Source organism: Streptopelia decaocto, assembly GCF_964273445.1.
Source record: "Streptopelia decaocto genome assembly, chromosome: 8".
NCBI lineage: Eukaryota > Metazoa > Chordata > Aves > Columbiformes > Columbidae > Streptopelia > Streptopelia decaocto.
In genome coordinates this window covers 15,134,686-15,206,203 of record NC_138662.1, presented here as the reverse complement: position 1 = coordinate 15,206,203, position 71,518 = coordinate 15,134,686, and the positions used below count along the sequence as shown (strand labels likewise).

General features: G+C 47.5%; 1 protein-coding gene across 2 annotated transcripts; it reads right to left on the bottom strand.

Annotated features, from left to right (window-relative positions):
- Positions 1 to 14,811: 14,811 nt before the first annotated feature.
- PRICKLE2 (prickle planar cell polarity protein 2) lies at positions 14,812 to 64,835 on the bottom strand. 2 transcript variants are annotated; one of them, XM_082059698.1, is made up of 8 exons: positions 64,768 to 64,835; positions 46,835 to 47,018; positions 35,034 to 35,147; positions 33,252 to 33,389; positions 32,717 to 32,920; positions 30,369 to 30,555; positions 27,255 to 28,118; positions 14,812 to 17,466 (listed from the first exon to the last, which is right to left on the bottom strand). In XM_082059698.1, the coding sequence occupies exons 2-8, from the start codon at positions 46,964 to 46,966 to the stop codon at positions 16,598 to 16,600; spliced, it is 2,508 nt and encodes an 835-aa protein (XP_081915824.1). In that variant the 5' UTR covers positions 46,967 to 47,018; positions 64,768 to 64,835; the 3' UTR covers positions 14,812 to 16,597. The 2 variants fall into 2 exon arrangements, with proteins under 2 accessions (XP_081915824.1, XP_081915825.1); XM_082059699.1 differs by lacking the exons at positions 35,034 to 35,147; positions 46,835 to 47,018; positions 64,768 to 64,835 and adding an exon at positions 33,650 to 33,744.
- Positions 64,836 to 71,518: the final 6,683 nt, after the last annotated feature.

Here is a 71,518-nt window from a genome sequence, read left to right as displayed (position 1 = left end):
TCCAAGAAAATCTACAATTGCTAAACTGTTTATTCAATTGACTTTTGATGTTTAGAACCTTCACAAAGCAACAATCCTGCAGCAGCTATTTTCAGCTACCTTTTTCATACCTACTTGTGTTTTGTGCTACTTTCCTGGCAGTTTCCATGACAATTATCCTGAGAGTCAGAGGCAGCTTTGCACTTGATTGGTGTTTTGCAAAGCTGCCCTTACCCTTGCCCATCTGAGAATGTGACTTTAGAAGTTCATGGTGAATTCGATTTTTTATTTTCATATCTCCTGTGTGTGCCACTAGCACTATACAGGTGCTGCAAACTACCGTAATATATATTGCACTCTGCATATTGCCATGGAAATATAATAATTCAGAGGGCAGAGCCATCTCATCCTCAAAAGGAGCAGCATATTCTGGCTGGTGGAAGAAGACACATCACCCACAGAAGGATAACAGCCCAGTGCAGGCGGGTTTGGTACCTGCTAGGGTGAAAGGAGGGTGGGAAGAGCAGGTTTGTGCTGTGTGTGGGTGCTGTTTGGCACAGACCTGAGCCTCTGCCCAGCCACATCCCTCCTGCACACGGTTCTTGACTGCTGCTCTCCTAACTGCAGAGCTGTCCAAACATGAAAAAAAGTATTTTGAATATTTTGAACTGTATATTGCCTGTTTAATGATCTTGTAATGCTTTTAGCATTTTCTTGGTGCTTCCTGCTCACTCATTCCCCTTTTCCTGTTTTCTCCATCCTACCTCTAGTGATTCTCAGCCGCTCCTGAAGTACCGAGCAGCAATCCTTTGGTACATTATCTTTACATATGTCCTTATTATCCTTATCTATTCAGATTGGTACCTATAACTCTGTGCCTTCTGTATGATCTATTCATAATCATGCCCGCACTTCCTCACCCTTTCTATGCATAGTTTTTTTTTTCTTTAGTTGGCCATTTCCTTCTATTTTTCCATGTGCTCCCTCTTTTCATTCTTACCTACTCGCATCCTTCCCTCCCGCCACCCCCAGCTTCCTCTCCTGAATCCACTTAAGTGTAATCTGAAACATGCTCCATGAAAGTGAAAGCCCAGAGAAATATTTGCTCTGGCTCTTGCTAGTGCCTCGCGATGCCAGTGAGCTCTGAGACAGTGGATTCTCAGCCCTACAGTAAAATGAGCTTTTCCCGTAAGTTCAAAATTTGAGCCTTTCTCACAGACTACAGTCAAAATTATTGTCAGCTCAAAAAGTGCCTTTTAACTAAATTCAAAGGAACGCATTCAGAGCAGATTTTTGAATTTCCACCATGATAAAACTAATAACAATTACGAGCCTGGTACTGAAACAGAAAACATCCAGAATGCTACAATATTTGATGTAATATTTTAAGGAACAAACATAACAGATCAGAGAAAAAAGCTTCAAAGTCCAAAGTGATTGTCTCTTAAAGAGTCTTAATTGCTTGTAAGATAAATGGAAATGAAGAATTAGGAAAAAGGAAGAACCTTGCAGATAATCCACATGGAGAACATGATACGCTAGATCAAATGAGCCATGTGTGATTCAGTACTGAATCGACCCCAATTACCAACCCACCTGCCCAAATGCCACCACCTACCAACCGACTGACTCGGCTCATAGCGTGCAAGGGAGACCGAGATGTCCCATTTCACGTGACTGTGGGACAATGGACGCTACTGCTGGCTACTGAAAGCAATTCTTCAAAGCTCCTGAGGTGTTTATTTATCCTTGTAGTTGCTCTTCCTCATCTCATCCTTAGACGAAACGCAGTTTTGCAGCAGTGCTGGGTGAGTCGCTCTGTCCTGTGGGAACAGATTAGCCCAGTTCTGGGAAAACCTTTGTGTGCTTGCCAGTGGTGTGTGGCCGTTCTTGGGTGGGGAGGGAGATCTCAGTGATACGTGAGATTGAGCTGCACCGTGCATTTTTTTCCAGTTAGCTCAAAAAGTCCATTTCTCCCTCTGGAAGGCTTTTTGTTCTGGAAATAAGTTATTTTTAAAATAACCAACTGATTAGCATCTTGACTTGTTCCACTATCTGCTGGAGATGTTCTTCAAGGGTGCACTTCGCTAGTCTGATCCTTGCAATATGTATTGTTCACCATCAGGTCCAGCCCGGCCACACTGGAATTCGGGGTGACATGTCTCACCAGAACCCGGAGATCCCCCATTGTGGGAGTTAACCTCACTTTCCCAAGGGTTGCTAGTGTTTGATGGGCTACTGTCATCATGCTCTGCTGTGTGTCCAACCCCAACACCTTGGATCAAACCTTGGTAAGAGCTGCATTTCCAAAATGCCACGTGCTTAGGACTGTGCCCAGCAGGATGGCCGCCAATCATGTCGAGATGCCCAGTTGGGCACCTCCATGTGCAGTGGCCAGTTGCCTGATTTGCATAGTGTCTATCTGCACTGCCAGCCTGGGTGGTGGGATGGGCTGTGGAGAAGTCCAAGGGGTGGCAGGAGAAATTAGAGGAAAGGAGGCTGTGAAGGACCAACTCCTACACTCACCACCACACCATGCACTGCAGCTTTGCCTCAAAGCATGAGCCAGGGCTGGGCATGAGACCCCTAAAAACAGGGAGGGGGTGAGTGATGTGGAGCAAGAAAGACAAGGAGAAAGCAGGCGGGCTGGTGAGATGGGCCTGGGAAATGCAGCCGGAGCTGGAGCTCCCAAACTGAGTCTTTCCACGCGTAGTTGACTGGCTGTGGTGTGCCGGGGTTGTGGATTTTGGGAGTGGTCATGGCTCGCTTCCTCTCGAGCTGGGGTGTTTATGGCCGGCTGTGGTTTTGGCACACGGTTCCTGTTCCAGCTTCTCCCCAGATGCATGGTTTGGGGCTGATCATTCTCTGTGGCACACGGGTCTGTTCCCAAAGTCCCAAGGCTGGGAGAGTATTGTCAGCCGTGGCTTCCCCAGGATCCATTTCCAATGATGATGGAGCTGAGGTGTGGCTGCTCTCCGATCCCCTTCTGTCATTGTAAGGTATTTTATTCCAAGCTAGACTAACCGTGAAAATGTGCTGGACACTGGAAAGAGATGTCTTGAGCACACAAAGCAGCTTACAAGCCTGAGAAGAGAGGAGGGAATTTTTCATTTGGCAGAACGACACGCATAGCGAGCGCTCTTGTTTTTAATAAGCTCACAAAGCTTTCTTGAAAGCCGGGGATTTTTTTTTTCCATCCTGAACACATGAGGTATTTTCATTTCATAATGAATGCATGTTATGTCCAACTTCCAGAAAGCCTTTCAAATGAAAAAAAAAATATAGCAAGACTTTTTCAGATGCTAAAGCGAACAGGGTGGAAATAATCATGAAACAAAATACTGGAATATTTGCTCTGTGCTCAGAGATTGTGTGGCATCTTGTGTTGTCTGAAACAGCACCAGATAATAATCATACGTGCAAATCTCTCAGACTGGAGCAACAGGGAGAGGAGCCAATCTCTGTGTCTCCATAGAGCTGGAAGAAATCTCAGATATTTCTGTTTGTCTGCAAAACAGCTGGGGACTTCTCAGGCATGAATCTAATTAAGCATATTCCTCGCCACAAACACTTCAAGCCCTATTTCTGAGATCCAAATGTCTTTCCAAAATGAAGCCTTAGGAATATTGCTTTCATGCAGCATGTTCTTTTCTTTTTTTCTCTCAGTCTAGGGAAAATAATATTACAGTTATAGGCTCAGAGCAAAATTTAGTGAAGTCAATAATATTGATTGATATCTGGGTATCAGCAGAATGTCATGCATTAATAATAGCTGAATTTAATCTACAGGCCCAAGAGGGCTCCTGGCAATGATGTGGGTATTGGAATCAGACAGATTGGGATGACATTTGAAATGCCTGATCCCCTCTGCCCAGTGATGGATGTCCTCCCTGCCATGGGTAGCAGAGCCCTGTCCTTGCCTCCTGCCCTGCCCTGCCCTGGGTTTGCAGGTGATCAGTTTAGGACCAAGCTTTAAAAACAGAGCATCTATTTTCTTGGGAGAGAAAATGGCTTAACTGCACCCTTTTCACTCTGCCCAGGACGCAGAGCGGTACCAGCCGGGCTCTGCAAACCACTGATTTCCAGTCTTGCAGCCAGTTTGTTTTCAATCCTGGGTTTCAAATCAACCCAAAGCAGAAAGAACTTATTGCTGCTTGCTTCAGTCTGCTTGTTTTGTTTTGTGGCACAGGATTGCCACCAACCTCTCTGCTATGTATGAAAGCCCTCTCTGGATTTTTTGCAGATTTAGAGGAAGCTTGTCCTACTGATATTCCAGGGAATAAATTAATCTGAGGAAAATACCTGTATTGATGCACTATAGTTTTAATCCTTCTGCCTTTTTTCCTTCCTCTCTTTAATTCCACTCTTGATCCAGTTGATGCCAAGCACAAGGCTGGCAGGAGGCTGGTCCTGGGCTTCAGGTCCCGCTCTCTGATGCAAAGTACAGCCATGGCAAGGCTCATCAGCAAAGCCACATGCCCTAAGACCATCTAACACAACTGGAAAAGAAAGATAAACATTCGCTCGTGTAAGCTTTTCCTTGAGTCTCTTATATGCAAAGTTATTTGTCTGTGCCACTCAGATAGTTTGATTTATATTCATTTGCATACACCAAGGATAGCAAAACCTAGTGAATTCTCCTGATATGTTTTCACTCTTGTAAGAAACATGATGGGAAGTGGAAGATGTGATCATCTCTCTCCCTAGTGGCATCGGTAAATATCACACATATCAGATTAAACCCTTGACATTTTTCCAACAGTGTGAAATTTGCTTGAAGATGTTGGAAAATGAGTTATAGATGTGAAAGCAAGGCTTGCAATATGAATGCAAACACGTTAACCCAAAAACTGGTGTAATTTGCTTTCCCCGATACCCTGGCATGTGGAGCTGGAGGGGCTGTGGGGGAGAACTCCCACCACGGCAACTGAGACTGGGGGTGAGCGGGATGTGAGCCGTGAGACAGAAGTGCTGTTTGGCTCCTGAATAGTGATGAGCAGCTAAATCCTGCCCAGTGATCCTCAGGGATGTGCCCCAGCAGCGAGGTGCTGTCAGGTGTGTTCCTGCCCCACGGTCAGGGTGCAAACATCTCCCACAGCACCACAGCCCTCAGGGAGAGCTGCCCAGCAGCTTGGGCATGAAAATACACTTTTCAGTGAGCTGGAAAGACAAAATCCCTTAGGGGTTACTACAGCATGGTCAGCCACCTGCAGAAGATGTCAGGAAAGGTGAAGGTTGAGGATTTGAGGTGGCAGGGTAGAGAGGGCTTAGTCTTTGACCTGAAAGTTAAGGTCAGGACTCTTATATGTCTCATAGTGAAGCTGGATTTAAGTTTTTGACTGCAAAAACTCTCCAGCAGGTTTTCAGATGCTTCTCCTCCTGGTATGCCACTGTTGAAAGGTGCATTAAGTTAACAATATTGGATTTTCCATGCTTGCATTTGGGGTCTTTCACATCCTGCTGGTGAAACCCAGTGCTGGTACAGTGAGCACATCTGAGGGAGACACATCCTGCTCGGTCCCCTTCAGCCTCCTCCATGGACATCTGCAGGGCATCAGTGAGCAGTGGTAGCTGGGAAACACCCAAGAGACAGAAAAAATATTGAACATTTTAAGGAACAGACTAATTTTAATCCAGAGGAATTGTTGTGGCAATTACACTATTCAAAGTGCTTCTGATGCCTCTTATTACTTTCTTCTGCATTATCCTCTCACCCCCTTGGAGATGACCGAGACAGAACTTGATTGCAACTGCTGCTTGTGAGTGCGGCGGTTCCTTATGAGCAATTAGGAGTGCAGCATCCGCTGGAGTTGCCATGGAGATGCCAAGGCTGATTGTAAGCCAGGTCAAACTGCTCCTGCTGCAGGCAGCAGAGCACTGTTCACCCCTCCCCAGGGACATGGGCTGCTTGGAGAGATGGTTGTTGAGATCAGAGCGTGGACCAGGTGCTGGGCGGCTTGAGAGAGACCCATGCACCAGAGTGGTGGAGCTGTTGGGAGCAATAGAGATGAGCCGGAGACCTACATCTGCAAATGGAGGTGTCTGGTCTTTCAAAATTTGGCAAGTGTTGTGTACCATGAAGTACAGTATTGCCATAAATTAGCTGAGAATACGTTTCTCTGTGGCAGAGGGAAGGTTGCTGTTGGCAGCAGGTGGCTTGCTTGTATGCAACAGATATTCTGTCTTCACTTTATAAACATCTATCAGATAAAAAGATGATGTGGTTGACACACAGCTCATCTATTCTCAGATTTGGCATTTGAGAAAGTAGTTTCACCACTTGGATCTGACTAGAAGCATGTACCATTTCACAGGCAGAAAGGTTCTTCACTCTTAATAAATTTTTGGCTCTGATTTAAATGTAAGATAAGTATATGTCCTCTCTGCCTCAGCCTAAGGCTGCAGTGTGTGCTCAGCCACCACCTGCATTTTGTATGCTTAGGTTTTCCCAAAAATCAGACTTGCACCCAGTACTGCTCCATGGTGTGGGGATCCCTTCTTCTCTAAGGTCCAATTTTGGGAGAGCCCATCAGACTGCCAGGTCACTGACTGGGGCATATCTGCCCTATATGTACCATTACTTCATATGTATCCTGCTTTATATATATATACACATATATATAAATATATATCTATGTCTCCTACTTTATAGTTATCCTGTTCTGACACCATGATTGTCTCCCTCAAAATACAAAGTTAGACTGAATTTTTACAGATTTCAGTCATCTGAGGAAAGGTCAATAATCCTTTTTTCTTTCTTCTTTTGAGAACAGTAATGGAAAAAATATCACCAGATATGGAAACAGGGTCAGAAAGCTGTGGATAAATGGGGCAGAGCATCAAGTGAAGTGACAGGAGACCTAATTATGTGATTGAAGCTATGGGATGAAATAGGTAAAAATCTCACAGGAACTTATATCTCCTTGTATTTTTTTGCAAGAGCTTGAAATGCTCTTTCTTCTTCTCACCTAAGCCTTTTATAAATCATACGTTTTTAGCTCAAAATCGGAGACAAGGACCAAATGGCCTTGGAATTAATCAGCACATTTCAGTTGCCCAAGAACAGCTGCAGAGGTGTTCACATTTTCCTCCTCATATTGAGGACTGGGTGACCGACCTTGGAAATGTGGGTGAAGTCCAGGGAGAGAGTTGGGCTTTTTTCCCACTTTTTCAAATTGGAGTTTGTAATCACCACCATCACCACATGTTCAATTGTACTTTCTACTGTCTACCCACTTCACGTCCTTAATTTAGAAGGACAAAATTATGTAGTACCAAGATATTATATTGTGATGGCTGCTGTCAGTTCACCCTAGCTGCTTGCCCTGCCTGGGTGGGATGGGCAGAGTCATGTTTACATGCCTAGGAATGAGAGTTCATGTTTCTGCCCAAGTGTTTGACCATCCCAAAGTTCAAACTTGCTGGTGCAAGTGGCATTTGGCAGGACAGAAGGGCCAGCCAGCCATAAACCTCAGAAATTCAGGCTTCTGAAAGTGTGAAATACAGGGAACCACAATCTGAGTGAGGGAAATGGGGATCGGGTTGAAGTTGTGTTGAGCGAATGTCCCCACACTTTGTGCCGCGCTCTGGGAGAAGAATAAGGAGTGTGTGCTCTGCAGGGTTGGGATGCTGTTGCTGGCTGGCAATTCATCTGCTGGAAAAGTAACAGTGATGCATGAGTGAGAGGAAAATATCAGTTTGCAGGTATATAGTCCACTCCCACTGTTCATGAGGCTCTTCCTTTCCCAATGCGCTATGAATAAATAATGTGGCATGAAAATGAAGGCAATATGGTTATCGGGGCTATTAGACGAAAGCACATTGGGGGCTGATTTAGATCTGGATATTCTGCCTATAGTCTAATGTAGTGGCTATTGGAGAAATTACTTCTCTGGAAGTCCATGCATGCCGCTGGGGAAAGGGTATCTCACCAGTCCTGCTTGGGATGTACTTATCTTTAAGAAAGAGTGTTGTGGAATGCTGGTGAAACTTGATTACTGCCTTGTCATTCAGAGCTTGAGGGATATACTCATGCTGTTATAATAATATGCTGTTTCCTCACAGTTCCTCGTATAAATATGGAGGCTGTGATGCAGAACTGTGTGTGTGTGTGAGCATGTGCAGGAAAGGGAGAGCCTTGTGTCTCTGTAAGTGAAAATCCATCTGCTTTCTGTGCTGGAGGTGTTCAGTGCAGAGTAAGTGCTGCTGGCTTTGGCTTCCATGGTGAGCAATGGTCAGTGACGGCTGGCACATCGCAGTCCTCCCAGTCCTCAGTTGAGCACAGAGCAGGGGCCAGAACTGGAGGTGCATTTTTTATTTTGATGATTGCGCTAAAGCTGTTCAGTCTTTACCTGTTTCATCAGTGAGAAATGGATGAGCAGGGATTTATTGGGAGAGCTTTTTGCCTTCGCTACTTAGAGCAGAGCGACAACCCCCATGCAGGGACCTGGGGGAACATCGTGAGCTCTACAGCAGATTGTTGAAAAATCATTTTCTCAGCAGAAATCCCGCTGCTGAGAAAGATTGCTTAATGCGAGCAGATTTGGGCTTGCTAACCAGTGTTTTCTACTTCTGGCCAACCCAAGTCACACAGAGGATGCTCTGGTTGTCTTGCCAAAAGATGGGCTCAGGCCACACCAAAGGAACAATGTTCCTGTGGGCAACAGCCCTTTTTATTTTTAGCATGAACTAAATCTCAGACCTCTGGAGTCCACGTGCACAGGGACAACGCCATGGTTTTCTCTCTGGAGAGAGGACTTATGTCCTGGAGAGGACCCTGTGCCCAAGCGGTTGGTGCTTAAGCATCCCTGCTCACTGCCTCCGAGCCTTGGCACAAGCTCCCATGCAATTTTCTATTATTTTTGCCCATTCCTTAGCTTGTTCCATTCCTCATTCCAGTTTCCTCCTGTACATGTGATCAAATCCAATACTGCTCACTGCCCAGTTATGGAGAACTGAAATATTGCATTGAACTATTTGATTTTCAAACTTTGTCACCTGTGGAAAAAAAAAAATTACATTACGGAAGGAAACTAAGAATTAAAACTTCATTGAAAGGAAAAATGGTTTTGAACAATTTTCATTTGACTCTTCATGTCTTTAAACTGCCTCAATATTCCAGTAATAATTTTGGGTTGTTTTGACCTGAAAAAAAATCAAAGTATTTCTTTTCTGACAAGGCTGACAGATGCTTTGACTAATGCTAGGTAAGAATCAGGTCTTTCAGTCTAAGAAATGTTACAACATCATTTGCATACAAACAGGCACCTAGACAAGCACTTGAAAATTTCTTGCACTTGCAAATCTTGACACTTGAGACGAATAAAAGGAATTTTACTCCCTGAGCCCAGCGGATGCTCAGCAATAATGACGATCTCATCAACATTAGTTTGAAACTTCAAATTATGAAAGTGATACTGGGAGATTTTTGCCTTTCTTCCTCCCCCCTTCAGACAGGGTCTCCCGACACTCTCTTGGCTGTTAACAAGCAAGGAGCATTAAAGGCAGCGATCCCTGGGGCTGCAATAAAACCTCCACGGGGAGCAATCCTTGTTTGCTCCAGTTCTCTGTGCATCCAAAATCAACTTCGTCTCTTTGTATCTTTTGCCACAAACGATTACTTTCATAAATATGCAAAGATTTGCTTCCTCTGAGCAAAACCCTCCACCGTCACAACTGGCCAGGTGGGGAAGTCAGGCGTGCAAATTTCGAAATGAACTGCTGAAAGCCGCTGTGTCAGGAGAGGAGGCTGCGGAACAGGGCAGGTGCTCCCTGTTTCCTCCCCTGTAGCTGTGTGAAGAGCGTGATGTGATATGCAAATATATCCCTCAGCATTTTGAAACCTTTTTTAGTAAAACTTCCTGTATATTCATAAACTACTCACCAGCCACATGAGCTGATGAAGGCTGGAGTAGACTGGGGGGGACTTACTATTTTGAAGAGTCATCACATAAGTTATTCAGCAGCCCTAATCTGACCAGCTGTATCTACCGTCATGGGCCAAGAGCTCTGGAGGCTGCTGCCTCCCAATGCAGATGAGAAGTTTTGCTGTTTTGGCTTTTGGCGGTGAGTCAAGGCGAGACTCAACCCAGGCGGATGGGGTAGGGGGGAAGCATCCAGCCTGATGGCAAAAATCTCAGTCAGGCCAATATATTAATGTCCTTTCCAACAGGCACTCATTGGAGCCCTTGTGCATTGAGAATGAGCAGTGATAATTACAGAATTGCAGCGTCTCCAGATGTTTTGTATATGTTTCGGTCTTCATTTATTTGTTTTCTGCGCCGAGTTACTTGGGATACTGAAAAATGTAAATAATGAATATGTGATGAGCAGCAAGAATGGATCTCTGCCCTGCCTCGCTCTTCCAAAAAAGCTAATTAAACCAAGTACCAAAATAAAAACTGCTTGAGTCTGCTCCAGCACCAGCCATAAAAGAGTACTCAGGAGCAAATAATTGACAATTAAAGCCTGACTTACAGAAAAGAAGTAAAAAAAAATCCTGTATACAGCTGAAGCGAGCTATTTTGAGCAGCAAGGATCTAAGTGAAGATTGTGTTGATGAGAAATGAGCTTTGGCTTGGGTGGGGGCCTGAGTGTGCTCACACCCTGGTGCCAACAAAACTGGCTCAAACCCTAAGCCAGAGCCACTAGTTTAAATCAGAACTGTTTTGGCAGCCTCCCTTGTCCGAGGTTTTCAAGCTCCTTGTTGGTAAAAACATTGTTGTGGTGGAGGTTTGGAGATGGGGAAACTGAGGCACAGGGCATAAGATGGCTGGCAGCTGACAGGATCACTGCATCTGGGGTGAGTTTGTTAAAAATCAGGGCATGTGCTAATATATACATTGCCTAATATACCCATAGCCTGGCTCAGGGCCAGTGTTCTCCTGGGGGTGATGTTGATATGGGATCCCAGTCTGTACGACTGTGGATTTGATTGTATGAATTATATGTGTGTGTGTAATATATACACACACGTATATATGTGTATGTATGTATATACTGTGATCTGATGTGTGCTCTTCAGAGTTAAATGCTTTATTTAGACTGAACTAACTTGCTTCACAGGGCTTTGTTTATCCATTTTAATAAATCAGCTCTTTCAGCTAGATCTTGCTTTAAGCATTGATCATATCCAGAGCCTCTAAGAGAGCAGCAGATATAAATATTTGCTTTTACAGCAGGAAAGCTCTCTTGAGAATGCTTTAGCAAATGACCGTGGGTTTGCCTAAAACAGGGAAGCTGGAAATTTGCTGAGTTACTAATAATAAGAAGTGAACAAGCAGAAAGGTGGAGCTGTGGATAAGGGGTCTTTGGTCATCAAGCTAAGGGATAGTGTGTGATCAGGTGGGTTCCTGCAAGCTCCCTCCTCTGCTCCTGCCAGGTGAGGATGCAGCCTTGACGCAGATGAAGATGTCTCTGTTATATGGAGGGAGGCACGTAGCACAACGCCAGAGTCCAGGGTTGAGGGACAGAGGCAGCAGACTCAAATAGTATAAACTTGCTCATTTTTTTCCCACTCAGAGAGACAGACGGGCATTCTTGCCACTAGAAGTGACTATAAGAGTGTCTTACAGTCCAGCACACAAAATGTCAGGATCTAATAGCAATAAATAAAAGGCTTTTCATTTTCTTTCAGTATTGTAAAATATTGAAATAGCTGTGAAAAATTGGGAGACCTTTCCTAAGGCAGACTCAGGCAGGTGCTAGTGGGACTTTCCAAACCATAGCTACCTGTATGGAGAGCCCTCTGGCTGTTTGCTGCCAATTTAAAAAAGGGATGGAAAGGTGCAGTCTCACACTCAGGAAAGCAAAGGGCACTGATCAAGTTGTGCTGGTGTAACTCAGAAAATGGATACCTAAGTGTCTGTGTTGGTGAATAATGTGTGGCAATGACATTGGGAAAGGGTTGGTGGCTCTTGGCTTGGCAGCAGCTCATGGGAGATAGAGAGATGACAAGACTCCCACTTCAGAGGCTGAATTAAGATCTGGTCCTTGCAAGAAAAACAAGTTATTATTTGGTACTGATATATCACGACTTTTGGATGCTTTTGGAAATGGGACCCAGCTCTTCAGTGACTTGTTCATGGCCCTGAGCATCCTTGGCCACCAATTCCCCTTGTACTCAAACAGGAGCTGAATTCCTAAAATATTTTAAGGATCTAGGTTGAAAATGTGTTGCATAAGAAAAAAAAAAAGTCTTTAAAATGAAGTCCTCTGAAATACCTCTTAGTTAATGAGCTTCCCCTGGCCATGGAGGACTGTCAGCTAATAGGTGGCAGATATTCTCCAGGAGAATGAGGATAGCCTAGATTTCAAGAATAGCATAATTGTATGTAAATGCAAGGAACAGGTTGGTGTGGGTTTTTTTTGTGTTTGTTGTTTGGGTTTTTTTTGAGCCTGAAAGAGCAAAGTTCATCAGATAACAAGGCAGCTCCCAGCCCAGGAGTCCGGACTAGTTGGAGGTCAGGGAAGGCTGTGGAGCAAAGGCAGGAGAGGCAGAGCATTGCCAGGTTTGGTGCTGCTGGCCCTATACTGCACAGGCAGAGATTTTTTTTGAGATATTAAATTGTGACACCAAATGCATGCTCATTTCATGGCAGCCCTCAGCCTTCACCTAACTGCGCTTGTCAATTAAACTGCCACGCAGTGCTGCTGTCCTTAAGCTGGGCATAGGCACTTCTTCATGAACAACTGGGTTTTCAAAGCCACGGAGCACTCTGGGCTGACTCACTCCTGCAAGCTTGGCCATGGTCATGTAGCCAGAGCCACTTGGGCCATTTGCAAATAATCCGATTTCCAGATCAGGGTGCTTCTCATTATGTCTAACTTCATACTTTCTATCTCTACACCTTTCTGCAGAGGCCCTATTCATCTGATTATTAGTTAGCTGTGTGGCTTTTGGCTTCCCAAAAAACTAGCATCGACGTGCTGGAAGCTTCACTTCACAGCTCCAGCAGCTTTTGGAACAACTTGCTGCCCAGGCTGGAGCATTTTGGGTGTTGCAGGGGCCGTATCGAGTGCGCCAGCCTGCTGGGGTCAGCAGACAAGAAGGATGCTGTGCTCCTGCCCCTGCCAAGCATGCAGTGTGGGTGTTGGCTTTGCAACAGAGGTAACGGCCGCCAAAGAGCTGTGTGTGTCTGTGTGCTCAGGACCAGCTCCTGGGAGGTGATACAGGCTCCGAGGCCGATTGCTGAAGGCAGACTAAGCCCCTGTGCCTTGCAAAGCCTCAGGCAGCATCGCATGGCTCTTCATGCTGGGGTGGCCGGGGTACTGCTGAAGCCAGCCCATGCCCTGCGGTCATGCTGGGTGGGCCTTCCCAAGGACTTTAGAGAAAAAAAAAAAGGAAAAAAAAAAATCTTTTATGGAAGAAAATTGTGGCAGCAATAGACCTAATCAGATTGCTTTTTTTTTTGTTTGGTGGTGTTTTTTTTTTTTAGCAACATTATCAGGCTGATTTTGGCAACACAGCTATCTGGGGTGCCAACAAAAAGACTCCCCACTCTCTCAGCCAAACAATGACCCCAGCAATGCACCCAGTCCCCCACCCCCTGCAAACTGAGCTTCACATGGTGTCACCTTTATTCGGTGAAGTGAAAGAAAAGGGCTGTATGTGTCCCCTGCTGGCACTGGCACACAGTGTGCGCAGAGAGGCAAACCAGCGGGGCCAGATGGTGATGGAGCAAAATTTTACAGACTTATAGCTCCATCCCTCAAGTTCAGTGGGTTTGTCAGAAATGGTTAATCATACCTCAAACAAGCTAAGGAGAAAAAAGATAGATAGATAGATAGATAGATAGATAGATAGATAGATAGATAGATAAGTATAAACTCTGCGTCTCAAAGTGTCTGGGACTTTGGGAGCCCCTATGAAAAATTAAAAGGGGTTTAGAAGTTGCATTTGCACTTTTATTGCTGAAATTCGTATTGACTTGTTATTTTGCCAGCACTGTCTTTCTTAAAATATGATCCAAGACATTTCTGTAGTGCTGGGGAAGGGCTCAGCTGAGGGGAGCATCGCCTCTTCCCAATTTGTAGCCTGTTTGTTCTGAATCCAGAGTTGCATTAAACCTGAGTTGCACATTAGCAGTCTGCAATGATACAGAGATGCTTTCTGGTGAGAAACACCGGGTTTTGGAGAGCAGCTTCTCAGCGAGACCATCCTGTGCATGGGGGCACTCGCCCCTGGATTTTGGTACAAAATTGCACAGGAAAAGGTGCTGCAATTCTGTTGCAAGAAGGCTTGTTCTTTGCTGATTGATTGAGGCTCTTGCCATCCGAAATGCAGCTCAGCTGTACTGGGGCTGACAGACAACACTCATTGTGCTTTTAATCACTGAAAATGAATTAAATTGTACATATTAAACACCAATTATATAATAACCTGTACTTAGTGTCATACTTATTGCTGAAAGCAATACCCTTACCCTACTTACCAGGTCTGTTTTGGATAACATGGAAAGATCTGTGATCTAAGAAAAAGGCTGTTATTTAAAAATTACAGGTTGAAGTCTCCCCCAGCATTAGCCAGAGGCCCTCCCAGGGATTCTGGCTGAGCTGTGCTGACTTACACCAAGTGATGACTTGGCTTTTTTAACACCAAAATATGGGTGGGGGTCACCAACCCCAGGGAAGGTGCATAGTGTGCAGGAGATACTCCTCCATCAACTTCCCCTGCCCACCAAAACCACATCAGGGACAGGGCTGAGCTGGTTCTTGTACTTTCATTGCAAAGACCAGCTAAAGCAAAAATCGAGTTTTCTGCTCACAGTTAACCAAAGTCCTTAAGTGCAAAAACATACACACGAGACTCTGCCCTTTGGATGAATACTTCCATTTATTCCAACTGGAAAAAACATTTTTTTTAAATATACTTAAGTGTCATTTCTTTTTTTTTATCGTTGTTTTGTTTTTCTTTTTAAAGGAATAATAATTATCACATTGTCCTTTACAAACAACAAAATAAAATTCCTAGCAATAGTCTGTGGTGTGGAGACATCCATCTGCAAGACTTTTCTGCATCTGCTGCTTTGAGGAGGTGACGGGGTGTCCCACGTGCGCTCAGGGGTGCTGGAACTGCAGCTGGACCCTCCTCCCGGGGTGCAGGGCAGGGGCACCCCGAGGTGCTGGCAGCACGTGGGGTGAGGGCAATGCAGCTGGTTAAGCCTCTCAGCCCTCCTGGAGCTCAAAACCCAGCTTTATCTTAAAACCCCTAGGCGCTAACCTGCACCTTTGGGTGCCAAGAACCCCTTTTGCAAACCTGCTCCTTCCTGGGAAGCACCAGGAGAAGGCGGCATTGGCTCGCAATCCTCCGGCCGTACCTCAGCAGGTTAAAGCATACAGAGAAAAAAACTTACATCCACCATAACACAACACAGCTGGGCCCATTTACAGACCACTCTGGAGTGAGGACATCTCTCCAGGGCAGGATCAGGCCCGCAGGGAGCAGTTTGCAGTCGTTCTCCTACGTGTTAGGCAATATTGAGACTTCCACTTGGTAATGAACAGCAGTTAACATAACCCAGGAGACTAGAGCACCATAAGACAAATCTATATTCAAAACAATGTCATGCTGACATCACACAATTGCACCATTTACACTTTTATTTACTCCAAATAATAGTTCAACGTTTAGTAACTTCAACGTTCTCTACAGAGGTGTAAAATTCCTTCTCCGGCTTTGGTCATTTACAACGTTGCAGGCATTTGGTAGTTCTGTTCTTTCCTATATTATTATAATAATAATAACAATAATAATAATAATAACAATAAAAAGTCCATTTTGCAGCTGTCAGGATTCCTATATCTGACAGATGGAGCGTACCTGAATAATCACAGGTGTGAGCAGACTTCAAAATGCCACTGAGGCCTCTTCAAGATTTAATGGATCGGAAAATGGTCTCTTTATTTACCAGGAATGAAACAAACCAAAAAAAGGGTTAAAAAAAACCCATAACCCTCAAAACAAATGACAATTCAAACTCTCACTGATATACTTAAGAAACGTGATGATGAATTGGAAAGGGGGGGGTCCAAAGTACTGTTTGGTTAGCTCTGGTTGAAAACAGTTCTGAACGTGCATGCATTTTCCCAGTGACTCCTAAGATATAGAAATTCCTCTGATATTACAAAATACAAAAATATTTTCTCCAAACTCTCATTTACATTGCATTTACAACAATCATGGAAATAACTTAGGCTCCCACACTGTCCAAAAAAGACAAATTACCTACTGATATGGCTAATGGAAAACAAAAATGTGGTGGAAAGCAAAAGCTACTGGCAAACTGATGCTGAGAGTCAACAGTGGTAACCAAAACATATAGACAACCAGAACTCAAAAGGCTGGCAGTATCTGGAAGAAAGAGGAAAAACTACTGGGTAAATATTACAGGCTAAAGTGAAGTTTTTTTGTATTATTTTTCTCCAAAGTAAGATGTGCAAAATATATTCACCGTGCCCAGGATTATGACTATTTATAGAAGCCAGTCTACAACCTTCTTAGAAATCCCTATTCTTCAGGTCGTTTCTTTTTGTTACAATAAAAGCGCTTACATGATCTAAAACAGTGCAAGTTTGTGAGTTAATTTACATTCTCCCAAGGTGCCTGACAAGGATGCCATTAGGATATGATACAGTTTTTGCTCTTCTGTCTTTTCCGGCTGTGCAACTGTCCCCTGCCCCCCAGTGTGGAAGACTTGGGCATGCTGTACGAGCCGTACTTGTGCAGGAGCTCCTCGCTGGTCACGTACCGGAGCCGGGCGGGTTGGGGAATTGGCTCCCCAAGGAAATAGCCCTCGTTGTCAGACTCTGAAGAGGATGAGCAGGTCGAGCACCAGTCGTATTCGGCAAAGTACGGCCCCCACCTCTCACCCAAGTGGTTCTGCAAGGCGAGATCCGACACCGTCCGGGGACAGTGGCCATAGACGTCCCTGCGGGGACCCTGCTCCACCGTCTCTCTGCAGCTCCTCTGGTGCATGAACTGGTCGTAGTCTTCCCGGGCTCGCAGTGAGGGTCTCTCCTTCAGCCGGTAGCACTGCTCACTGGCCAGGTGCAGGGCGTTATCCGACCGGGAACGCCGAGACCGCCGGGGCCGGTGTGGGCGGTAATGCCGGTCATCGTCCCGCAGGTTAGTTCGCCGACGCGTGCGTTCGCTCATGGGGGCATGTCTGGAGCTCTCCTGCACCCCCAGTTTGCCCCCCGGCACCCCACTACCGTAGTCGAAGCTCTGGTGCATCCGCCCGTGCGACGGCCGCTCTCGGTAGCCAAGGGGGCTGGCGAGGTCGTGCAGGTTGGGCTCCATGTCCTGGTACTGCTGCACCGACAGCAGGCTGCGCACCGACTCGGCACTTCGGAACTGCACAGAGGAGTTCAGGGTGCCCATGTTGCTCATCTTCTCCGAGACGTTCATGCCCGAGTCTTTGCTCAGGTCAGGCATTGAGAACCTGGAGAGATGCTCCTGGCGTTTGGCTCCACCATCTGCAGAGAGGCCTTTGCAGGGAAAGGGGGAAAGAAGAAAACAAAAGAGAGGTAAGAAGGAGAATCTTCTATCAGCAGAGATGCAGGGAGAAGGCTGGGTTTAGCACAAAACTTATGCTTTAAAAAATAACTCAGTGGTTTAGATGCTGTCCCGAAGAGCCCTTCAAGATGGTGATTTTTTTAATCATATTTTTTTTTTAAAGAGCAGGCAGTTCCTACTTTGGGGAAATCACACCAATTTAAGGTGTTTTGAGTTGGACTCCAAGCTGCTTTTCACAACTTCCTTCCCCATATGTCTACACTGTCTGTGACTTGATAGGAATAACTAGTGATGCCAGTGAGAAATTATGCGTCAGAGGTAACCTGAGGCCTCCCTGCACACTGAGATAACTAGGGTGCCATGATCCGGCACCCACACCTTGTGCAATGATGACATGTTTTGAAGGACTGAACAATGTCAGGGGCAGCAGAAAACAGGGCCACTGACAAATTCAGGCTTGTCACCATGCTGCACCACACAGGTCCCCCTGAATGACACCTGCAGAGGGACCAAAGAAGCAGCCTTGGGCATGTACACGCAGTCGGGTTTCCCTGGAGGCGTGGAAACACCCGAGTCCCAGAGGGTCTGCTGGAGCTCCCCATATTGAGCAGGACAGCGGGTGGGTCAGGCTATCCCTGCAAATATCATGGGAGCTGCACGTAGCCAGGAGCCAGGAACATCACCCCCACTTGATGGGCTTCCAAGTTTGGGAAGGTACCCCGCTGGGTCTCTCCTATGAGCCAGCCAACTCTGAGCTCCTGCATGGTGCTTTCCTTCCCCTTCACCCAAGAGCAGAGAAGTGGGCTGTCTGCTCAGCACTTGCCCATCAATGAGAAACTCAACGCACCCCACATTGCCCTAGTCCTTGGCCTGTTTTCTGGGTGTTTCCAACTATTTTCTGAGGATCTCCATGTAGCTTCGACAACTGGCAGCAGTCAGCACTTCCATTGCAAGCTCAGGACAATGTTTCACAAGTTATTTCAAAGGAAATCCATTTCATCCCAAATCAAATGCAGAGTGTTTGCTTTGGCGCTCTTCTCCCCATCCCTCTCTGAGAACCTCCCCGTGCAGACCAAATGCGGGGAGCTGTGCACCATCAGCAAGATTTCAACATGACGCACAGCTCTTATGCAATCAACCAGAATTTATGACTTTGTAAATTAATTTAAAAAAACAACAACCCAACCCACAATTCAAGAATAAACTTCTTTTCCCCTTAACGAAAGCTGCTTATATTTCACTGAGAGCTCAGCTCCTTTGACATCAGCCACTGCCTGCCAGACCTGAACAAGGGCTGCTGTCACTAACCCTGCTCACGAGACGCTTCGGGATTTCTTTGGACTCAGCCTTAAAAATACCAGCAGATCCTACAAAGATGGGCAAGGTTTTCCAAATCCTCCCCTCAGTGGCACTGGGGAGAGCTTTAGCACTTGAGCACAAGCTGCTGCTGGGTCTCACATGATTTGGCTTTGCTCCCCAAGTCCCAGCCGTCACAGCCATTTATCTCTCCTCACTTGCTTTTCTTTTTTGGGGATGCTTCTGGAGTTTATGTTTGCAGAGGAAGGTAAAGCAAAGGCAGTCCCTGAATGTTGCAGGAGAAGGGAGAGGCTCAGTTAAAATAAGAGGAAAAGCCACCTTTGGTTTCAAAAAGGACACATTTTTCAAGCTGGCTTCATGTCTTTTTTTTCCCCAAGGCACGGTGATCTCAATCAAGCTAACCCAACCATGCCGACTGCTCTTTGGAAACAGCCCCGCACGGGTTCCCTGTCCCCTGTGAGGATCTGCCTGCCTGGGCTCCCCGCTCCCATAACGGGAGTGAGCGATTCCCCGCACATACCACCTCCCCGCTGGAGCCACGATCTTCTGCCTTTGATCCCAGTGACACCGTTTGTCACATCAGGCACTGCTTCACCGTGGAGGAGCCCAGCAGCCCCCCAGGGAGGGAAAAGCAACGTGGTGACACGTGCAAAGACCTCCCAAAAAGCCAGAATAACAGCAGGACTGCCGATGGAGCTGATCTGAATGTGAATCACAGCCACTGGCAGCCAAATGTGGCCTTAATCAGATCTGTCAGACAATAGCTGACGCCAAAGAAAATGAGCCCTCAGTGACATTTATGCAACCCTTCGTTAAGAGAACCAGCGTGGCTCTGCAATAAGAACATGCAATGGCAGAGCTGTGCAGGAACACAGCTCCCAAGGCCGTGGGATGCTTCTGTGGTGTCAGCAGATTGATTTTGGCAGCATCGTTTGAAAGGGGCTGACCTCGTCCCACCTCACAGGGGCAAGGGGTGAGCCACTGCTTTGCCCCCAGAACGCAGCCAGCCGCATCGGATGGCACCCATGAGCCTCAGCTCCCTCTGCCACAGCCATCTCTCTCCTCTGGTCCTGCATCCAGCAAGAATTAAAATGAGCATCAGGGGAGAGGTTTGCAAGACAGGAAATATTTTCAAATTAAGCAAGAAATTTCTGCATCCTCCACATCACCAGCATTGTGCGCAGCTGCGGTGACCAAGCGGGATGAACTGCGGTGAAACCTGCATTTCTTTTTACTGGGAATAAAGCAAGTTGCGATAAGTGGGGGGCTCTGGGAAAGGCAGAGCCAGCACTAAACAGGGTTAGCTCATGCAGAATGGGGGTCTCCAGCCCCTTGCCCACAGCTCCAGCAGACACCATGAGTGTGTTTTCTTTTCCTCTTCAAAAAATGTCGGTCATCACAGGAGGAAGCAATTTCAGACAAGGAGCCTGTGATACACGTACGGCTCATGCTCGGAGTGCAAGGTTTAATCAGTGATTATTAGGTCCGGGGGACATTTCTGGCTGTTCCTTCAGTCAGCCTGATTATAATTAAGCACACACATTTTAAGATCTTGAATCGCTGGGAAAATGTGGATTCTAAGAGGAATTTGGCATCTAGTACATACATCACCACCACCAGCACATGCAGCTCAAGGTGTGACGATGCACATGGCAAAACCACCCCAAGACAAATCAGCTCCATACCACAGAGTGGGAAATGCTCCCTGTTGAGGGGCCAAATGCATCTTTCAAAGCAGATTTGGGAAGCTGTGTGTGCATAAGCCTTTTTTTGGGATCCACACTACCAAGTGACCCAGCAAGCAGCATGGCCAGGGGCCAAGTAAACTTCATCTGGTCACTGAGGAGCAAATCTGTGCTTTTACAGCATCCCTGAAGATACTGAGAGCTCTGCATGGTTCTTACAATGCCCAGAGCAGGTACCAGGTTGAGGATGCAACTTCTAACCCATGTGAAACACAAAGGTGTCTCCAGGCTTAAATTTACATTTACACTAACGCAATGTGTAAAGTACTGTGAGCAGGGGTTAGGCCCAGATCAGTTTTTCAAAGCTCGCAAAATGATTCTGCTCATCTCTGCAGGGCCACAAAGCCTCAGCAAGGTGCAGTAGGAGCAAGCCAGGAGTGCTCCAGCTTGACCACAGCAAGTTCAGAGGACAGCAATAACCATTTGTCTAAAAAATATAATCTAGAAAACACAACCTAGGAATAAAGTTTGAAAGAGCAGGCGTTGTTTAGTCTAGAGAAGCTGAAAAGGATATAATAACAGCCTTCAAGCATGGAAAAAAATGCTTGCAAAAAGGAGGGGAATACATTATTCTCCAGGTCTGCGGAACGCCTGCAAGGAAAACTTCAGCTTGAAGAAACTCTTCCTGTGCTGTCACAGCAGCAAGTGGCCGGGGCAGCTCAGGGGCTCCAGTCCCACACTGCCCTGGATGGGACGAAGGCGGCACCGACCCTCCTCTCTTGCCATCATTTGCCACTTCAGAGCTGCACCAGTGCATTGAGGCCCAATCTTCTTGAATTACCAGTATTTATTTACAACAGCTGTAGCTCCCTCTTAATGAAGTGTTTCATCTGGGAACACAGCTAATAACCTGATAGAGCCCTAACCCGGAAAAAAGAGCACAGAAGGGGAGACCCCACCATGCAGCGGTGATTTTTTTCTAACAAGGAAACCTGAGAATCTGTTTCCTGAGACCATGCAGGGGAGCGGGAGCCCTGCTCCAGCCCATGGTGTGAGATGGTTGTTACCGCATCACCAAGCCCTTCCTGAGGGTGCAAACCTAGGGATGACATGCTGACCCTATGAGACACTACTTCTGCAAAACAACGCTCTGAGACACTGAGCACATCCATCCTTGTCTGCCCAAGAGGTACAGGCTCATGCACTGGAAGAGAAGAGATGGCACATGTTGCTGCCGCCAGCGTGGTGCGTCAATCGGTGGCCATCCCACCAGATTGGAGCCAGCACCCCAGTGCACATGGACACAGCAGGTTATTTTGCTGCCGTTCTCCACTGCGTGGGGCTGCCAGGCTCAATATTTCACCCTGGAGCCATGGAAACGCACGCCTTTCGGATGAACACAAGTGAAAGCTGTAGCTTGTCTGCGGGCGTTCAATATAAAACTTGAGCTGGCTACAGCGCCGAGAACACGAAACAGGTTCCTGGTTAACATTAAGGTTTGCTAAGAACATGCTGTACGATCTGCTCTGAAGTCCTTCTCCACCCATTTTAAGAACCATGTTCATCCCATAAAACATTGCCAAGGGAAATAACAACTGAACAAGCAAAATGACGGCACAAAGATATTCCTCGTGAGCATCACCTCTACAACCTTGCCACAACAAAGCACTCAGAGGCGCTTAAATCTCACCGCGCGCTTTGCTAAACCGGGGCGGCAAGTTGCATTAATTATGAGTTATTAAATCACTTGGCAAATGACAGCAGAGGGGCCACAGAGAGCATGTACGCTGGCTGTGAGGCTGGGAATGAAGCCCCTCGTGAGGGGAAGCAGCTCCCAGCCCCCATTAAATCAAACTCCCTGCGAAGCTGGGCTAACATGGAGTGATGCCCCGCCACGGTCCGCATCCCACTGCAGAGATAGCATCATCTGCTTCACCATGATGGGGTAATGCAAAACACCCTGACTTTGGATATTGCAAACAAACAATGCTGACGCTTGCTTTTCGCCTTTACATTTATCATAGTGTATGCATATACCTGTGCATTGCAGTTTGCACCACCTGAGCCCCATGTAAGTGTCTGCCTGCTCCAAGTGCAGCTAGAGAGGCACAGAAGGGGATGGTGCGGCATCTCTATATCCAGCCCCCCATGCCAGAGCCTTCTCTCTCCCATAGCATCAGGCAGGCATATCCTCACTGCCCCTGAAACCAGGTTTATTTCAAGTTCAACCCCAAGAACTAAAAAGGAACTTAAGGAGAAACAGCCTGTTCAGGGCTTTGTTTATAGCTCAGCCTCGTCTCACTTCTGCGCGACCTCAGGGCATGCAGAAATAAAGCAGAACCCTTATGTAACTGGAAATCGTGGAAAGCAAACAATTCGGGGGAAAGCAGAGCAATCAACAAGCAGGTCGCGATGCTCCCAGCCTCCCACAGCGTGCCCCTATGAGCCATCCCAAGGGTGTCGGGGTGGATTTCCGACCCGATCAGCCCCCCTATCCAGCTCATTGAAAGATGTTCCTACTCAGGTGCTGCCTGGGAAAGGGGTTGGATTTTAACCTAGTTTAACCCCTGTAATCCCCCTCATCAGCACCACCAGCTCCTACATCCTCCCTGGACAAGGCACAATGGCCAACAACCCCAAGCTCCTCACTGCCATCCCAAGGGTGTTCAGGAGCTGCTCCCAAGCCCTTGATGCAGCAGAGGCTGTGCCATTGAATTCTTCTTGGAAAATATACCCCAGCCCTGGAAAACAGGGTTTTTAATTCCCCACCCTATCTATCAGCCCCTCCTCAGGCAGAGGAAGAAGAGGGGACTAGAGAGAGATGATGCCATCAGGTCACTCAGCAACACAGATGTGCAGAGATCAGTGCTGACCCACCTGTATATTCATAAATTTTCTCTCTGGTTTCTGGGAAGTTGTTTACTCCTGGAAAAACAAACTATTTGCTGCCTTTGGGTATCTCATAACACAGATGATAGCAGAAATGTGCACCATTCATGTGAAATCATATTCCACCCTGTAGTGGCACCAGTTTAACATCTTTTTTTTCCTGGAAAAGTAGTATTTTTTCTCAAGAATACTTAAAATCTATTTCTCCTTTTGCATATGACAGTGTCACTGTTTAACGTGACTTCTGCCTCCCAAGCACGCCTGCTCTCTGCAAGTTGCACACGAAGAGACTGGTCCCAGAGGTACATTTACCCGCAGGTACTTTCTTAAGCTCTGATTTCTAATTCAGCTGCTAGGTACACGCAGCGCCTGCAAAACCTTTTTTAGAGGGTGACACAAGCACAAGAAGAGCAAAGCAGAGCAGAAGTACTGGGAGCAGTGCTGTGATGGACCAAGTATCTTCTGGAAAGTGATTAACCTCTGCTAGGATCAGGCTCCTCCTCATGAGAAAAGCTTCCTGGACAAACTCCATCTTAGCATCATCCTAATTGCTTAATGAAGGGAGACATAGGGTAAACATTGCTATAGCATCCACTGTTTAGTGTTGTTGCTAATGCCATTAAAAAAAAAAAAAAAAAAAAGACGAAAGCGGCCAAAGGAAATAAAATATAAAAGATAATATAAAATAAAAAAAAAAATAGCTCTCTCTTGGAAAACGCACTAGGAAATATTTTTTGCTCTTTGCTTCTCCATTTAATGGCCACGTTGGGCAGAAGGAAGAACCAACCTTCAAGATGACAACACAGCATATTGGATTCTGTCACAGCCCTTGGTTGATGGCAGAGAAGGGATTTTCAAACAGAAACATGGGAGGAAAGGAGAGATGCCCTCTACCAGCAGGAAACCGCCCTTTACCAGTGGATGTGGTTAAATCACATCAGCACTTGTAGCAATTACACAAGCACAAACCAGAGGATGGCAAAGACACCCCCATCCCATTCAAACCCCCAAACAAAGCACAAGGAGGGTCACACCTCCATCTTCCACTACAGTAATTTTGCCCATAGTGTGACAAAGGAGCACAGTTCAGCACTTTAAGGCTGAGCACCCAGGATTAACACAGTGTCACTTGTCACACCACCCCAATAGGAACTGCCTTTGAAGCCATTCAGTAGAGCCTGGGTGGTAAAGAGAAAACCTGGGGTCTTGCAGGAGACTTGGGGTCACATAGATCTTGACCAACCCAGTGGGTGACCCCCCCATCTGGCACTGAATGCATTACAAATGTTACAGGGGCGACATCTGTTCACAGGAGGCTGCCTGCTGGCCAGAGGACACAGACTACTGCTGCACACCCCATGAGTTATCTGCTTCTACTGACGTCTCTGGCTAATTAGTAGTTAAGTCATAATAGAAACATCACAGCAAAATCTGCTGTCAGGGAGGGACCAGCTTTTAACATGTGCTCTGCAGGTCAGGGACCGTTTGCCCTTCAGCTCCCTATTAAAAAAAAAACAAACCAAAAAACAAACAAAAAAAGCCCAGTTTTCAGTGATGCCATAAAATGTTAGAGGGATGCGGTGTTAATTATTTCACTTTATAAGGTGGAGCAACTGTGCAGCATCAGTAGCTCAAAGGGACCTCGTATGTGGATGCCCAGGATTTTCTTGCAAAGCAGAGCTGGGGTATGTAGGGTGGAGGGCATGGGGTGAGCTGGACCCCTGGGCTGTGCTGGGGGGAGCTTTGTGGGGGTGTTTGCTGGGCGGCAGGATCAGCTGTGGTGGGGAGTGTGGGAATGGGAAAAGCCAGGCAGTGGGGCACTGTGCCCTGACCACCCCCGTCCAAAAACCCAGTCTCCTGCAGACCTCAGCTAGTTCACCGAATCTCCCTGTCCCCAAAACACTGCCAATTAAATGGGATGATAATTGTGTCCTCTGTAATTGCACACATGGCCCCAGTGGAGCTGCTTGTTACTGCAGCAGTGCCCCCCAGCTTGAGCTGAGCCAGGTCCCAAAGTAAGGAAAATTATTAGCTCTTACATGTTAATAAAAACGCTATCACCTCACTCTGCAAAAGAACTGCTTAAATTTGTTGCAAGCTCCATCATGCTAAGCATCTGCTCCAGAAAGCAGGAAAGAAGCAGGTTGTGAAGGCAGGTACTTCCCATAAGGAAATTCATACTTTGGCTACGTATGGAGGATGGATGCCTTTGGAAAAATCTCCCTCACAGCATTTTAAAAAGGCATTTCTCAAATGAAAGACAGAATATTTTCACTCTAATATGAAGGCCTTGCCATGTTTCTTGTCTCTTGACCTGTATCCCGGATAACTTGTTACACTTCAGCTCCAAAGCATGCAACAACCCCTTCAATACTCAGGGATTGCTCATCCGACCTCAGTGTTGCTCAAGACTCTTTGTACTGATGAGCTTTACACAATACGAGTTTTTAGGAACACAAGCAGCTTTGGAAACATGAGGCTCTGCTTGGGAAAACCTTGTTTTGGAGAGCAATTCCCAATTCCCCCACCGTTTCACATCTATTTTCCCTCCCTGTATATCTGAGGCTGTTCGAGCAAAACCCTCTCGAGCTCCTTGGCTTCTCCTCTTTCCCTGCTCTACCACTCGCTAGTTAGGGACATCCTGGCTGAACACAGAGATCATTTCACCTCTTGGCGCGGGGCTGGCAACTTCCCTAAACAAACACACTGAAACCCAGTCACAGGGTGAGGAGGCACAGGCGTAGCAGAGCAAACCTGTCCGTCCAGGCGGGGCAGAGCGCAGAGCTCGGCTTCCTGGTGCTCAGCTCTGTGGGGCCCAGTGATGCTCACCAGTGTATCCCCACCACCAGTGCCAGCATCCCACAGGACACCCTCGGGACTGGGTACTGGACACCTCACAGACTGCTCGCTGCTGGTGACAGCAAGAAAGACCGACTGTATTTTACAGGGGAAAGGCACAGGACATGCCCAAATCCAAACAATGCTTGGCTGGAACGGAAGAAAGCTAGGGAGTGGTGAAGAAAAAGCAAGGCAGTATCTCCGGCAAGCAAACCAGGCTCCCTAGTTTCTTTTTCAAGAAGTTTTCTGCTGAGACTTGGAAGCAAGCGATAGCTGCGCCAGACGAGTGCAGCTCCAGCACAACTCCAGCAGGCTGCAGCAGGATTGGGTGTGCAAGGGGCTGAGCTGCCCCAGCGCCCAGTTGCAGACGTGTCTCTGCATGCACACCCATCCCCGCAGCCGCAAAATGAAACCCAAACACATCTGGGGTGAGAGGGCTGGGAACTATTACCCTGGGATGCGCTCACAAGAAACAGGCTCAGACTGATGGGATGAGCATCTCACCTGGCTTTTCCCTGCAGTTTCTACCAGAGGACTGGGGAAGAGGTGAAAAAGAGCCATGCATAGAGAGGGAGGAATTTCTTTTAACTAATCACGTGCTTGAGGACTGCATAACATGCAAGAGGGGTTAACTACGCCTATTTCAAAGCATTTAAAAAGGGCAGCTGACAGCAGTCCTTCAAGTACTGAATGCTGGAATGTGCCTCTGCATGAGCAGCTGGCCTTGATTTTTATCCCCTCTTCACAAAAGGGAGGATAAAAGAGCTTGAAAACATTTGTTCTGAGCTACACAGAAAGGCCAGCCATCTCTAAAGCCCTGCATTTGGTAAACAAGCAAGCGGAGTGTGAGGAGGCTGCCAGGCACACCGGGGCCAGGCAGGCAAGCCTGTGGCATTGAGCAGTGGTCCCCAAGCTGCTGGTCACCCCCATAATGTGCACTGTGTCCTGCTGTGGCACTGACCAGGAGCACAAGGGACCCCCCCACGTGAAGGAGATCTTGGTGTGGCTGCAGGATGACAGGGGTGATGTACCTGTTGCGTTGGAGAGCGCAAGGGACTCCATGGAGCCACGGGGTGTCTGCTCAGTGGGTGTCAGGTCCTCGGTGAATTTGAGGGCGTTGATAGGGTGTCGAGTGCGGCACTGTGGCGTCGGCATCCCGCCTTCCTCTTCTTCCTCGTACTTGGGGACTTTGAGACTTCCTCTGGTTTCTGGGAAACTCTGGTTGGACATGTCGCTGTAGCTCTCCTGTGAGCGAAGCCTCCCCGAGTAGTAGTCCTCTCTGCAGTCCTGGATGAAGCTGCCACTGTGGCTCTTCATTGCCAGTGAGGAGCTCCTCTTCGGGTTGCTGTAATGTTTCGCCCATAAATCTGGCTGCGAGCCCGGGACCTGGCTGGGGTTATAGGAGGTCCTTATGTTGCACTGACTGAGAAGCTGCAAAGGGCTTTGGGACTGACTTTGCTCCATTTTGTTCCCGTAGTGATAGAGCTCGTCCCTGCTCCTCCACACGTGCTCCCTGTTGAGGCTTGGTGTCTGGCTGGCCAGGCTCAGCAAATCCATTTGCAACGAGAGTGGGTCCACATCGGTGGAGAGGCGGTTGGAGGTGACCTGCAGCTGGTTGCAGGGGCTGCGCGCCCCCTCCTCACCCTTCCCCTTGTTCTTGCCAATTTTGGCGCTGCGGCGAGACTCCTTGGCTCGTGCGCTCTGGAAAGCCGAGTCGGAGGAGTCGGAGCCGTTGGGGTCATCGCCGACACTGCAGGCCCTGGAGCAGAAGATCTGCCCCTGCTTGGGCAGGAAGGGCCGTCCCAGCAGGGATTTCTTGCACTGGGCGCAGCAGAAGCAGGTCTCAGTGGCGTGCCAGTGCTGGCCATCATATGTCATCTGGCCCTGGTCAATACCTGGAGAGGGAAGGTGCAAAGTGTCAGAGTCAGCCCACGTACATCATTTCGCCCTCACCCAGGCTCTCTCTTGAAAGTCCTTCAGCAGGGTTGCTCTGACACATGAAGTTAAACCCTTTTCTAATTCCTTGCAGGCTGCAGGCCTTTGCTTGGGAGTTACTCAATGTTGGGAAAGGCAGCAGAATGGAGCCTCAAGCTATTCTGTATTAAACGGGAATATTTCCGATCGTAAATCAAAGGAATGCAAGAAGTTCTCCATAAAGTCCTTGAAGTCAAAGCAATAATATGCTGCCTATTAAAAAAAAAAAAAAAAAAAGCCTCCAACCAAACCATAGTGAGGCATTCGTGCTGCCTTGGTTAAGTATGTAATGGAGCAGATCGCAACCCTGCCCCTCACTGCTACCACAGCCCCATCTTTATTTTAGCTACTGGGGCCTCTTCTCCAAAAGGGAGCGGAAACAGCCAGCCACAGGGATCTGAGCACACCCCCTCGCCTTGCACCCAGCCACATTTCCCAGCTTGCCCCTTGGGTTAAGTGAGGCAATTGATGCTGAGAGCCTGTCCCTGGCCAGCAAAACCCCAGGGCAGCTCATGCCCACCGGCCAGAGCTGTGGCAGCACATCGCTCTTGGTCAGAGCTGCAAGCAAAGCTCCCAAGGTTTCAATTATAACGTTTATTTGCCTGTTTAAGCTGCCATTCATGGCAAAAGACCCAGTTACCTGAGAAACTGCGGGGCTGGCTGACACGGTGAGTGCTGCACCGCACGTGTGCATGCACGTGCTCGCACCCCCGCCGTGGCCGTGTCACAGGGGGGTCAATGCTGCTGGATAATTTACAAATGAACAGTGCATTAACAGTCCATTTCATTCCAGGCTAAACTTGCTTTAGCCTAATTGTGAGTGTCTTTTTTTTTCCTTCTCTTATAATGAAGGAAATGTTTTTATAGACGGGAGTGCTACACTTGTGGACAAAAGAGACAAGACAGTGGGAGGGATTTTATCAGCTGCTTTTCCAACACCCCAAAGCCATCATACAGAGTAAGCAAACAGCCTCTTTATTCGACCCCCAGCTACCCAACCCAAGCCTTACAAGTCTTAAGCTTGCGCTTACCTCTGATTTACCTGGCCCTTAAGCACAACGCTCAGTGACTACTGTGAGCACCTTGCAGCAAAATGGCTGCGGTCGCTCCTAGAAATGGGCAGATAAACACCAAAACAGGCACTTTGCCCCAAAAACCTGACAGTCAGCAGGCTCTGGATGGATGGTCAGAGGAAAGGACAGCAGATGGGGGAAGCACAAGAGAAGGGAGCACGCGAGAAGCGTTAACAGCTGCTTCTTCATTGCTCCGCAGCTGAGCTTTTGGGAAGGATGGGCTGCAGGTCACAGTGAACACGTCCTCCAAGTGCTTCAATGAAGCCCCAAGTCTTCCCCCCACCCTGTGCCATCTGGCCACTGCACAAGAGCAAAATGGTTTGTTTTCTTCTTTCCCTGCAGCCTATGAATTATTTGAATGCAAGAGCTCACCTCCACGGACAAAGAAAGAGCTGCCCGCACGCCTGCGAGCAAATGCTCAGCCAAGTGGCAAACAGGCTCGGGGAGAGCAGCGAAGCGGCTTCTCAGCACGCCCAGCTTACCATCCCCAGTGCTGGGGGGACGCCCACAGAATAAAACACATTTTAAATCGCTGTTCTAGAAAAACCTAGACTGACTCTGATGTGTTACTTCTTTCTGCCTGAGAACACCTATCTGCAGGTTGGTTCAAAAAGGCAAACAAAAAGAATAATGATACCTAATGAACTAGTTGGTAGCTCATTAATGCATAAGAATCCTTTGGTAAGTCTGGTTGGGAAGAACCTGTGACTCGAAGAGCCAGGCTGTTTACAGGAAAATGAGATTTAAAGGGAAAAAAAGCATGTGTTACATTAGGCTAGAGAAAGCTTTCACTAGCTGCAACAGCTCCTGAGGTTGCTCTCTGATAGTCCTCCTCTCTATGACCACAAAAAGGGATAAGCAGTAGTTTAACCAAACAAATCACTGTGCTAGCTCCTTGGCGAGATGCGAGAGGGGCACGAGCCTCCTCGGAAGCTGCAGGGCTGGTGCAGACCCCAGCCACAGGCTGTCCTGCCAGTGGCCCCAGGTCCTTGACAAAGACTTAAATCACAGAACGCAAAACAACAGCTCTACTTGTCAGAAACACCCTTCCCAGCAGAGGTTTTCCCCGCTCCCCTCCCACACGACAGTGGCACGTACCAATGTGCTGGGCGCAGGTGTCGCAGTACTCAGCGTAGAGGGACTCAAAGCAGCTGCAGCAGTAGGGTCTGCCATCCTTCATGATGTACCTCTGCCCCCCCAGCACCGTCTCACATTCAAAGCAGCAGAAGTGCTTCATGTGCCAGTGCCGCCCTTCTGCCTCGGTGCATTCATCGGCAAAAATGATCTGCGGGAGGGAAACACAAATGTGGAGCAGAGCTGATCAGAAAGTACACCTAGGATGTGGGCACCAACCAACCTTTGTGTCTCCTGCCCATGCACGGCAGCTGTGCCCTTATGCTCATATAACCTCCAAATTTTACAGCTAACCCCCCCCATCCCGCATGGGAAACTCCCATGGTTTGGCTTGTGGCAGAGGCACCCACCAGTTCTTAAGGAAATCCATTAAAATGTAAATGCCTCAGGATGGCGTTAATGCACAGACTACAAAGAGTTAAGGCAGAGCTCCCAGTAATGTGCTCCTAAGCACATCCATCAGCAGGAGGGGTCGATGGGGGTAATAAACACGCTTATATACAACCTATCGATCTGGTGGACTTCTGAAGAACAGAGCAGCCACTTACTAAAACACATTTACCCATCTCTGAAACAGCGACCCAAGTACAAAGGATGATCAAAACCACAAAAAGTGGCAGCTCTCTGGAGGGGAGAGAAGACAGAGCTACCTGGCTCCTCACCATCACCTCTGCCCCAGCGCCTGTGCTTATAAACATGACCACGGTCATTAAACCAGTGGGGAAACTGAGGCACAGAGCACTGTTAAGAGTGAGCTGGTGAAACAGCCATTTGAAATGGTTCCAGCAGATGCTTTCTTGCTGTCTCTGCTTCCCATTCCCGTACCATCTCTGCTCCCGAAGCTTTTCCCCTGCAGTTCCTCTTACCCCTAAGTTACTCTTTCTCACAGTTAGCACTGGATGTTTCAGGGGAAGACATGCGTGTTAAAGAAGGAGCCGAATGAAAGAATTATATGAGAATTTGCAGGGATAAAAAGTACATGAAAAAAAATTACCCAGCCTAAGCCACAAAGAAATAGGGCGAGTTGAATGGTTAGGAGTTGTTTTTTTACTGGTAACGTTACAAATTTAATCGGATACATATGTCAATGTTCTTTATATTTGAAGTGCATATAGCCTTGGATTTTTACTATTACACGCTTGCATAGATGGGACGTGGTATTTTATAGTACATATGGTTTTCCACACTATGATTTTCATAACTTTAAAAGCCAGAACAATTTCCTTCACCAGCCTTTTAAACACAGATTGACACTTGAGAAATGCTCAGAGGCGACTCTGTATGGTTTTCTGTATTTTTTTTTTTATTCCATTTCTTCAGCTTCCTATAGCCCATTAATTGTCTCTCTTGAAGCCCATTTCAGTTTGGTGTGTACTCAAACACTACTATATTGTAGGAAACACAGCTCTCATCCCACCAGAGGCTTCTTCTGGGGAGACAGAGAAGAGAGGACCATGACACACAGCTGGACTGAAATCACACAGCACAGGGGGTGAGCTGTTACTGGAAATGCTCATGCAAAACCCTGCCTACATGTAGGTGAGGATCCCTCTGAGATCAGCCCTAGGTAGACTGCAACTAAAAATCCCTGGGATGCTCATAGAAATCCCAGGAAAAGCTTGTATGAACCCCTGGCAAAGCCAAACCATTGTATTTTGAATGCATGTCTCCATGCAGATGATCCTCCCTGTGCCAACACACCCAGCACTATCAGGGTGGATGGAAGGGAAATAGGATCATACAATCATTTTGGTTGGAAGAGACCCTCAAAATCACCACATCCAACCATAACCTAACTCTGGCAGTAAACTATGTCCCCAAGAACCTCATCTACACATCTTTTAAACCCCTCCAGGGATGGTGACTCCACCACTGCCCTGGGTAGCCTGTTCCAATGCCCAACAACCCCTTCTGTGAGGAAATTTTTCCTAATATCCAATCTAAACCTCCCCTGGTGCAACTTGAGGCCATTTCCTCTTGTCCTATCACTTCGTACTTGGGAGAGGAGACCAACACTTCCATGCTACAACCTCCTGTCAGGTAGTTGTAGAGAGAGAGGTCTCCCCTTAGGCTCCTTTTCTCCAGGCTGAACCCCCCCAGTTCCCTCAGCTGCTTCTCATAAGACTTGTGCTCCAGAACCCCCATTAGCTTTGTTGCCCTTCTCTGAACTCTCTCCAGTACCTCAAAGTCTTTCTTGTAGTGAGGGACCTCCCAGTTGGCAAGGAGAACCCTCTTGTGCCATCCCCATGAGGGGCATTCACAGTGGGATGGATCTTTTAAGCAGGCAGGAGCCGGGGTGAGCTGGCTCTTACCTCATCACAGGCTGCGCAGCGGGGCTTGAGGCACTCGGCGTGGTGCCTGCCGCAGTAGATCTTTCCATCTTGGTAGAAGTAGATCAGGTCGACCAGCAACTCGTTGCAGACGCTGCAGATGAAGCAGGGAGGGTGCCAGCAAACGCCATGCCCCGCTCGCGAGGCGAAGACGGCCATGTCCCCTCCGTTGATCTGGCCACCACACTGTCAGAAAAGTGAGTGTTTCAGCTGGTGTTTAAGCCAGCTGCTTTCGCAACTGGGGCAGAAGATGGTGCTAATTCCCAGCTTCTTTCTGCTATCTCTTTTAAATTCTGTTTTATGGCCAGGATATCAACAGCTTCCCCCCAGCACCAGGCCAAGAACTGAAGTTACTGCTCCACATCAAATATTTGGGGGTGCTCTCGGCACGTGCCTGACAGACCCCAGTGCCTGTAGCTGGCAGGGGCACAGGGTCGGTGCTGCTCCTGTGAGCTTTGCTTAACTTCAGCTATTAAAAAACTGCCCCACCTCTGTCAGTTCATCAGCTGCTACCTACCTGCTCGCAGATGGCTCCCGTCATGGTTACAGGGAATGGCCGCACATTGCCTCTCCCTAAATTTTCTCTCTTCCTTTGATTGCTGAAGAGTTTGAGCTCCCTCTTCTCCTCTTCATCCAAGGAATTGCAATAGCGGACCTAAAAAACACAGGCGATGCTGGTTGTTAGGGGTATCCCTGGCTCCCCAGGCTGTGAGCTGCAGTTCCACAGGCTCTGCAAACCCCTGCACAGGGGTTACACAAATGGACCTCGTCCTCAGCTTAGGGGAAGCTGGAGAAACATCAATGTCTGGGCTTCAGTCATCCCAGGGCTTGGTCAAAATTTCAAGAAGTAGAGAGGAGAAGAAAAGGCAGGAGGAAGGCTGCTCTCCAAGCACTAGGTTTCTAAGAAAGTCTCACCCAGATCCAGGAATCATACTGATGGTTTTCCTGCTTTCTCCTTATGTCAGAGGTCTTACTGCAGCTTCAAAATGTTTTATTGATATTTCTAGAGCACAGCCAACTTTCCCTGTACAAATGACAGAGATCCAGCTATGTGGGAGCTCCAACTATTCTTTCAGTGTAGGGTCAAGTTTGCACACTTGCAAAACCTCTGCACTGGAAGGTACTAAGGAAATAAGCAAAATAAAAGGATATAAACGATGAATGACACAATATCCCCAAAGCTTATGAAACTCAGGTTTTCCTCTCTATTTTCATTCCACAGGCTTAGCCTCTGGCTGACTGCATCTCAATGGAGAATAACACTGAAGAGCAAAGGTGGCCCTATGTAGCATCAGCATCTGATCCAGCCTCCATGACTTTAGAGAGCAGGCTCAGGAAGCCAAGCAGGGTTATTCACATAAGCAAGAAACACAACTCAAATTTACAAAGGAGCAAAACTAAGCGTGAGGTGGAAACTGGATACAAAAATTACCAATTTGCAGAAAATACATGCAGGCCTCTAGCTTGCAGTAGCAGTGTTCACGTGCATTTATCCCTATATTTTTCAGCTGTCAGAGGCTGTGGGTTTTCAGTGTCTGCTAGTGAAGGCGGGCGGGCAGGTTGGGGCCCGAGGGCGTGAGGGAAGAAGCCCCTTCCCGGTGCCTGGAGCTCCCCTGGCGCTGGCAGCACCGCGCTGTGCCCATGGCACCCAGCCATGCACAGGCAAACTCATTAAAATCTGACCTAGATCAAACGAGTTACCTGCATGTATTTTTCAGAGTGGCTTCTTCAGAAAGTAGCACGAAAATATTTTTTTTGTTTACACATGGAAATTTTGCGGGCTACTGGAAGCCGTTGTTCTCACCGGTGAGAACAGGACGTCAAAGACCAGACCCTTTGTGCTGCCTCACATCTTTCTTGAGAGATGTGAGGTTTGTTTGCTCTGACTGGTCTTGACTCAACCTCTGGCTTGCCGAGCATTCCCAGCTCCCAAGGCTTGGCCCCGGTAAACCCCTCCTTGGCACACACACTCCCACTCCCAAGGTGAGTTGGAAGCAGCACTTGGGAAAAGGCTTTTGCAGCTTTGGATCTGGCTCCAGCTGATCTCAACAGCATTTCAAGCCACTTTTCACGTGGCTTTGGCCTCCCAGGGCTGGGAAAGTGCTTTTATTTCAGAGCACCAAAGAAGGATGATTTTTAAAATTTTAACTTTAGAAACAAACAAGTCCCTCCCTGCCTCCAACATAACCCAAGAAGGGAGCAAATAGAGCACTTGAACAGCAACACAACCAAACTCCAAGTAAATCCCCCCCAAAAAGCAGAAAGGGCCGATGTCCGAGGACACTTTTCGGTTACTAACCTCATTGTCATGTGGCGGCAGCTGATGTAAAAGCTGCTTTATGCGAGATTTTTCTCCCGGGCTGTTGACGTAGGGAACCTTATCCTCGGGCAGGGAGCTGTAGTACTGGTGCACCTACGGAGCAAGAGAGAGGACTGAAATGGGGCTCCCAGCTCAGCCTGTGCCCCCATGCCCAGCTGGCAGCCACCCCCTGAGCCAGCAGGCGCTGGGTCTTTCCCATGATTTCCATCCAGCAGTGAAATGCAGCCATGCGCTGCCTTTACTCCATCAAGAAGGAGAGGAAGCAGCCCTGGCGAGGCAGCGGAGCTCGTTACCGTTTGCTCGGTCAGCCTCCATAGCGTTAGCATGTTTTGCCGGCTGTGGGGATGTGTCGGCACCTGCCTGGACAGGGGAGGTTAAAAAGTCTGCACCCCGGCAGCCTCCGTGTTGCTGGCTATCTCAGCCTCCACCTCCATCAAAACCTTCCGGGCTTTTTTCTGCAGCAATTTGTGGAAATAAACAGGAGATAAAAATCTGTTGGAAGGCTTTTTTTTTTTTTTCTCTCTCGTCTCGGAGCGTGTAATTAAAATCAGCTATTAAAAAGGCAGCACGGTGAGGCATGGCATGCCCAGGCGCTGGAGGAGCCCGGAGAGGAAGCACACCCCGAACCCCGGCGTCTCTCCTCCGACTGACACACCTGGGACGTGCACTCAAGGGCCGGGCTGGGCACCGGGATGGGACTTGCTGGATGAGGATCAGCTCCAAAATGGCCACAGTGACGCTGAATGGCTTGGGAAGAAGGTAAAGGTAAGGGGAAGCTCTCGTTGCTTGGCCGGGATTGGAGTCTCTGTCACCCGTGATGCCTCTGGATGTTTAGGCAGAAGCAGGGGGCTGGATGGCTTCCTTCAATCTGCGCTCATCTAGAGAGATGCAAACTCTATTCCCAGTGCATGCAGCTTTCTGTTTTTGCCTTGTTGGGATTAAACCCGTGAGATGCACCTTTGGCTCTCAGACACTGCAGCAATTAGTTTCATAGCGGCTGCACCGCCTGCAGCTTGCGCGGGGCTTTTCCCAAAGAACACTTGTTTTTGCAGTTGCTTCTGATCAGCTTTTTCCCCTCACTGTATGTCTTGGGCTTTGGCCTAGAAAGCACCACCTAGGCTGGCTTTCCCCAGAGAAGCCCTCTGCCCACATAACCCCACAGCATCTGTGGGATGATGAACTACCGTGGGTCACAGGGAGGGATGCAGACAGAGGCAGGTGACGGGGTTGGCTGGCAGGAGACCCTGCCCACAGGCTCACAGGCTGCTGGGGGTGCTTCATACGTGGTGTTACCTTTAACAGGAATAAATCACTTTTTATTCCCAAATAAATATCCAAAATGAGCATTATTCAGGAATAATTACTCTGCATTCAGCTCATCCCTGGTCTCACTCAGAGCTACTTGTGAGCAGAACTGCTCCAGTGCTTGCAACTGTTTTTCTTCTCAATTTATGGTTCCTTCCCAAGCCGACCCTAACATCAACCTTTTTCCACCATCAGGTTTTGCAGAGAGATTTTTTAGCAGATTCCTACCCGTAACTCTGCAGTGCTGATGACAAGGGAACTGCTCAGGTCACCAAGCTGAGGAACATGCTGAGCACATGCCACTGTGAAACCCTAAATTTGTTTTGCTAAGGCACAGCAGAAACAGACCCACCAGCTATGGAAACTGTCAAAGAAAGAAAGGCTGCTAAGGATTTTGTTATGTTAAAAAGAAAACAAACTACATACATTAGAATACTTACTTTGCATCTATAGAGTGTCCTTCATCCAGGGACATCAAAGCACATTAAAAACACTTAAATTCTTATGACATGCTACACAGGAGCAAATATACACCCTGGAAAGGACTATTTGTAGCATAATGATGTCAAACGAGCTCCTCAAGTTCATGCAGCTAGCCTGCAGCAGAGCTTGCAGCTGAATATCTCCCGGCGATGCCCCGGCTCCCATACCCTTCACTGGCTGCCAGGCTGCGCCTCCCCGGCCGGTATGGATGCCTGCTGACTTCTCTTGCCAGATTCCCCACGTGCGGGCAAGGCTGCTCACTTTCCCCCATGCTCAAGTTGGTTTGTGTTTTTATTTCTTGCAATTAAGTTTTTTTGCCCACTGAGTTCTTGAAGTCGGCGGAGACTAGAAATGACTTTTCTTTTTCTGAAGAGCTGCCAAATTCCATCAGGCTGCTCCGGTCCCTAAAGCAACGAGCTGTAAGACGCTCACCCTGGATGAAAAGCAGGGATATGAGCTTTTCCTTCGGCAGCCCAGGCAGTGCCTTCCCAGAGGCCGACACAGCGGGATGTACGTGCCCAGCTCTGCTCCTGCTTCCGCTGGGAAGTTTTCCATTTAGTCTCAGCAAGTCCGCGGGAACTGGCTCCCATTGTACCAGCAACATAGCTCGGCAGGGATGGGCGATTTGGTTTGAAGAGCAAAACAAAATAAATATAACAGGCTCCAACCTGTGTTTTGTTGCCTGAAACAACGTGAAAGGATTTGCTTTCAATCCCCATCAGCCAAGGGGACCTTCTGCTGGGTGTTCACAGAGGGGATGGAGCGGACACAGCTGCCAGTCCTTGCCCAGCATCCGTGGGACATCTCATGGGCTGAAAACCCTTTCCTTCTGCCTGTCAATGGCTTCCTCCGCTGTTTCTTTTACACCCACCTTCCCTTCTGGGGACAAACCAGAACCAGGGTTGGATGTTGTCAAACAGATCCTTTCAACTGGGGTATCACTCCTGTCCCGAGAGGTCCAGCCAGAGTGCAAGACACAGAGCAGAGGGATGCCCCTTGCCTGGGCTGACGTTAATTCAGGCTTGTGCAAATACGCTCTCTCATCCATCACTGATTCCCTGTGGATTGTGTCTGGTTCCCTGGATGGGAGAACAGAGCCCGGGAGGGACGGGGCACAGGCTGACAGCATCCCCTGCCTCTGCGCTCAGCCGGCCGCTGACAGCATTTCCCACCCTGTGAAAGAGCAGCCGGCAGCTGGGCTGGCACAGCCCAGTCGGGGTGCTCATGAGGAAAAATAAAGAAGGAAAGGGGGGATTTGCAGATAAATTTGTCTTTTCAGGCAAAAGGCCTGCAGAAAATGTTAACTCACTGGAAAACTAAAACTGCTCAGTCTGCACTTCGTTGTTGTACAAAAGGTCAGGGTTTTCCAAGAAAATAACTCCTCTTCCATCCAGCTCTGGTTCAGAGCATGGAGAAGCCTGTGAAGCCAGTGAGCCTTGCAGGGCCACTGCGGCCAAAAAGCCTGATCCTGACCCCCAGGCACCAGCAGACGGCTCCTCACTGACCTGACAGGCTCTGCAAAATGAGCTGCATCCGGATAATGAAAACGGTGCAGGACAATGACCCAGGATGGATAAAATATCCCTTTTAAATCATGCGAGATCTTCAACTGTTTTATTATTAAATACTTCTGCTGTACAACACAGCAGCTCCACATCCTTCTCTTTCCCCTCGCAACAGATCTACTCTGCCCACGATTATCCTGACAAGCGTCATTAACACACACAAGCCACTTGTGTGGCCAGGCTCGGTTTCATCCTCAGTTTCCCCACTTGCCCCTCTTCACTCTGACTTCTGCTCACATCCAGACAGGAGAAACCCCAGAGGAATCTGGAAAACATCAGACTGAGTTAAAACAAGGCTTCAGACAACGTCAGGGGCCCTGATGCCACTGGGATGGTCTGGAAGTCAGGCTGGCTGTGGCTGCTGTGTGCCGCTGCACGCTGGCCGGGCAAGCCCCGTCCTGCCCCGGGGAGGTCTCCCAGGCATGGGGATGGGCTCTGTGCCTCAGATATCCATCTTCCCTGGGTGTTATTTTCACCTTCAAAAGGAAAACGTCCAAACGCCAAGTGTTGCTAATGAAAACTGATACACATTTTGGAAATTAACAGCTGCTTTGAGCTAAAAGGGGAGGGGACAAGGAGGGGGGAGATAGAAATTACAAAAGAAAGAAGCCAGGAGAAAGGAAAGAACGCAATGTAAAATGAGGGTAGGAAAAAGCCTTTAAAGTGGAGCCAACTTTATTCAAAGGCATTGAGGAAAGTAATTACATTAGTTTACAAATGCCTTTGTGTTCTGCAGTCTTCCTAGGTTTGGGGTGTGTTTCCCATTTAACTCTGACAGTTTACAAACCTACCCTGTCCCCCCTAAGTATAGCCAGGACTGCAGCTTCTCCTGGCAGTCCCAGGGGTGACCAAAGACAAAACCCACACCAGAACCTTTGTGAGGAAAGTTTTATGCCTTCTCCTAGAAGGAAAAGTTAGCAAACAACCTGTGAATTTAAGTCGTTGATGAAGTATCTCTTTGATCAATGAATTAAAGGGAGTGGAGGGGAAATATGTTTCTTATGCCATGAATCGCTGTTGGGAAGCAGCATTCGGTTGTACTCACCCCGAGTACAACACCCCTACCAAAAGCACCCACCAAACCGGGCTGTTTGGGATGACTGTACCACTGGGATGGACTACAAAGGAGCATGTGGTGTCCTGGCACGGCTCAGCCGATGGGTGCCGACTTGCTCAGCCAAAACAGCCCCAGCACATCCAGCTGGGCAATGTCGCCTGGCTTTTGTGAAACCAACAAACTCCAAAACTGGCTGCAAGGCTTTTGCAAAGAGCCCTGTGAGGGCTGTATGTGCCAGCCTGCATGCAGCAGTGCCTGAACATGGATGTCGCCATAAAGGGGACCTCGGTGGGTCAGCCACCACTCAGGCACAGCACAGTAAGTCATCACATGCAGTGGAATCCGTTCAAAATCCAGGAACACTGGCATTCTCCGATTTTCCCCTGTGCCCAGGAGAGGACCATTGCTTTAGGACCGTGCTGGGGGATTCCACACCCCCAGCAACACACTCCACGTCAAACAGGGATGTACCACACCATTGTGGGGATCTGCCTGCACAATGATGTGCAGGGCAGCATCTGCTGGAGCACGTGTGTGTGCCGTCACTCGTGGCCCCGTCCCCTGGCTCGCTGTGTGCGAGCTCCCACGAGCTCTGGCTGCAGCGGGAGGAAGGCGGCCAGCGGCTCCAACAAGCCTGTACTGGCCTGGGAGAGCAGGGCTGCTCCTGTGGCTCACCCTCTCCTCCCCAGCGCTGGCTTTTTAGCCACATGTCAGGCATTAAATGATCTTTTACACCGAGTACTTAAAATCAACAGAGAAACTAATCCAATGCCTTTGGTATTTCTCTCATTCCTTCTGGCTGCCCTCGGAAAAACAAAGGGGAAAAAAAACCCAAACGAGCCACACGCAAATAACCCTCTCAACATGTCTGCAAAACGTTGCAAGTGCTCGTACACGTACGCTCACACATGAGCTCCACAGATGAGAGCACGTGCTAAACTAAGAAATGGGGTCAGTGTGCTTTGGCCCAAGTCTGGCACGTCCTCCTTTTCCGTGGCCGTTAGGATACAAAGCACTTATTTATTTCTTGAATCAAAACAAACCTTGCAGCAAGACCAGATGCTCCAAAACTGAGAGGAGGGCAGGAAGTGCTGGCTGGGGCTGCCAAGCACAGGGATCCAGCTGGGCACACACCCCAGGAGGGGGCCGGGGTCCCCCCGAGACCCCAGAGCCCCAGCTGGGAGAAGACCCTTATCACCCCCAGATCCATGAACGTGCCTCTGTGCCGGCATGCAGTGCTGGGAGGTGGATGCAATCCCCGGCGCCGGGCGGTCCGGCACCCTGCAATGCTGGGTTTGCTCTCGGAAACTCGCTCCCCAGTCGCAGGGACAAAGGCAGGGAACAAAGAAAAAATAATTTTCCTAAGTGCTATTTGTTCTGGCACACTCTGCGGCTCTCTGTGCGCTTCTCTCCCATGGCTAACGGCAGCACAGTCGTTCGAGTGTTGTTGCTCACCAGTTGAGAATGACATCCATTCCTGCCAAGCCTTCGGAGCAGTTCTTGGTCTGTAAGAGATCCTGCGGAAGCATTGCTTCCTGCTGGCATCAAAGAAGAACATTTGAATGAAGGCCATACATCCACAAGTTTTAGAATTGTGAAAGTGCATGCCATGATTTTTCTTCTTTAAGCAGTAATCGAATTTGGATTGAAAGGAGCCAGAAACAGTGCTTTCAAAATCATCTGAAAGTGGTCTTTGTGCTGCAAGGCACTGACCGGCAGAGCCACTCTCACACAGCTCTGTGTCCCCTGGAGCAGCAGCAATTATCATAATCATCTGCTGCACTGATCATAGCTGATAATTCCCCTGGGTCTGCCACTTAAAACGCTCTTGTATCTTTAAGTCGTAGGGTAGTGTACTAGAATAACAGTGCAAGGAGGAAAAGCTGCAATTGTACACCAGAATAAAGCTCCAGGACAAGTTAATATTGTGTAGCCTGAGATTTCTCTGTTCCATCTTCCACTCCCTGCTCTTCCCCTGTCTCTTACCTCTGCTGATGACCACACAAACTTAAGAACCAAGCAAACTCCATCAGGTGAGTAGTTTGGTTTCTGTGGCCCACCGAAAGCAGACGATTCCCTCCCTGAGAATAAGATTGCTCAAAGATTAAATAATTTTAACAGCTCCCATTGGCTCACCACCACCAGGCAAACACCCGGGACACAGAAATGGAGCAAAAGCCCAGACGCACAGTTTTGCCACCTTTTTTTTTTTTCAGCACGGGATACACTCACACCTCCTCCATCCGCTCTGCAAATAGCTCCAGGACCTCCTAACCCACTCCAGCCGTCCCTAAGTCACGTAGCACTGGCATCACACACGGAAAAAGCATTTTGTGTGCAGGATTGCTGCTCTGTCGGCTGGCAAGCATTCGGCATGGTCCGATGCCTGGAGGCTGGATTTAGACAGCTCCAGCCTTGAAATAAGAGCTGCTAACTGCCAGGCTATTTAGATACCAAAAGAGTTCACTGGGGAGGTGATGGACTTACCCTACCTCAAAGTGAAACTGCAGAGCTTTTAAAAATGTGCTGAAATGCAGCTTTTGGGTAAAATACTACAGTGCGTATATGTGCAAGAGGGTAGAGTTAGAGGTGGCTGCAGCTTCTGGCACTGGCGTACATGAGTTACAGCTCTTCTTCAGTGGCCTCAGCTCCCTATGTGGTGTGCTGGGCTCTCAGGATCAGAACCAGGATTTAGCAAAGAAAGCAGAATTCCTCAAAGGGCTTTTGTCCTTCCCCTACCTGGCTATAAGTTTATGCGCTCCCCATTACTACACTGGAGCACAGGGTTGCTTTGGTCTGTCTTGTTCCGTCCTTGCTGCACACAAGACTTCAGTCTCCCGAGGAGCGAAACAGTTTGCTGAACTTAGGGGGCTCAAGAAAGGACGAGAAAGTAAAATGCACTTGACTTTGATACATAGGCACAAGTAAGATGTGTCCCCCAGAGACAACTGGCACAGATAATGTACTTTCTATCACACCCAGGTGGTGAAAGTGGGTATCTTTAGGTAAGGTGTAAATGCATGTTCAATGTAGGTTCATCTCCGCTCTCCTTTCCTCAGTTTGTGACCTGAACAGCAACTGATGAAGCCTGGAGGTTTTATAACTCAAGCCCTTGCTATAGGTCTTGCAAAAGATTCCAGAACAGGAATCAACACGTATGTTAGCCCCCGAATAAATTCTCTTTGACAGCTAAGAGTTTCTCACCACACTGCAAAGCTCCCAAGGTCCAAGCTATAATGGTCGCCTTAGAGGAAAATGGTCCCTTGAACCTTCGTGCTACTTATTTTAGCTTAGATGAGATTCTTGTAAATTTTAAGGGACTTGATCTGAGCAACTGTGCTAGCAGCATGAGGGATTTACGTCCTTATGGCACACACAAGGGTCTTGAATATCAGCATGCCAGAGCTGTACAAAAAGCTGTTTCGCAGCTGAAGTAGAGCCCCATCTTTTGTCTAATTGGAAATCTGTGTCCATAAGCAGCTGTTCCCATTATTGAGACACAATAAAGACACAAATCTTCAAAAAATCCCTTGTATTCAGAAATTCAAGCTCATATGTCATAACCCCTTTGGATTTCTCCAAACCACAAGCCTGAAGAATTCAAGGCTCCACATTCACATGTATTTACACATGCCTTGCCTAAAAATGTGAAAAACACATCATGAAAGTTCTTATTTTTAAGCATCTGCCCTCAAACTTATGTCAGTGCAAGGAGGATCAGCTGTCTGACTGCCAGCCCCAGCAGACAAACTGGCTCCCGAAACTGCCTTCCCCCGTCTTCACAGCCAGGCCTGGTCTGGGATTTTGCTTTGCTAAGGACACATTTCTATTGGTGTCTGCTCATTTCAAGACTTTCACACTTATTTCTCTATCCGACTGTTTAACAGTAGGCAAGAAAAAAGACTATTTCTCAAAGACCACGTCCTGACCTTCTGCTTTGCCTCCCCCATTCCCATCTGCATCTTCGAGAAGTCCCTCTTCTGCCATAAGACAACTTCTCATCAAGGTCCGGCCAAAGCAGGATTAGAGCCCATAGAAGCCTCTTGGCCATCCTGTGTAGCCGACTACTATTACAAGAAACCACATTTTCTAATCACTTTGTAATTTATGGCACTCAGTCTTGGGTTTTTACCTGTCGCTTTCCCTGTTGGCAGGTTGCTGCTGAGCCTTACACCTCTGATGGTTTGAAACCTCTTCCAATTTCCTGCCTAAATGCATTGGGAGCCAGTTTATATCTATGTTCTTGTGCCAAAGTTGGAGCTTGAGTAGCTGCTCTTCCTCTTCTAATGCATAGGGAGTCGTCATAACCCTTTGATTTGCTAGGCTGAACAAACCAAGCTCTGCTAGGCTCCTCAGTGAAATAACATTTCCAGTCTCCTTCCAGTTTATACCGCTCACTCTTGAGCAGAGATGTCATAAATTTTAACCAGTTTTCCAGATGAATTTTTACCATACCTTATGCAGTGGCATTATAACATTTTTTATATTACTATCTTATAATATTTTTATATTACTATCTTTATCCCTGTGTTATAAAAATTTATAAATATATAATATTTATGCCTGTTGTGTAAAGCACTTTGTAGTTTTGCACACTCATGAGCCATAATATAAGGAGTAACTTTCAGTTCTGTTCTTCAATGCAATGTCTGGATCATTACCTGTGAACATTGGACCAATACTTTTTTTCTCTTCAGTAATGAGCATTCAGTAACCAACATGATTTTCACACAATTGATATGTATCACAGACCAGCTGATGCCTGAATTAGTGTCCAGAAATCCAGTGAGACACTGGAGGTTTGGGTTGATTCCATTTTAGATTATACTTAGTATTTTAAGCCATGGATTGAAAGGACTCTCCAAATTCTGAAATGACCTATGGAAACTGCCAAAAACTGATGTCATATTTGCTGGCCACCTCCGCCCCCAAAATCCTGTAAATTGCTGCGCTGAGTGAGACGTGAACGCTGTCTCCCAAGAATAGTGAGGTAGGGAGGCTGTCGTCCAAGCATAATAAAAAAACTGCATTAGTCTTTCAGGGGACCACTTACCTCCCCAGCTTGTATGCTGCATAGAGATTTTAATAAAGTAGAATATTGCAGAAAAAGTTGTTTCATTTCATCTGTTTCATGTCAAACAAATAACGACAGTGAAACAGTGGAAGGCAGAGAAAAAAATCACCGCCTGCAAATCTGTATTTTCAGCCCAGCCTGACGGCAGTGTCCTCGGGCAGAGCAGAGCCCACCAGCTGTTCCATGGCAGACAATCAGCCTTCCAGAGGCTCCACATCACGTATGCACACCTGACTCATCGACCAGAAAGCCACACGTCTGTCTGCAGCCTCGCACCGCTCCAGCAAGTTGCTGCAGAGGCACCTCCTCACCCCGCGGGAGGCACAGAGCACCCTCCTGCAGCCGGGGCACCCTCCAAACCTGCGACACCTCTGCATGTTGGGACTCCTGGAGAAGTTTTGGGTGCTGCTCCTCACCTAGGGACAACCCCCAGCCCTGCATGGTGGCTTTTTCACAGCCCAGAGAAGTCACACCTTGCTTCTGCCTCTTCAGTGGCTTCATCTGATGTGTGAAAGGTCCTGAAAGGGCTGACAGATGAGCTATGCTGGAAGGATTTCAGTGTCTGTCTTAGGCTCTGCTTAGGGTTGCTCTTTCTCCATGGTGATTAGAGACAGGTCTGAAGTGGCAAAACTGCTAAAAGACCCAGCAATGCAGACAGAGGAGTGTAATTAGAAATTGGGTGCTCATACTGAGGAGCACCATGGCCTCTGCAAGAAACGGATGCTAGAATAACCTAAAAATACATCAACCTGAGTAATGCAGGAGACATCAGCACCTACTGCTAGAGCTAATGGATTTTTTTTTTCTCCAGAGCATCCTAATCTCCCTGACTACACACTATTTCTTAAAATGTACCTGAGCAATCAAAGAAACATAAAGTCTTCTGGACTATACAACCATCGTGCTGAAAGTGGGTTTCAATTGCTGTTCATGCCATGGCTGTACTCATCAGTGACCACATCTACCTGGTCATGTGCCACCTGTCACTAAATATCTGTATTTCCACCCAAAGCTATGGGAAAAGAGGCCAGCTTGGGTTCCAGAAGCCATGGACACGCCTGGACAGAAGGCGGTGCTGAGAGCAGGTGGCACCAGCTTGGGTATGATCCTCCAGTGGGACTCCCAAAACCCAACTGGTTCGTGTCCCTGCAGCATGAAGGACTAGCAGAGCTGCTTCAGGACCATCTGCACCTGTCCATACAGCATGTCTTATACCTCCTGAGAGGCACAAAGGGAACCTCTGACATAAGGAAGGTGACAAAAAACAAGGCTCCTACTTGATTTGCATGGTTGGATGGCACCAAATGAAACACACAATACTGCAGAGTTTCAAGCAAGCACTAAGCCAGGCTTGTAAAGACAAGAAAGAAAAAAAAAAACCCAAACAACTGGATTTTCTCTAATCAGACAGATAATATTTACAGCCTACTGGTGGTGCCAAAATATTTCAGGAAATGCCTAAGCCCTTCTGAATAAAAGCTCAGGAAAACACAATATTTAAGGACAGCAACTACAACAGTAAGAATGAAAGCTTTCCACCCTCTCCCAGCCTCCTTACACAGTTTAAAGTGATTGCCATAGCAATTATCAAGGCTAAGCTCATTTTGCAATCTCCTCTGCAAATTAAGTTCTGAGTTGAACACATAAAAGATCAGCATAAAAAACAAACAAATCATGTAAACTGCAAGGAGCAGAAATCAGCACGCGCTCTGCACAGACAGCATGCTGAGTTCTAATCCATTCCACCCAACCCCTGTACCAAGAGACTTGAGCTTCATTTGAGCAATTCTTTCCAGTAAAGCACAAACATCATCCTTGAACCCAACCGCAAGGACTTTGGCCTGTTTTTTGAGTCATTTACCAGCTTTGACTGTCTGCCCTGGACTTGCCGCAGAGCAGAGTGGTCCAGGGGGACAGAACATGAGCACCGAGCCCCTGGACACACTGGAGCCACTCCACTTTTTACTCATGAAACAGTAGTAGGTACGTCTCTATCTGTTCCATTGCACAACTACAACAAACCCCATCCTCAAAACATTTTATTTCCCTCTTCTCAACTACCAATTATATCTACAGATAGAGAAAAACACCAGTCCTGCAAGGATCACATCACTGTTTTGTTTCATTAGTGCATTCAGACCAGACCTGTCTCTGCCAGTCTTTATAGTGTACCTAGAAACGGCCACATGCAACAAGTGCTTGCACTCCTAGAAGAAACATCAGGCCAACCAATTTCCAAAAAGCACATTAAAACAATTTATTTCTGGTAACTTGGTGGCATCATCATCATCATTACCTGCTCAGGCTTCAGGCCAGGGGGGACCCATGCATATTCTTCCAAGGCACAGCCCGAATCGTCATCAGAAGTCGAATTCCTCTGGAAGTCAAACATGAGCTTCGTGACGGTCTTCTCCATCTCCAGAGGCATAACTGTTACGATGTGCTCTTCCTGGGAGCACTTACAGTGAAGACAAATCTTCCTGCAAGGTGAGAAGAGAGGAAAAAGCGGAGATGCCCTGATGAGTTGCACTTTGAAAGCAAAGTGATTCCTGCCAGTCACGGGCCTGCAGATACTGAACTCAACCCTGTTTCAGGCTCAGGTATTTTCTAATGCAGGATTTGTCTCTCTTACAAAGAGGAAATAAAAGTCCATATTTGCTGTAACAACACTTGGCAATCAAGCTGAATCAGACTGTTCAATGTTTGGGGATATGTAATTATTTGGCCCTTACTGCACCATGAGGAGTATTTCCAGGGGCCAGCACAGGCAAGGTCCACACACCTGCCTGGTGCAGATTGCCGTGCCAGTGGCAATTGCCGAGCGCTTACCAAATTTACAACAGTTGAGCACTTGGCTAATACAGAAAATGGTGGATTGACTGGGAAGCTGTGAATGGCAAGTCCCTTTAGCATGCTGATAGCATAAATTTGCTTATTAAAGTAGCATAAAAATTGATTATAGTCTGAACATATAAAGCTAAATTAAATTAAGGGAGGCTACAAAAACCACAGTCACACTACAACGGCATCTTAACCACCCGGCTGGATGGCACGCACAGTGCTCAGCGGTACAGCGGCTCACATGCTGCCTGAGAGCTGGACCTGGGAGGAAGAACAAGACCTGGAAGAACAACCCACAAGTTGTGGGTTCACTGCAAATATCACTTCTTAGCATCTCTTTTAAGGGACTGTGGCAGATTTTCTTAACGAACTTGAACCTGAGCACCTACTTTCAGGTCTTCTAGGGCATCAGAGCTTTTTACACTAAGGCTGGTGAAACACTGGCCCAGGTTGCCCAGAGAGGTGGTGCATGCCCCATCCCTGGAGACATCCCAGGACAGGCTGGATGGGGATCTGAGCAACCTGATCTGGGTGAAGATGTCCCTGCTCATGGCAGGGGTTGGACTCGGTGAGCTTCGAAGGTCCCTTCACACCCAAACTACTCTATGATTCTATAATCACATTCCTTGGCCAGGGGTAAGAGTGAAAGACTAACCTTGCTGAAAACTTCCTGCAGCCCCCCAAAACGAGGTTGAAGAGAATGCTGATAAATTGTTTTCTATTTCTGAAAATGCAATGCTCTTTGAAAATATGGGTCAATCGTACCTATTTTAAAGTAACCACGCAGGTTTCTGAATTAATTTGCACTAATGAAATGCCACTGACTTCTGTGGAATGAGATATGGTTTCACTTGGGTAGCAGAAGGGAGACATCTCAGAAATAATAAGGTACCACACAAAAGACAAAGTTAGTGTTTCCATTGCAGGTTTTTCTGCTATTACATAAGGTAAAGCAGAGAAATTCAGAGGGCGGCAACAGTTAAACATCAGGGGCTCTAATTTTCAAACACCTTTCCTTCTTTTTCAGCACTGCATACAAGCCAGCTAAGCATAGCAGCGCTCAGATCCAGATTCGAGTCTAAATTTCCACTTGGCCATTACAGCACAAAAAATGCACTCTAGAAAAAGTCAAGAGGCTCCGTTAAGTCAAGCCAGGGAGATTTGCCAGATTTTCCCATTTCCTGCTTTTCATCAGATCTAAACCACACGGCGACCCCCAGGCACCCCCGGCGTCTGGTTTGCGTCCAGTCAGAGAGTCTCGGCATCGCCTCGGGCTGTTACCTTAAAAAATAATCAAGGCACCATTTCATGTGAATACTTTAATTAATCAGCTACTGTGGAAGGGCGCTCTGCCTCGGCAAAGCCGCTGGTCTCCTTGCTGTTTCCATCTAATTTCACGATATGATTAGAAGCAGCTCAATATGCAACAAGATGCTAAGAATAATTAATAGCTCCAGAGTCCCCAGATTCAGCACTGGAGACAGTTATCTTAATGGAGTTTAGGACTTTTCAGCCAAATTTTAATTTTCAGGATATCAATCACAAGCTTCAAAGAGAGACAAACCCAACAGTCCACACCTGGATAGCAACAACACTGGGAGCATGAGATCTGTCATGGGAAAAAAAGCCATCGGGCACACTTCTACCCTCCTCCCCCTCCAGACATGGCCCTTCTAGGAGATGCAGGATGGCAGGAGAACATCGGAGGTCTTGGCTTTTAATAAATGAGAGAAATCAGGCTATCGTGAGGGCTTTAAATAACAGTGTTGAAGAGCTAATGGGTGAGATGTAAGATCAATTAGATCCCACAGGTCACTCCATGTGACTGCCATCCTGCAGCTGACACCACAGACAGCCAGGAGCATGAAGCTGATCTACACCCACCCTCACTCCTGCCCTGTCCCAGCCAAGCAGGTGCTGCTGGCGGGTCGTTTCTCCTGATCAAAAAGGCAAAGGATGGAAAGGACGCAGGTAACCTGTTTGCTCATCGATGATGTCCCCAGGGCAGGTCAATGGGCTCAGTAAAAGCTTTACACCATTAAAAACTGAGCATCTCCAGGCATGGGGTTTCTGCCACCTCTCTGGGCAAACTGTAAAAATTTCAAGATCTTGCCCCTGAGATATTCACTTACTTCCTTTCCCCTCATTAAAAGCAGAAGATTAACAGCTTTAATTACAATTATTTTCTTTACATTAGGATATGTTGTTTCATGGGAACAATACTCAGTGTCCCAGGAGTGTCTTTCCACTCCTATGATATGGTTTCCATGACTTCTTCACATAGGTCTCACTTACTCAACTTTATTTCATCGTCTTCCAGCTCACTATAATTAAAAATAATTCCCCGTAGTAAAAACTTAATATAAAAATGTACATTTCAAATGCAAGATGATATTGAAAAAGCAGTATCCCCCCACTGCATTGAAAGTGGAGTTGCATGAAGTGAGACAATGCACATGCCAGCACTCAACTGCATGCATGATGACCAGAGCAACAACGTGCTGTGGGTGCCAACGCTACGGTGGAGAACTGGTGGGTGTTGGAGAGGAGCGGGGCCATGGCCGGCAGCTTGTCTGGCTGCTCCCGCCAGCAATGCCTTGTTAGTCATTAACGCAGAAATAGCAGCAGAGCCTGGAGATTCTCAGGGCATTGGCATGCTGCACACCATACCATATACCGTAGCACACAAAGGGCACTGCAGCCAAAAGCTTGGCTCTGGCCAGACACAAGCCTCATCTAACCACCACCATCACCAAAGCTTCATCAACAATCACTCCTTCATTCCTGAGTCTTTCTGTCCTGCTGTCATCCAAGAGAAGGGTCTGCAATGTCATCTCAGGGAAATACCTGCCCTGGTGATTAAGAGAGGTCTCCAGCATTGGGGAGGACACAGGGTTGGAGATATTTTTGGTACTGTAGCTAAAAAGTGGGGACATCCTGAAGCATCACTTGACTCCAGGAGCTGAGGGCTGGCAGGAGAAATCTAGTGATGTTGTATTTCCCTGTGAAGCAAGAAGAGATAACAGTATGACCAGCTGCAGGCATGGATGGTAAATAAAGGAGCTGTTAAGCAGCTGTAGCTTGTGAACAGGGACGAAAGGAGAGAGGGAGCCAGCCAGCAGCCCTGCTGCTGTGGGGGGCACAGGCTGGGGAGCACCCGGTACGGAGCTGCCCCGCAGCGGGGCCAGGGCGGCGGGAAGCGAACGGGGAGAAAAAGAACATTTCCTGGTGTCAGATTTAGCTGGAAAGGAGCCTGCCTTGAATTGACTTCACATGGTACAAAGCAGCAACGGCTTGAAAACAGATTGAAAAATTTGTTCTACTAAAGGCCAGTGCTTCATGTGATGAAGTTACAAGATGGATGTATTTTATTCTGCAACGTCTGCTTTTACTTGGTGCTCTTGGCATGGTGTCCAGTGCTCTCCTCAGAGAAGGCTCTAACCCCCATCCCCGGTCACATCCCCACCCATCTGCTGGTGCTGGGGGAATGGTGCAAACTGGATCCAACACCCCAGAAAGCTCTCAGCCAAGCAAGCCACACCAGCCATCTTTACGGCCAAAAACAAGCACACAAGGGGAATCTGAAGCACACAGAGGCCAACACACCAAGCAGAGAACCTGGCTCCTGACTCCCTCTTGCTTGGGATGCAGAAGCATCCTTCCAGCCCAGGTCTACCTACATACAGATCAACGTGAGACCAATTGACCCATGAGGTCTTGGGGACAAGGCAGTCTCTTGTTGTATGCCATGGTTAGCAAAGCACAGTCTCTGCCATCTCTGGAGCCTCCTGCAGCCCTTTCATCATAGCAACGGCACCAACAATAAGTTAAACCACGCTGAAAACACTAGTGCTGTGCAAGAGGCTCTGGAGAGAGCTGTGAGCATGCCCCCTGTTTTTTGAAGAGAGATGAGGTCTCCCTGCTGTGAAAAACCAGCAACGATGCCAAACTGGGAAAGCACAAGCAGAGCCAAAAAGCCAGGGAGGATGGGATCAGGGCCAGCCTGAAGCCAAGGCAAAGTGGGTCCTCAAAATGGTCTGTGGCTCCAGCAAAGGAGCCTCTCCCAGCAACGAGCCCGCATGTGTTGGGGTCTGGGGCAGCACAGGCAGGATCGGGCCCCCTGGGGCTGTGCAGGCAACAGACCCCTGTCTGCAGGAAAACCTGGACACAGGGCTCTTCTCTTCCAGCCACGGCTGGTGGGAACACAGGACCACCAAACAGCAGACACCACCAAAGCAAAGCCTGCCCAGGCTGGGCACCGTGGGTATTTTGAAAAAGGGCCGTGCAAGAGCCCATCCCCTCCTGGCAACAGCAAGAATGAACGCAGAGTTTAAAATCATGGCAGAAATGTTAAAATTCCTTTCAGACAAAGAAAGAATTCAGTAAACAGCCCTTATCACTCCCCCCTCCCCTGGCGCTGCTTATCTCTGCTTCTCACTTGTTTCTTCTGGGATGGAAATAAATGGGCTGTATCAGGGAGCGGCTCCATCTCCAGACAATGCGAGGAGCAGGAATGCCATGGCCCACGTCGGGCCACGCGATGCCTCTGCTGCACTCTGTAATAAAGGATTTGCATGTATTTGTCTACACATTAACATGCAAGATTTGGAATCCCTCAAAAAGTGATTGTCTGTTCAGCTCGGATGGGGTGTGTAAAGCCAAAGGGGCAATTCCCTTCCTGCTTGGCTTAAGATGTGCACGGCAATCTGATTTTTTTCCAGCATTGTGCCATCATCTTGATTGCAATGAGGCTTTTGGGTCAGTCATCAGTCAGTAAATTACTAGACTTCTCAGAAATGGGAGAGGCTGAGGATTTAGGGAAGCTCATGTGACCCCTGAGTCTCTTAACAAGGGCATCTTAATATCCCTGCCTGTTCTCTCCTCCCCTCATTTGAGAGCTAATGAGGCATCTTCCCACCCTGAATGAGCTCCAACTACACAGACCCATTTCTCCAGACCCCATAGGCAAGGCAAACATTTATCTTAACTGAAAAATTAACATAGTCCTTCACTACTGCAGGGAGAGCCCAGCAGCATAGGCACCTCTGCCCCATTTCACAGATGGGGAAACTGAGGCACAGGAGTACCCACAGGCAGCACCCAGCAGTGCCTTCCTCACCGACTCCCTGAACATCAAACCAAACAGTTGGAGCTGGGACTCTGCCTCCTTATCCAACATCTCTAACACTGTATTTTGAAACAAATTCTCTCAGTAGCCCCAGTCAGTCACTGCCCATGGCCCTGAGTCCCATGGACCCTACTGACAAAGTGGCATCTCTCTGGACAAAAATTTTTGCGCCTTCACAGCTCTTGCAGTCACTTCAGCTGGAAAACAAAACAAAACAAACCTACCAGTGGGAATAAATTGCAAAGACTTTGGGTTACCTGGGTTGAAAAGGAATCTTAGTGAAAGCTTTTACCTGCCCAGTTGGGGTGCAGGAGGCTAAAGGAGGTGAGTCAGATATGGGCATTTACAATAGCAGCAATCCAAAGTCTGAGGACCAGGTGCCTTTGGTGGCCTGAAAGGACAGCCAAGGGAGGGCAATGATCACTTAACCCAAGATGCTGTAGGAAGAGTTGGCTTAAAAGATCAACATCAGGTAGTAGCAACCGAGCAGGTAGCACAGTAATGACAGGAAACCAAGGAAGAGATAAACTATCCAGCAACCAAACTAGTCCTATGAATGCAACTCCCCCAGATCTCAGTGGCCACGGGGCAGCACGTGTGGCCACACATCTCCAGAGGGCTTTGCAGTAGGGGGGAACACTAAGAGGATGAAAGAGTTGCAAGACAGACTCTTCCCCAACTATCTTCTCTTGTCTACCCACTTGACTTGCTCAGGGCAAGTAAGATTTTCAGTGTTGTTTTAATCCCCTCTAACCTGCACAGAGCCAACAGCAGCAATTACAAAGGTATCCAGGGTGGCGTTGAAGCTTTTATTGCAAACTCCATTTCCACTCCTGGAAAAATTCTCCTCTCTGGCTAAAGTTGCCCATGCTTGGTCTCAGGCAGGAGACTAACTTTATTTTTAAGACTGCAAAAATCCTTTACCATTGCAAAAGGGTTTTTTTGCTTAATTAAGAAAAACGAAGAAAAAAGAACTATCCCCAGTATTGCCAGTTGCAGCCAAGTATGAGCAAAAGCAGTCTCTGAGGATTTTCCAGTTGGTCTGCCTTCACGGTGAATCAGGACCATCAATCTGAGAAGCGGGTGGAACATCTGGCTGTGGGTCCCCACTGCCCTGTCCCCAAACTGCTGCTTCCCTGTGGCAGGGCCCGGGGCAGCCTCCAGGCTGCTTCCAGTTCTGCTGTCTGTGGTCTGAGGCACCATGTGGCAGACAACAACCGCCAGCACACAAGGCTGTGCTCCTCCCAGATGAGGCCAAAAATTAGGACAAAACCAACACAATGTGCAAGAACCCAAATCCCTCATCTGGGCTGTCTTGGTGCCCTCTTAGGCGATCAATGAACCAGGATCACAGCCCAAAACTGCGGCCAGATCTCTCAGCACCAGTGCAAGATGAATTAAAGCACACCCAACCTTTCCAAGCCGAGGCTAAATCCCACCAGGGGAGCTGGATTTTGGGGAGTCCAGGTGCACCCCAGCACTCTGCAGTGAACACAGGTCCCTCTTTGGGCTCCGGCTTCTCCTTGTGAGCTGGGTAAGAGCCCCCAGGTGCTGAAACACCCTCCTGACCTGACCCACGCTGCCAGGCTGCTCCCGCGAGCTGCAACCCCTGACACGAACCATGAAAATTCTGATGCATAAAGATGAGATGTTTAAATTAATGGATATTAATAACTCGGCAGATCTCAGAAGAACTCTCTATTTGGAGCTCTTAGGACGTTTTGCAGAAGACGCAATATTTTTTTTCACAACAGAGGTTAGACAGAGGTGGGCTAAGTGCTATACCAATGTGAGCTGCAGATCAAGCAAGGGAGAGAGAGAGAAAAAAGAGGAAAAATAAGGTGCAGTGAGCCCCAGCCTGTTGCCCAGCCACACTACCAGGAGAAAAGGTGTCCAACAGGCTGCTCTGTCACATCCAAGATGACGGAGGCAGCCTGCCAACTCACAGGCTTACCACTCATCTCAACATATTTATGTTAGGGTTTTTTTTTCCTTTTTTCCCCCTCCTTAAAGGTCCAGCTTCTAGCATACAAAAATGATAACAACCACATATTTTTCCCCAGTCATGGAGAAGAAATGCAAACTACTAGTTTCCACGTTGAAGAGAAGAACAGGCTCAATAACAGTGATAACAATGCTGAAGCTCGTGGGCAAACAATGTTTGGAAGGCAGGAGGAGCCACGGGTCAGGCAGACCCAGGAGCTGCACACACCCAAGAGGGGCTTGGTGTCCCCTGTGGGTGGACAACCCCAATGTCCTGAGAGCCCAGTGGGTCCCTGGCTGGCAGGGATGGAGCTGGGGAGGCAGCGGAGGAGCAGGCGGCAGCAGGACACTCGCCAAACTCTCCATCTGGGCTGAGGTCAGCAAGAGCCAACACGCACTTGTGCTGCAAAACCCCTGTCCTACCCCATGGGTTATCTTGTCAGATTTTTAATTTTACCATTTGGTGGCTTTTCAACCTAACAAGATGCAGACCTGTATCACAGGGAGTTTTTCTCTTCTGGTTCCCAGAGATCTGCCCCATGGCTGTAAATGCTATTTTAAGGGACTTTACCAGTTTGCATTTGCAGCATGACAAGCAGAAAGCACGGGAAGCAGTAAACATGCTGCAGTTCGAGCATCTCGCAGGCCACACATCTTAAAGGAAAAAAGCTGGCTGATAGGCAAAATGCTCGGAAGCAGGATGAGCTCGGCTGAAAACTGTCGTTATTTCAAAAGTTGAGGCTTAGACAGCATCCCCTGAGACAGGCAATACCGACCCACTTGTGAAAGCAATCACTGCCAGCCTGATCTGTGTATGTACCGGCTCAGCCCGAGCGAGTCTGCCAACAGCAAGTGCGCAAGGCTGGGTCATTTTGTTAAGCTGAATCTGGCTGGTAGAAAACATGCAATGGGAGAAGATTAAAATAGGAAGCAAAATATAATCTTATTAGCTGCAGATAGTTTTACTTTACAAATCTTTATCACAGGCTCAAGCTGGCATCACTATAAATACAACGCAGTGATGTGAGACATGTAAGTGCTCCCACAGTAGGTGAAATAATCGCTGAATAAAAATAAGTCAGATAAGTTACAGGATAAGGGAGTTAAAACTGAAAGGATGACACTGCATCTGGTGCAAATAATTATTTTGGCATGATTCTGTCCAGCGCTAATCCTCAACAGCTCGAAAAGATTCAATCAGTGTTCAGCACCGCCAAGGAATCATGACTACAAAACAAAGAGTAACTGGATTAAAATCTTTCCACAGTCACAGGTCACGGCTGTGTCACATCTGCTCAAAATGTTCCTTCAAGGAACAGCAAAAGAGGAAATTTGACTTGAAAAGATTACACTGAAAAACATAACCCCTAGGTTTCAATTCTAGTTTGGTTTATAGTTAGGCATTCTGGCATGAAAAAGAAGGACGTAGAAAGATTATTACTTTAAAACTCTGCATCCTCAGAAAGGCAAACCCACCACAATAAACATCCGAACAGAATGTCCTTATCGACGACACCAGCCTGCATGCAGTATGCTCAAAAAATGCCCAGAGAGCCCAGGCTTCTGGAAGCTGCATGTACCGTAGCAATAAAATTAACACTGAGCTGAGGGATTTTTGAACACTTATTCCTATTTAAAGCCAACTGAGCCTTCCTGACCATTTTTAAAATGAAAAATCTATTACAGTGGCATCAGCACTTCTCCCCGACTTCCTGCAGCTGCAGAAATGCAATTTAACAATTAACCTTTTACATCCATAAACAGCAAGAACAGCAAAGCTGGGAAAAAAGCGCAGCCCACTCACAGATCACCACCAACAGCACATCGAGCAAAGTTCGCACGCAGCTCCGTGCATCCACAGAATGCTGCTTATTCCTCCTCCTCTCTTCTACTTTCTATCCCTCCTAAAAAAAACACAGGAACTTCAAATTCGCTGGCAAAAGCCAGTTTCTTACCTGTTCCCACCAACGATGGGGGTGACAGTGCAGGAGGGAAAAACCCAGCGGGTTGTTCAGCCGTCCTAGTGGTACCAGTTGCCTTTCGGCGGGTGGGCTGCCAGCAGGACCAGCCCAAGGACCGCAGTGCCATAAAGCATCCCGCTCCCCCGGCACAGCCCACTGCCCCGACACACGCAGCCGGCAGCTTTTGTCGGTGCTGTTCAGAGGCGGCACGCACCGACCGCGGTGCGTCACCGAAGAAAACCCGCCGGGGAAAAACGTGCCATTCCTGCCCCGCGTCTGAAGCTTTTGCTTAAATTGCCTGGCTCTGAAATCCGGCTCCGGAGGGTGCCCCCCTCTCTGCTCCCAATCCAAATGAATCCAACAGCTCCCCCCTCAACCTGCCTTTTGCTAAGTGACCCTTGGAGGTGGCAGAAGGATGTCCAATTTGCTCTTCGAGCACAAGGCATTAACGAGGAGCGATGCAGCCCGCGGAGGATAATTGCCGGCGCGGGAGCGGCGCGGGGCTCTGCTGTTGCATTGCTCTCCTCTCCTGCATGCTAATGAGACATGATGTCACCAAGCCAAAGTCACCGCATCCGGACCGCGCCGTGGCCTGGCCACCCGCCTGTTTATTTACATGGAAATCAGCCCGCTCATAGAAATCAATAAACCACGTAGAGGCTGCTTAGGGAAAGGAAGAGCAAAAAAAATTTAAAACTCCTTCTCGCTGGCTCGCATGTGCGTGTTTCAAAGAGTTGGCTCTGCACCAGCAGCCCAAATTGAATGGTGTGAAGACACTAATTATCCTCCTCCAACTATCATCTTATTTGATGCTGACCGAATCCCAACTTGCTGTCAAACTTAAGACACCGCTTCTTAGGTACGCGGGCTATTAAAGCAATGATCTGCTGGCTCTGAGCAACGTATCATTTTTCTCCTGGCTTTCAATGCCCTCTTAATTATTTTCTGCAGTCATTTGCTATGATTCCCCACTGGTTTTCAGGCGCAGCATGTTTGTGCACCAGCAGGGCTAAACATTCTGGGAAATACAAGTTATTAGTGTGGCATTTGGGTTGCTGCATATTTTAATACATTTTCTTTCATACAGCCCCGAGAGATGTACAATTCACACCATTTATATGTAGCTCAGGTGAGTGCTGCGAGCCCCAGGAACATGCCACCCCAATGGGGATGCTGAAGCCTCCTTCCCCCTTGTTTCCCTTCCCTCAGAAAAGAAAACAAAACACAGAGAAGGAGCTATGCTGCCAAATCTCTTCTGCTGCTCTTAAAACCCATTGCTAGGGAATTAGGCGGTCATAAATGAATCTCTGCTTCAAGTCAACTGGAGGACACTGTGCCTCCTAGCTTTTGCGTTTGCAAAAAGTTAGTGAAATTTAAAAACCTAGTTTCTGCGAGCTCAGAAGAATATAGAAAGCAAATAAAACTTGTCCAATATGTAGTGTTTTTGTAGCACACTCCTGACTTTTGGGGCCTGGCTCCAGATTTCAGAGCCCTTGATTTTGGCAATATTAGCTATGTTTACAGAACATAGAAGGATGCAGAAACTACAGCTGTGAGTCCTTCTGCGGCCTCAAAAGCCTTAAATTATTATTATTAAGGCTCATAAATTTGATTTCATTATATGGAATGACACTCAAAATCTCCAGTGGGAGATCTTCAGCTGGGACAAACCAGTCCAGCTCCTCCTTGGAGCCACCCCAAGTTACCCTGGCCAAGCAGACCAGACCAACAACGTGCAGAGACCTCATCTGCCTCAGACAGAACTTTAGACAAAAGAAAATATTCATGGATGGCCACAGATTAAATATTTGAGCACTTGGAGCTCCTTTTTTTAAAAGGATGATTTTTTTTTTTTTTTTTTTTTTAATTAAAACTGCAGCTGCAAGCCCAAGAGTTGAGCTCTGATCCCAGTATTGCATCCAGACAGGTCAGGCTTTCCTTTCATGAAGGAAAGAGCAGCATCACCACTTCTGCTGGGGAACACAGCAGCACCAAGGAGGGTCCCCTCCAACTACACAGAGCAACAGAACTTCTAGGAAAAAAACTCTCCTGACCCTTCTGTTTCCTAAACTGGCACATTCTGTCCCTTCCAGCTTTCATCGGCATTGTGGACAGGCTGTCAGCTCGCCTCTCTGGTTAATGTGCCACAGCCTCAAGATGACATATTTTTCCTCTTAAGTTCAGAACATGTTAATAACAATACAAAGGAAATGAGACAAAACTGAATTGGGCAAAAGCAAATAAAGAAGCCTGCCTATAAAATGATAATGTTGAGCAGGAATGCTGTAGAGCAGAAATTATCCATGTTTACTGTAACAATCTTCTCTGGAAATATATTGCTAAAAGCACACAGCAGTGACTAGGGGCTACAACTGCCAAAAAGAATACATAGTGCTCCATACTGCAGGTCCTGTATGTGCTAATTTTCACCAACACATGAATAAAACACCTGACTTTATCTGCATTAACTTTCAAAGAGCAAAGGCCCTTTAGCTATAAACACTTGGGAGCAAAGTGTCTATTAGTGCTCTGAGTGCCACTTAAGCCAGACCACCAGCTGGCCCTGTGCTCGGGGGAAAGGCTGGCAGGGCAGGAGCCTAAGTGTCCAACCCCACTTCTTGTTCAACATGCTCTGCTTAACTCCATCAACAGCAGCTTCGATCACCCAGCACCATCCCAACACAGGGTGGGGACAGCACCACACAACCAGGCATCCTACAGCAAAGGTAAGTCCTGCAGCCCGTTCTGCTTGGCTGTCTTGGCCAAGTGGATCATCCCCAAGAAAGGGATCACACCAGAAACTGCAATCTTTTAAGCATACGTTGATCCACAAAGATAAAATTGGGGTGAGAATCCTAAACCGATGTAAAAGATCAGTAAGACCAATGCTTACAACAGCTGCACGGCTAGCTATGAGCAGAAGAGTTTTATCTCCAAACAGGATGTATAATCGTCATCGCTCCTGGCAGACTTTTTGTTCCAATACTTGCAGACCTAAATATCCACAAAATCCAATCAACAGGCTCTCTGAGACAAGAAATCAGATTAGAAGCTGCCACAGTTGGACACGCAACTGTCTTAGGAAAGTGGAAATGAGCCTTCCAGCTTTGAAAGCTGCCAGTTCGTTGGCAATTACTCCATATTACTGACACCTACTGTGAGGCTTGTGAAAAGGTCATGTGTTGGAATAACTCCAGAAGGTACATAAGATTTCTTGACGGATTCTGCACTTTACGCAGGTGAAACGGGTGTTTCATTAAGCAGCAAGGAGAACGCCGAGCCGGTGGAGCACATTATCAAAGGTCACGTGAAGGACGCCATTACAAGGATGGATGCTGACAACTGCCAGCAAACGCTCTGAATGACCACAAGTAAAACCTTACCTGCTGAAACAAAGAAAGAGCAACTGAATCAAGAGCAGGAAGCCCTCAGGTGAAGAGGTGTGAGATGGACAACATCTTTCTGCCCTTTCCTGTTAAATTTGAAGACAAGGACCCAAACTATGTCAACTTTGAACTTTCTGCCATTTGCACAAACTCATCCCTACAGCTAATTTAACAAATCACTGTAAGAGCCCATGTTTCATAAATGGTCTATTTTATAACCTTGGTGCTTTGATCAGCTGTCAATCAATTGGGTTCCACATGATACTGTTGACTCTCCCAATGACAACAAGCTACATGACACAGCCACACACAGTGACAGCAGACTGGTGGCCTCAAGGTCATCAGGCTACCGACCTGATGAATGTCAGATCAAGTTGCCTTTCTGAATTATTTAGTGAGCATCCTTTGCTGCAGCTTGCCAGGGCAGTGCACAGTGCTGCTACCCGGGATGTCACAGAGGCTCCAGCCTCCACCACCCCGAGAAACGCTGCCCATGGGGATAAAGGCTGAGTCCTGCACCATGTGCACCACCAGCCTGTCTGGGATCAGTGACATGGCAGGTCCCCCCATCACACTGAGCCCATCCTGACTCACAGCAAAAGGCACAATAACAGATTACTTTCCCACCGCTCTTTCTACCCACAGAAGTGCAGAACTGGATATTCACAGTGGTTTTTTCCCGCTCCATTCCCACGCTTGCCCCTGTAATTTGCAGTGAAGTCTCTGCTCGCTGAGCCAGTGCTCCTGCCCCAGTGCCAGGACAGGCCATGGCCAGTGTGCTCCCTGGTCTGGGGGGCAGCTGGAGACTGAGCACGAGCAGAGCCACCCTCCCACAGCCACGGGGCAGCAATAAGCAGCAGAGGAAGAGCCTGGAGAGAGCACAGCTTTGCAAATGCCAGAGGGAAAGTCAAGCTGATTACAAAAAGCTGTTAGCAATGAGCAGGGAAGAGAGAGGACCCCTACATAGCAGGGTCTGGCCGCATTCCTACTGGCCAAACGCCTGGCTCTTCAGGAGGTAGATAGGGATGTGCCCAAGGAATGGGGAAAGCTCTTAGGAGAATCCAAGTCATGAAATACAGGTCAGGATTTTAAATCAATTTGAGTTCTCTTTTTTCTTCCTTTTTTTTTTTTCTTCTTTGTTCTTTGTAAGTAAGGTGGCTTACCCTCCCTATACCTCTAAAGGCCAGAAGCAGGGATGTCTTATCTCAAAGAAAAATGGGATGGAGGGAAGGGCAGAGAGACCAACATCAGATGCAGATCATTAATCCCAAAAACTTGGCCTCCTCCTCTTTTCCTCAGGGCTGCCATTGGTACCTTCACGCAGCTGCTGCCCAAGACCAAGTGAGACAGACCCACTCCTACTGTCACCGCTGCTGTCCCCAACTCATTTTCAGCAAAGCCATAGGTAAGGATCCATGCTGTTAGTCTGCAAGGAGGAATTTAGTTTTCAAGACACCATCGAGGCCACCACACTCCGGTGTGACACGTCGACCATGGCATAGACAGTGTTTCAATCAATCACTGTACCTCTTTCTGTCTCTTTTTATTTTTTTTTTAATCACCTTAGTGCAAGAAGCTTTAGAGAGCTTAACAACAAGGCTTTTCATAGCCTCTGGCTTTAACTCAGCACTATGTTTTTTACTTTTATATGTTTAAATCAAATTTGTAACTGAATGTGAACAACAAACTGGGTGCTCACATGGTTTTCTCCCCTTTGCTAGCCTGATTATATTATCATCTGAAGACTTTTAATAGTGTCCTTTAATGATGTCTACAAAAGCCTCATTAAAGCACTGTATCATAATTTAAGCTAAATAAACTCAACACAGTTATTTTTTTAATGACATATTTTTCTTGGGGCCTTTCCACGAATAATAAAGCGTTCATTGAAAATAAGTTACGAAAGAAACACATAAATCTTCAGCTTATCTGGTGGTATGTTTTCCAAAGATCTAAACCTTTGATCAGCAACAAATTAATTTTCCATTTACACAAAATAGAAGATGTATTTCCAGGATAACCAAGGAATCCTGCAAGCCTGCATTAACATGTGCCTTGGCAGCAGCTCAGGACTCCCTTGCTGCCTGACACTGTCAGGGTTGCTGTCACGTTAGATGATTTTTATTTTATTTTTTGGCTTCAAACCTGTCTAATAGGGTGTTTCAGGTCAGTGATTATGCCCTGAGGATTTCTTGCTTTTGCTCATCGAACTCCCCTCTGCACCAGCCACGCACCACTCAGTGTTTTGCCCCCCCAAAGCTCTGCATCCCCTGGGACTCAGGCATGGCGCTCAACTGTCTCTGTGCTCAGAGGAGAGTCTTGGGCCAGCCCAGAGGCCTGTAAAAGTGACATAAGTCTGGCTTTTACCTCCCTAAGCCAGGCTGTGCACATCTTCTCAGGCTGCCGGTTGGATTTTGGCATGGTCCTCACCCCGGCCAGCTCTGCACCAGCCCCTGCTCCAAGCCAGGAGTTGCTGGCACATCCTGCAACAGCACAAACCTCCGTCCCAGCTCTCAAAAACCTCTGATGGTTTACACAGCCGTGTGTCTGCTCCCACCCAGGAGAGACATGGCTGGTTGCTCTTCCCCATCTAAGGGAAAAGATGTACTTGCTGCTTGTTCCCAAACTGCGTTAAATGCAGAGTGGTAACTCCAGCACATTTTTGGACCCACACGATGCTCCTGTGCCATGCTGCACTCGTCTGCGAGGAAATCATGCATGTTGGTCGTGAACAGAATTAGGCTTTCATGATGCCTTGAGGCTTTTAAATTTCCCAGTGTATTTGCAACCACAGGGAGATTGGCTGCAATCAGGAATGCACTTGGGTCCTCATGCTGGGCTGCCAACAGCCTCCTAACCGCTCACTGGGAAGAAAGGTGCTGAAATAAGTTTTTATTCTGTTTTTTGATTTAAATTTCAGAAAAAAAAAAAAAAAAGACAAGTGGCATCTCAATGAAAGCCTGGGTGCTTCCCTGGCCCTCTTAGGACCACGGCCCCATGCCCTGTCTGGAGTACACAGAGCAGGTCAATGTGTCCCAGGCTGTGGCAAGGGTCACAGCCTGGCTGTCCCATGGCTGATGCTGGATGGAGCTCCAGTGTCCCCAGGACAGCCTGGCACTGTACACAAGTGACAAGAGATGTTTGCTATTCTTCCCTTTGTTTTAATTAGTAATAACAATTTGTTATCGTGGCTTGACATTTGTTCATACTTAGGAATAAATTGCTTCCTCAAATGATATGCTGAGATTACAACGGGCTTTCTGTGTTTGTGTTGGTTTTAGTAGCTCATAACAAACCATGAAATTCATTACTCTTGCCACAAGCACCCATGAGATGTGCCAAACAGGGTGTGATTTACACACAGCTCAACTCATGGAAATTAAAAGGTTTTAATGTTGCCTGCAAGAAGTCCATGGTTTGAAATTTTATATAGCTGAATTACCAAAAAAACAAATCTTGGGCACAAGCTACTCCATTGTTTTGTCTGCCTAAGGAGCCTGACATTAAAGTCAGGGTAAAAATAATTCATTAAACATCAATTAATTTAAGCATATAGTTTGAACAGGTTTTTCAGTGATAAGCCTTCTAGCCTGCAAGTTACTTCATTCTATATAAAGGAAGATATTTAACAGTAAAACTTCCCTGCTACAATATAATTCAGCAGAACATTCTCACTGAAAGAAATCACTGGAAAGCAGCTTGTGCCTCACCACCCTTAATGGGAAAGGGCTGTCAGTCATACCCCAGTCCCATTTCTTCATGCTGTGTCAAGCCTCGTACATCAAACCCAATATACAAATCGCCAGCCCCATCAAGATCATTAGAGCCGCTCAGCCCGTCAGGGAAAGGTCAGCGCGTCGCCGGCTGATGGCTGCCTGCTCAAAATGCAGCATCAATCACAGCCCTCATCAAAGGCGGCCATGGCGGCAAGGGCGTGCAGCTGGAAACCTGCATCCCTGCCTCGTATAACCTGTCATCCTCTAAACCCGCTTCCATTATTGTGAAACATGGGCCACGCTTTTATCTTATCGTGATCTACAGGGAAATGCAACTAAACCGGCTGCCATACGAACAGGGGGGATCAGGACCTGCGGTGGGGTGATTAAGACCATATCAGAAGAGGGTCAGCCAGAAGCATGGCCCCTGACTCCAGCACTGACTCTCTCCTCTACAGGGTCCCCACCTGTCCCTGCTCTCCTGGACGCTCCCGTGCAGGCAGCGTCCCCAGAGCATCTCTCCTTGGTGCACAAGCCCCAGTCCCACGTACCCAGTTACAGTCTTTAGCCAAGGGTCAAAGCCTCAAAGGAGATCCTAGTTGGTGCCACCATAGCCACACTGAGGCATAGCTCACAAATGTTCCCAGCCAGGGGACTGCATGGATGCCCTGCATCTGCAGGGACACCAGCATCACTGTGCTCGGCTACTGCTGCCCTCCACCAGCCCGAGCCTCAGGCATGGTGCTCCTAGCTTCTACGGGCCCATGAAGGCATCCTGCCTGCAGCTCAAGCACCAGGAGGGGTGGAGAAACCCAATCACTCCTGATTAACAGGAGGACACCAGCATTATCAAATGGTATTGCTTTTGTCAGTCATTGCTCATTAAACATGCTGAAAGCCACAGGCCATTTCTTCCTCCTTTTTTTCCCCCACCATGCTGTGCTACACGCAGCATTATCTTCAAAGGGCGAAGCAAACATGTTTGCTAAACATAAGCAGACTAAATACATCAGCCTTTTAGAAGCAATTATTGCTGCTAGAGATTTAGTGAGCCTCATTGTTTCGTGGTTCAGAAAGTATTTTGCTGGCTGCTTTGGAGTGGGCTGTTCCTTCAAAGCGAGAGCCCTGTGACGAGTCAGCCCTCCCCAGTGAAATAAAAACCAGGTGGGCATCCAAAGCAGCGGTGCTTGCTATCTGCTGAGTGTTTAACTTACAGTGTCTCCTGGCAACAAAAGAACAGCAATTTGGGGGTCAGCTCAGCTGTTGCCAGAGGCGGTATTGAAGGCAGAGTCAGCCAGACTCCCATGGCAGAGAAGCAAGGACATTTCTGGAAAACAGTGCATGTTCTTTGGGTAGAGCTGGGAACCTTCCTGCAGTGTGTCCGGGCTGGAGGGGATTAATCAGATCAGGACTGAGACTGGATGTACTGCTACAGGGCAGAAAACAAAATGTGGAGGTAAAAGACAACGAAGTAAGCGTTGGACATCATCCTCTTCCCTCCATCCCAAACAGGTTGGGCTGCTCCAGACAAGGGTTGCTCACCTGGCTGAGATCCTTGGAAATGTGGAGCTGCAGAGCCACAGCAACATCTCACCTTTCCGTGGTCTTATTTCAGGGCAAACAGATCAATCCCAAAAAAATTCTTTCTCTGTGCAAACCACGATCACTCCCTTGTACCAATGGGGGAAAACAGAGCGGGAGCGCAGTCAGGATCCCTGGGGTACTAAGCCCTTCAAATATGTATCTCAAAAAGATGAGCAACCACGGATGGCCAAACAGACAGATGGGGGAAGGAGAAGGGAAGCTCATGATACCAGTGAGACTACTATAATTAGTTTAATAAGCAGCAATCACAGCTCAACAGCTGCCCTCTCCTCCATGAGCATCTGCTGCACGCACCAGCACAAACCCATGGCCAAGACGGATTTTGACACTTGCTGTTCTCTGAACAGCTCTGCTTTGAAAAAAGTTTTGACTTCGGTAAACTTTTCATTCACATAAGATAGAGAGGAGAGCATTTTCCTGCTTTCCCAGCCTCTCCAACTTCACCCGAGCAAGCAGCACCCTGTGCTTGCAGAAGGGTCATGAAACTGGGTTTAATTTTGATGTCAACTATGATTTCACATGTGGCTTAGAACAAAACCTCGTCACCTTTGAGGCAAACCTACCATACTCAACTTTCTGAAGTCCTTGGAGCATCAGAGATGAACCGTTCTATAGAAAATGGCAAAACGTGACAAAAATAATTTACTGTGGGCACATATCCATCCTCCTCTGATGGGCATGTGTCCAACACCTTTCTCTGAAGCATCTCTGAGATAAATTCCTTTGAAATACACTTGTTCCCATCCACGCCAGGGTTGCAGAAAGTTGGCAGTGAGCATTTAGCATAGAAAAAATGCCCTACAGCTCAGCAAAATCCAAAGCAGCCCTGGTTTACAAGAGGGGACTTCTTGATAGGAGAATATTTTAAAGGATTGGAAAGCAGATACAGAGGCTTAACTAGATTTCTCTCCAAAACACCCTCTAGTACCTTGAGCGGATTGCTGCTGCTTTTCTCATTTTGTGGAGCCCACTGTGAAGGAAAAGAGTGACTTGCTTTATCCATATTGCTTCACCCTCCTCATCCCTAACCAGCAGTTTTAGGGGTTGGATCATCATTTGCAGCCAACACATGGCTTGCAAAGTCGCTCATGTGAGAGGCTGTGGGCCCTGTATTGCAAAATATGCTGTGGCTTAGACCAAGACTAATTCTGAATCATTTCTGGTGCTCACACTCCAGGAGGGATTGGTCTTCTTGCTTCCTTTCTGTCAGCCTTTGGTCTAACAGAGGTGGTCAAGGGAAGCAGTCAGATGCTCAGGATATAAGGATATTTTGTCAGTAGTTAAGGATTCAGCTCTCACTGATTTTTCGTGGGTGTTAGACATTGAGAAAGTGTGTAATGTGAAGATGATTGGACGTGTGAGCTCTAAGCTCTTGATGCAAAAGGCCATTTCTTAAAGGGCTTAAGAAAATGAGAGCATTGAGATAACAAATAAGGACAAGTTTGGAAAGCAGAAAATGCTTACATCGAGGAAATTTAACCCTTTGGTGAAAGAAGCACAGGCAGACTGGGCAGGAGAGCCCCGGAGTAACTGCAAACAGGTGATGATCTGTGTGAATGTCAACAAACACTGCACCGAAGGGTTGAAAAACAAGACGCATGAATGCAGAACAAAGATTTCTTTAATTTCCCAGTGCAAAGAAACATACTTGTACTTCCCTGACAAGCAGCACGTCAAAGCAACAAGAAGAACAAGAGCCTTTTGCTGTGACTCTGATCCTTCCCAGCTCCCCAGCCAGGACCTGTACCTTCCCCACCAGCACAACGATATGACCGGTTACTCAGTTGAAAGATAAGCAGCAAGTTAATCAAAGCCATCTACATGGGATGCTACAAGGCATTGCTTTATATGAAGTGACAAAACATGACACACCAGAGGTTCAGGTGCAGAGAGAAGCAGCAGGGCTCCTTTCTCATGCACAGGGGGGGAAAGAGAGATGAGAAAGCAAAGAGGACGGGTATGGTTGAGCATTTCACTTGGCACTCTGCTGTAAGGCACCAGTGGAAATTAATGGGGCTTTCAAGTATATAAATGGATTGCAGAGACATCCGCAGTGAGTCTATTAGCTAATTAGTCAAAATTAGCATTTATTTTATCCAACAGGCATTCAGGTAAAGGAGGTAATTCTCTGATATCTGTTCCTGTCCCTTTTTTGCTTGTTAAAAAGTAGGATAAAGCAGTCTCCCAGTGACACTAACACAAAGATGAGCTTTCTCTCCCACAAGGGAGGTGCCCACAGGTGCAGTCTGAGGTGGGCATGGTGTTGTTGTGGCGCATGGCATGGGACAGGGCCAGCATGATGGACCTTCAGCCCCAAAGCCCAAATCTGGTGAACCTGAGCAACCAGCAGAGCCTTTGGCACAAGCCCGATGCTGGTCTCAGGATCACACTACTGAGCTAGAACAAGATATCCTAAAATCTGAGACAAGACACTGTGTCATCTCAAAGGAATACTTAATCCATCAGGCTGCTACTGTTTCAGACCTTCCTCTTGCTGCTGTGGGAAGTCTGACATCCTGTGATCCTCTATCTGAGGATGCCAACAACCGACAAATAAACATATTCCAATCACTTAAGTAGCTTCACTTAACAGCCATAGGAAACCTGTTAGATTTATAACACTAGAGTAATTTGATATCTGCCATGCTGCTAACGAAGCAAGTATTAATACCATTTTATCATTGGTTCTCATCTTCCTGGCATCATTTCACACCCATGGATAACTCACTTCATCACTTGGTACCTACAGCGCATGTTGGACGGGGCCCACAGCCGCAGTCAATTTCCAGCACCCTGAGAACTCAATCTCTGCTAATCCCAGCCCTTTAAAGTAACTCAGACTTGAGTAATCTAAAAAGGAGACACATTAATTCACTTAGGCTTATCTCTCTAATTGCCTGCCCACGAATCAGGGCTCCGGTGACAGCCACTTGCACTCAAATAAGACACAGCAACATGAAAAATCAGACTTAAAATATTTACTGTGAGCATTTTCAGAACTGTAAGTGAAACTATTGAAATCCTGGTTACTGCTGCAACTCCAGATGCAATGCTAGCTAGAAGGAACGCATCAGAGTTACAAAGCAAGCGTTCATGCCCTTCCTCTGCTGCAGCTCTTTCCAGGTATGGCTGCGTAACACAGACTCCGATTCTCTCGACAGCTTTCCTGCGCTGCCCGGTGCCAACACAGAGAAAACGTTAATGAATACCATCCCATAAATATTTAATGCACATTTTCCTGTGGGTCCTGCTGTGATTAAATAGCCACCTCATTACCCAGGCCCACCTTTCTTTCATTTTTTTCATTTTTATCTTTGTGCAAAATACTAGGAGTTGGAACTATACCCATGCAATTGAACTGCTGGAAACATCACTGCATAAACCAACATCAACGGGGCAAAATCCAAACACAAACTTCCAAGGAATGTAAAGAGAAATCTAACCCTGTCAGAGTAAATATTACATCTCAGCTACCTCCTCCCAGGATCTGCAGAGAAAGAAAAGCAGAGAGACAAGCCAGCAACACACTTTCTGTTTGAGTGCTGTTATTTGCCTGGTTTTATTGTCTTTTCCCATTGGATTTGGAGGTTCTGGCCACAATAGGGAACACTGCATATACCATGCGGGTACCAGCATCTCTGGGTACCAACCCAGAGCTGGCTCTGCTCTGATACCAACCCCTGAACAGCTGCAACAGCAGCTCTGCTGCACTCTCCCCATGTGAATCTTGGAGGATGTCCATGGCTTGTTCAAGGTTACACAAGCAATTCAAGACAGACATGGAAGGGAACATCGACCACCTAGAGGCGTCACCATCACTGCTCTGGCGCTGCAACATCTGTGATGTTCATCCGTGGTGTCCAAAGCACAGCTGACCACAAGATCCACCACACTTGCATTTGCAACATCAGCACAACCGTTCAGGAATGCTGATAAAAAAATACTAGGATATTGCCTTCTGAGCCATTACAATTGATATATTCAAGTCCTCCCCACCAGCCCTCAGCTCAGAAGCTATTTTGCAAACCAAACTGCAAGCTGCAATTCTCCTGGGATCACCCAAGACCACGAGAGCAATGTCGAATGCACAGAGTCGGCCAACGCCAGCAGTAGGGCTGGCAGCACCGGGTACGAGGTTCCCAAGTGCTGCCAGATGTGGCACGTGGCATTTCAAGCACTGCCATCCAAGCACATCCCACTTGGAGCAAGTGCTGGTGTGGGAGTCACATTTGTGCTGCTCCCCGTGCCTCTGCATCCTGGGGTGATGCTCTGGCTTTCACATAGGTTTCTTCTGAGAGGAAAGTCGTACAGTCCAAATTCACACCAAACTGCTAAAAATATAAAAGTCCCAAAGGAATAAAGCTTGTGTATGTCAGAACTTTTGGTAATACCTCCCAAATACATAATTTTTTTGGCACAGATACTAAAATGTAACTGGAGGGCAAGCATTTGGTTCTGTTTTAGCTGGGAGAGTCCCAACTTATGCCTCTCCAGTTTATATATGGAAGCAGGCTCATTACACAATACGTGTTTCAGCGAGTTCATCAGGGAGGGTGTGAAGCTAAGGCTAACGAGGGGAATATCATTAAGAGTAATAAACAGTACAAAAGCACGAACAAAGAGGCTTGTCTGAAGCCCAGGCTGCTGTTACATGTATCACAAGGAGCCTCCAGAGTGAAAAACTCAGGTCTCTCTACTCTGAGATATAGGAGGGACGGCAATAAACGGTGATATGTGGGCAATACTGGTGAGGAACTGGTGGCAACTGGTGAGGCTGCTTTTGTAGTGCTGTGCAGAGACACTGGGTGGTCAACACAGTATCATGTGCTAACACATGGGAAATTTAAAGGCCACTGAGAGTAAAAGATGCTTTTCTCCTCCAAACTTGGCCCTAAGGCACCACCCCATCCCCGGCCCAGTTAATACACACAAATAAAGCATTCAGAAGACCATTTTGACATATGTTGTTTGTCTGCATAACACTGATGCTAGAAATACATGTACATCTATGCTGTCACATTTAAAATCCACTTCAGCCAGCAGAGCCAGCCCTCGGGAAGCACCTATGCTCCTCTTTCAGCGCCACATCCGCAAACAACAACAAATTTCCATGGCCAGCCTCAAGCGTCTGGCTGGATTTACAGGTCATCAACTCCATGAATGAAGTGATGGTGCCATTTTGCTCAGCCGCTGGAAGTAGCTCTCTTCAAGCCCCCCAAGGCATCTCCGCTGGGGAAGGACCAGGCCATAGCAGGCAGGATGCTCCAGCATCGCTGGCATCGTCCCTCGTCACCATGAGAGCACCGTGACCACCCCACGGACCCCTGATGCGGCAGCACTGAGGAATACAGCTCATTTAAGCTCCCTTATTGACCTAAGATGACAGTTGCCTTTTAGAGAGGAAAAAAAACGTTTTAAAAGGGAAAAAAAAACAGGAGCACTTTTTTTTCCCCCCCTCTCCTCTGGGTGAACAAACAGACTCATTTAAGGTGTAAGTAGATCAAGTAGCTCATTAAGGAAATAACCAATAACTTAATCAAGATCATTAGAGGAATCAGCATGTTGCTGCCATTATTTAAATAGTAGCAGAGCAAAAACATGCTTGTGCAACTGAAGCCTTCAAAACCTCTTGGTGGCCTGATATACGCACTGAGAGGCTCCCATGTCACCCCACTACTGATGCCAAAACCGCTGAGGAAAATACTCAAATCCCCTGGTAATTTCCTGCAGACAGAACATTTAATCATCTCTCAGCCACCACCACAAAAATCCCAAGTGAATGATTCGCATATTGAGAGAAATTTGCTGTAAGAAGCAGCACAGTCTTCTGCCCCAGGGTTGCAGCCCCTGCCCGTTCTCGGCATGGGGGGAACAAGCCCTTTGTGGAAATAAAGTTGAATACGTTGGGCCATATGCGTTTTGCTTTTGGCAACTTTTGCTAACTGCTCCTCAGCCAGCTGCTCCCAGGACAGACTCTGCGATTTCTCTAACCCCCCCAAAGGGGTGTTTGCACACCAGCACGACATCTCTCTCTCTAATTACTCCACCAGTTGCACCGATAAAACATCTGCTGGAAGAGAGAAGGAATCCTTAAGCACACAGACAATTTGCACTGCCTAAACAAAGGCAAACAGAGGATGCTGTTAAACATCCCCCCCCAGCAAACCGTGCCAGCACCTCTGCCCAGAGCAGGGGTCCGGCAGGCTGCACGCTCCCTGCCTTCTCTGGCAGCAATGAATCCTTGTTTCCAATCACACACAGCTTGCTGTCTGCTTAATTCCTAAAGTATCCAAAAGCAATTGAATTCAGCAAGTTTGAAGTCTTTGTTTCACTTAAAAACCCCTTTGTTTTGCCTCAAAG

Coding starts and splice junctions, on each gene's coding strand:
- PRICKLE2 (XM_082059698.1), bottom strand. CDS start 46,966: ATGCCTCTGGAGATGGAGAAGACCGTCACGAAGCTCATGTTTGACTTC. Junction 33,390..35,033: donor TGCCGCCACATGACAATGAG/GTTAGTAACCGA, acceptor TGTGTTTTTTAG/GTCCGCTATTGCAATTCCTT. Junction 30,556..32,716: donor GCTGCGCAGCCTGTGATGAG/GTAAGAGCCAGC, acceptor TCCCTCCCGCAG/ATCATTTTTGCCGATGAATG.